Source organism: Lotus japonicus, chromosome 1 (assembly GCF_012489685.1).
Source record: "Lotus japonicus ecotype B-129 chromosome 1, LjGifu_v1.2".
NCBI lineage: Eukaryota > Viridiplantae > Streptophyta > Magnoliopsida > Fabales > Fabaceae > Lotus > Lotus japonicus.
The window spans coordinates 90,489,612-90,561,163 of NC_080041.1; the positions used below are offsets into that span (position 1 = coordinate 90,489,612).

General features: G+C 37.4%; 5 protein-coding genes across 9 annotated transcripts; 3 read left to right on the plus strand and 2 right to left on the minus strand.

Annotated features, from left to right (window-relative positions):
• Positions 1-19,608: 19,608 nt before the first annotated feature.
• On the plus strand, positions 19,609-23,334 carry LOC130727672 (protein FAR1-RELATED SEQUENCE 5-like). 2 transcript variants are annotated; one of them, XM_057578873.1, is made up of 5 exons: positions 19,609-19,777; positions 20,021-20,195; positions 20,324-21,501; positions 21,592-22,744; positions 22,854-23,334. In XM_057578873.1, exons 2-5 carry the CDS (start codon positions 20,040-20,042, stop codon positions 23,043-23,045), a joined length of 2,679 nt encoding a protein of 892 aa, XP_057434856.1. In that variant the 5' UTR covers positions 19,609-19,777; positions 20,021-20,039; the 3' UTR covers positions 23,046-23,334. The 2 variants fall into 2 exon arrangements, with proteins under 2 accessions (XP_057434856.1, XP_057434855.1); XM_057578872.1 differs by having other exon boundaries at positions 19,610-19,777; positions 20,035-20,195.
• A 64-nt stretch (positions 23,335-23,398) lies between these two features.
• On the plus strand, positions 23,399-25,026 carry LOC130727674 (uncharacterized). The gene is made up of 4 exons (XM_057578874.1): positions 23,399-24,002; positions 24,087-24,188; positions 24,271-24,336; positions 24,429-25,026. Exons 1-4 carry the CDS (start codon positions 23,409-23,411, stop codon positions 24,486-24,488), a joined length of 822 nt encoding a protein of 273 aa, XP_057434857.1. The 5' UTR covers positions 23,399-23,408; the 3' UTR covers positions 24,489-25,026.
• Positions 24,794-26,950, minus strand: LOC130711602 (protein MAIN-LIKE 1-like). The gene is made up of 2 exons (XM_057561293.1): positions 25,978-26,950; positions 24,794-25,896 (listed from the first exon to the last, which is right to left on the minus strand). Exons 1-2 carry the CDS (start codon positions 26,948-26,950, stop codon positions 24,794-24,796), a joined length of 2,076 nt encoding a protein of 691 aa, XP_057417276.1.
• Positions 26,951-29,402: 2,452 nt separating this feature from the next.
• LOC130727675 (probable beta-1,4-xylosyltransferase IRX9H) lies at positions 29,403-34,175 on the plus strand. The gene is made up of 4 exons (XM_057578875.1): positions 29,403-30,333; positions 32,986-33,235; positions 33,377-33,564; positions 33,850-34,175. The coding sequence occupies exons 1-3, from the start codon at positions 29,555-29,557 to the stop codon at positions 33,545-33,547; spliced, it is 1,200 nt and encodes a 399-aa protein (XP_057434858.1). The 5' UTR covers positions 29,403-29,554; the 3' UTR covers positions 33,548-33,564; positions 33,850-34,175.
• A 988-nt stretch (positions 34,176-35,163) lies between these two features.
• On the minus strand, positions 35,164-57,131 carry LOC130727676 (uncharacterized). Of its 4 annotated transcripts, XM_057578877.1 has the most exons (27): positions 56,780-57,131; positions 56,289-56,448; positions 55,719-55,811; positions 54,492-54,594; positions 54,142-54,304; positions 47,853-48,027; positions 47,118-47,246; positions 46,403-47,011; positions 45,662-46,288; positions 44,651-44,716; positions 43,115-43,228; positions 42,772-43,017; positions 41,899-41,946; positions 41,669-41,809; positions 41,225-41,383; positions 41,044-41,106; positions 40,171-40,281; positions 39,986-40,069; positions 39,847-39,894; positions 38,912-38,986; positions 38,562-38,657; positions 37,323-37,403; positions 37,174-37,245; positions 36,708-36,752; positions 36,545-36,628; positions 36,356-36,459; positions 35,164-35,943 (listed from the first exon to the last, which is right to left on the minus strand). In XM_057578877.1, the coding sequence occupies exons 1-27, from the start codon at positions 56,986-56,988 to the stop codon at positions 35,829-35,831; spliced, it is 4,020 nt and encodes a 1,339-aa protein (XP_057434860.1). In that variant the 5' UTR covers positions 56,989-57,131; the 3' UTR covers positions 35,164-35,828. The 4 variants fall into 4 exon arrangements, with proteins under 4 accessions (XP_057434860.1, XP_057434861.1, XP_057434862.1 ...); XM_057578878.1 differs by lacking the exons at positions 35,164-35,943; positions 36,356-36,459; positions 36,545-36,628; ... (17 more) ...; positions 47,118-47,246; positions 47,853-48,027 and adding an exon at positions 51,698-52,055 and having other exon boundaries at positions 56,780-57,130; XM_057578880.1 differs by lacking the exons at positions 35,164-35,943; positions 36,356-36,459; positions 36,545-36,628; ... (17 more) ...; positions 47,118-47,246; positions 47,853-48,027 and adding an exon at positions 51,914-52,113 and having other exon boundaries at positions 56,780-57,128.
• Between the last annotated feature and the right edge of the window lie 14,421 nt (positions 57,132-71,552).

Sequence of the window (71,552 nt, forward strand, 5' to 3'; positions counted from 1 at the left end):
GTGCCAATCCTCCTGTAAGCACTGGAATCCTGTATGACACAATCTTCATCCTCAAAAGTTAGCTTATAATTCTGAGATCCGAAACAAATCAGCTTGCGAGAATCGTTCACGAAGCTCCTTCCACACATCTGCAGCCTTTGTAAGATCAAGATTTGGTCATGTGGTACAACTCTATGTTTTGATGATAACAAGTATTTATTTGTGGATGAACAACTATGATACTCTAATGTTTGTCTTGAGTGTTTTGACAAACAGGTTCTGATTCTGACACCAGAAGATATATTCGTCAGAAGTTCTGAAGATCAGAAGATCAGAAGATCAGAAGATCAGAGGATCTGAAGATCAGAGGATCTGAGGATCAGAGGATCTGAAGATCAGAGGATCTGAAGATCAGAGGATCTGAGGATCAGAGGATCAGAAGATCTGAGGATCAGAAGATCTGAAGACCAGAAGCTCTGAGGGACCAGAGGCTCTGAAGGTTCAGAAGCTCTGAAGGTCCAGAAGCAGAAGTTACGAAGGTCAGAGGATCCAAGCATCCCTCTGACTCTGATCACCAAGCTTCACAAGTTCCAACACGAAGCATAACTCTGATCAGAAGTCAATGGTTAAAGGCAAATGTCTCTATCGAGAAGTACAAGAGCAGTGTACTATTCTGAAAAGCCTACCTACCAAGGTTCAGCCACAGCAGGTTCTGGAAGTTCCAGAAATGCCCTCCAACGGTCATATTCTCTCAACAGAAATATCCTTTGCACCTTGGACTATAAAAGGCTGAAGAAAAGAAGAAAGACTAAGAGTGAGAGAAATCAAGAGCTGCAATACAAGAAAAGATTCAAGCCTCTACTTTCTTCATCTATTCTTATTTGGTTTACACTCAGCTTATTTAGAAGCAAACCTTTGTAAACACCAACCTCAAACAGTTGTTTGATTTTCCTTAAGGGACCGGGTAGGTCAGTATCCTTAAGAAGACTAAGAGAGTGAATCTTAGTGGTGATTCCTTTAGGAGATCAAGGTTGATCGGATCCTAGAGAAGACTAAGAGAGTGAATCTTAGTGATAGCTAAGTCAGTGTATTGTTAGTCACTTGTAGGTTTCAAGTGCAGTTGTAACAATTATCTGATTAGTGGATTGCCTTCATTCTAAGAAGGAAGAAATCACCTTAACGGGTGGACTGGATTAGCTTGAGGGATTTATCAAGTGAACCAGGATAAAATACTTGTGTGCTTTTTTCTATCTCTATCTTTTGCACTTAGTTCTCGAAAAGATTTGTTAAAATCTTTAAGGTGGTAGTTTTGTACTGAAAACGTTATTCAAACCCCCCTTTCTACCGTTTTTCATACCTTCAATTGGTATCAGAGCGCAAGTTCTGATTACCACACTTAACAGTGTTCAGTAGATCCGGGCCAGTGTGAAAAACTCATGGATTCCACCACTACTACAAGCAAATATCAATACAGTGCAAGACCACCTATCTTTGATGGTCAGAGATTTGATTTTTGGAAAGATAGAATCAAAAGCTTCTTTCTTGGCTTTGATCCTGATCTTTGGGATTTTGTTGTTTATGGCTACACCCCTCCTGTTGATGAACATGGTGTAAAAATCCCAAGGGAGAAGATGAGTGAAGATCAAAAGAAGGAGTTCAGAGATCATCACCGATCAAGAGCTATTCTACAAAGTGCCATTTCATATGAAGAATATGAGAAAATTACTGATCGTGATTCCGCCAAGGGCATATTTGATTCCTTAAAGATGACACATGAAGGAAACAAAAAGGTGAAAGAGACAAAGGCGTTGTCTCTGATCAAGCAGTATGAATCCTTCCAAATGGAACCTGACGAATCCATTGAGGATATGTTTTCCAGATTTCAGTTGCTCGTAGCTCGAATAAGACCTCTCAACAAAAGCTACACTACAAAAGATCATGTCATAAGGGTCATCAGAAGTCTTCCTGAAAGCTGGATGCCTTTAGTGACTTCAATAGAGCTTACAAGAGATGTTGAGCATATGAGTTTAGAAGAACTCATCAGCATACTGAAATGCCATGAGCTGAAGCGCTCTGAGAAGGCTAAATCTGAGAAGTCAAAAGCTCTCCAAGCTGAAGCAGAAGAATCTGAAGAAGCATCAGAAGATTCTGATGAAGATGAGCTGACTCTGATATCCAGAAAATTCAACTGCATCTGGAAGCACAGGCAGAGCAAATACAAAGGCTCATCAAAGGACAAAAAGTTAAAGAAGCATTTCAAACCAAAGAAAAGTCTGAAGGTGACTTTTGATGAATCAGAGTCAGAGGATGTTGACTCTGATGGTGAAGTTCAAGGACTCACGGCTATTGTCAAAGACAAAGGAGCAGAGTCAAAGGATGCTGTTGACTCTGACTCAGAATCAGAAGGAGATCCAGACTCTGACGATGAAAATGAGGTATTTGATTCTTTCTCAACTTCTGAACTTAAAGATGCTTTGTCTGAAATTATGGATAAATATAACTCTCTCTTGACTAAGCATAAAAGGTTGAAAAAGAATTTCTCTGCTGCCTCTGAAACTTCTTCTGAACATGAGAAAATCATATCTGATTTGAAAAATGATAACCATGCTTTAGTTAATTCTAACTCTGTGCTTAAGAATCAAATTGCTAAGTTAGAAGAAGTTATTGCCTGCGATGCCTCTGATAGTAAGCATGAATCTAAGTATGAAAAATCTTTTCAAAGATTCCTGGCTAAAAGCGTAGATAGAAGCTTGATGGCTTCATTGATCTATGGCGTGAGCAGAAATGGAATGCGTGGCATTGGGTATTCTAAACCAATTAGAAATGAGCCCTCTGTGCCTAAAGCTAAATCTTTGTATGAATGCTTTGTTCCCTCTGGTACCATATTGCCTGACCCTGTACCTGCTGAAGCTGCTAAACCTCCTCTTATAAAGGGATCTTTCTCCATGTCTAAATATCATGCAAAAATTCCTGTATATTATCCTGTTGAAAGACCCAAAGTTGTCAGAACTTCTGGGCTAACTAACAAGAAAGGACCCAGAAAGTGGGTACCTAGGGATAAGATTATATATGTTGCAGATATCTTCAATAGGTCCATCGAAACTCCAACCATGGAACTTGGACAGTGGATGCAAGCAACACATGACGGGAGAAAGACATATGTCCCAAGATCCAAAACTTGAACCTGAAGGTGAAGTTAATCTTGGAGGCATCAGTAGAGTAAGTTTTGGTCAAGTCAAAGCTAGCTGAAAAAGCTTGTAGAGATGAGCATGACCGTTTCAGAAAGAAACAAAGACTCAGAACTTGTCAAACCAGAAGCAACAACATCAGAAGATGCTACTACAACTTCTGACTTGCGTCATCAGAAGAAGAGTAGTTTCATAGCTTGTCATTCTGAAGCATCTGAAGATGGAATTTTTTCCAGAATGGAGATGTCACCAGAACCTCTGGACTTTGACACTTCTGCTCTCATAAGAAGATATACTAATCAGCAGCCAAGTATCCCTTGGTATTCCTTCTGAGGGGGAGTATTTCGTCTTTTGCTCTTATTTTTTTTTTTTTTTTTTTCCACCTTCATTCTTTTTGCTTATGACAAAAAGGGGGAGAACTTATAGTATCTTGACAACTCCTATATTATTTAGCTCAGAATCTAGATATTACTAACGTTGATATTAAGTACTAGATTCAGGGGGAGCTTAGCTCAGAATCAAGCACGAGTCTTGGATTCAGAAGGAGCAAGATAAACTATACACATCAGGATAAGTTTTAACTCTGATACCTTATACTCTGAGTGTATTCAGTTTATTTGTTTAGAGTTGTTCATCAAAATACATGGTTTTGTCATCATCAAAAAGGGGGAGATTGTAAGATCAAGATTTGGTCATGTGGTACAACTCTATGTTTTGATGATAACAAGTATTTATTTGTGGATGAACAACTATGATACTCTAATGTTTGTCTTGAGTGTTTTGACAAACAGGTTCTGATTCTGACACCAGAAGATATATTCGTCAGAAGTTCTGAAGATCAGAAGATCAGAAGATCAGAGGATCTGAAGATCAGAGGATCTGAGGATCAGAGGATCTGAAGATCAGAGGATCTGAAGATCAGAGGATCTGAGGATCAGAGGATCAGAAGATCTGAGGATCAGAAGATCTGAAGACCAGAAGCTCTGAGGGACCAGAGGCTCTGAAGGTTCAGAAGCTCTGAAGGTCCAGAAGCAGAAGTTACGAAGGTCAGAGGATCCAAGCATCCCTCTGACTCTGATCACCAAGCTTCACAAGTTCCAACACGAAGCATAACTCTGATCAGAAGTCAATGGTTAAAGGCAAATGTCTCTATCGAGAAGTACAAGAGCAGTGTACTATTCTGAAAAGCCTACCTACCAAGGTTCAGCCACAGCAGGTTCTGGAAGTTCCAGAAATGCCCTCCAACGGTCATATTCTCTCAACAGAAATATCCTTTGCACCTTGGACTATAAAAGGCTGAAGAAAAGAAGAAAGACTAAGAGTGAGAGAAATCAAGAGCTGCAATACAAGAAAAGATTCAAGCCTCTACTTTCTTCATCTATTCTTATTTGGTTTACACTCAGCTTATTTAGAAGCAAACCTTTGTAAACACCAACCTCAAACAGTTGTTTGATTTTCCTTAAGGGACCGGGTAGGTCAGTATCCTTAAGAAGACTAAGAGAGTGAATCTTAGTGGTGATTCCTTTAGGAGATCAAGGTTGATCGGATCCTAGAGAAGACTAAGAGAGTGAATCTTAGTGATAGCTAAGTCAGTGTATTGTTAGTCACTTGTAGGTTTCAAGTGCAGTTGTAACAATTATCTGATTAGTGGATTGCCTTCATTCTAAGAAGGAAGAAATCACCTTAACGGGTGGACTGGATTAGCTTGAGGGATTTATCAAGTGAACCAGGATAAAATACTTGTGTGCTTTTTTCTATCTCTATCTTTTGCACTTAGTTCTCGAAAAGATTTGTTAAAATCTTTAAGGTGGTAGTTTTGTACTGAAAACGTTATTCAAACCCCCCTTTCTACCGTTTTTCATACCTTCAGCCTTGTCACGCCAGAGAATGGACTGAGCAATCTCCACATTCATCGATTTGATCAACCAGCTCAACACCATCATATTGCAACGCTGCCTGAAAGAAAGAACATGTTTATCTTGCGGTGGTTCTGCAATTGAGCCATCGACAAACCCTAGCTTGTTCTTGGTCATCAGGCTCATCTTCATTGCACGAGCCCAGTTGTGGTAGTTTCCTTCTGAGAGCGGCGGAGAAACAAGAACGGTGGAAGGGCTCTCGTTGGGATGGATGTAGAGAGCATGTGAAGCGGTTTGTGCGTCTTGCACAGAGAAGGGATAGGGTAGCAGATTCGCCATGGGAGCGCGTAGCAGAGCTCTCTCAGAGATGAGCGAGCTCTGATACCATAACAAGATTTCAACTCTTGAATAGGTTGAAGGAAAAAGCGGAAGAAGAAGAAGAAGATACCAGAAACTATGTATTGAATGAATGTAAAGTACAAAGGGGTTAGGCTTTTATACAGAGTGTGATAGTTTTAACCATAAGCCTTAACCAATTAACCAAATAGCCAACTATGCTAACTAACTATGGTTACAATATTGTTAGCCAACTATGCTAACTAACTAGGGTTACAATATACTCCCTCCGTTCCAGAAAGTTTGTAGTTTAAGGTTGTGGCACAAAGACTAAGAAATCAATTATTAATAGCATAATTTGACTAGATTGCCCTTATTTAATTTTACTAGTATGATTTGCAACTATTAAATTATACTTAGATAGAGAATAATGTAATTAATAGAAAAGAGTTGTGGTTGGTTAATATGTATATGAAATGCGATAAGTGAGAGAAAATGTATTAATTAGGGTATAGGTGGAAAAAAATGAGGAAAAATGCATTGGCATCCTAAAACAACAAACTTTTTGGGATATTGAAATCATACACAAAACTACAAACTTTCTGGAACGGAGGAAGTACTCAATAAATGGATGGGCAAAAAGCTGAGAGGAAGAGTTTAATGGCAATATATATCTATATATAGCTATATAGCTTCTCCTGAATGAATGTGAGTACGTGGGTAGCATCAAGCATGCCATCTTGACCCTGCAAAATGAATGATTTATTAAATTAAAGGACCAAGAAATAACAACATACTGATAATGGAGTAGGTCATATGTGCTAGTTTACTATTCAACTCTAGAAAAACATGCCGATCGTACGTGTTGTATATTTTTTTTTTGTGTGTGTGTGGGGGCGGGGGAGGGCCGGCCCAACACTAAATAGGGCATAAAGCAAATTTTAAAGTGAGACCTTATTACCTAAATGAAGACTATAACAAACTTTAATTTTAGAGGCCTTTTTTATTTATTAAAAAAATATTTAGATGCCATTTTTAGTTAGTAAAAAAAATAAATTTCTTGAGGCCTAAAACCCTTGCTTTGGTGGCTTTACTCTTGGGCCGGCCCTGGGGGACTCATTACATGGAAAACTAATTAGTTAGTTTTAAAAAGTTTCACATTAAAATTAAACTTTGTTTTAAGTGGTGGTATAGTATTTGGCAAAGTTGTAAATGCAACCTTCTAAATTAATAGACTGACCTCCATTCACATTATGTAAGTCTCATTTAGTTGCTTTTGTAACTTTAATTTGATCATCATAGACAAAAAAATGCCAAAAAAATATTTTTCTATAATTCAAATATTTGAATAATATTTTTTCCTAATTTTATTTGGCTAATACAAATATTTTAATTGGAGGTAATTATGTTTTAGCTTAAAATTTCCACATATCTATTTTTTTTTATCAAAGCTTTTTTTTTTGTCAAATATCAAAGCTGATTCATTACTGAAAGCAAGAGCAGGGCCCAAATTGGACAGGCCCATAATACAACCAATCCTACAAGGCCTAAGATCTAGCAATGCATACGAGCCTTGCTGGCTGCAGAGCAGTAAAAACTTCCTCATATCTATCAAATCAACACATTTTGTTTGTCAATATAAAATCCACACTAATGACATAGCAAAATGGCAATTAATGTTTTTCTTTTAAGGCGCATAGGTCCATGGACTATGTAGTTTGGGACAATAACCTTATGGGCTATAAAGTGTTCAATAAAGTCCAACATTAGTATCAGGCCATTAACATACTTAAACGGTATCTTGTATTATTGACAAAAAAAACGGTATCTTGTATCTTTCACTTGCAGTTGTCAAAAAATAAAAACAATACTCACCTTTTGCCTGGCCATTAAAATTTGAATGAACAATTGACCTAAATGATATAGCATATCTTTGTTTTCTTTTTTCTTTTTTTGGTGAAGAAAATGGTGAAAATTAATTTAAAGGCCTGAGAGAATCATGAATGTGTTTGTTTATGTGTATCTATTTTGTTAGCTTGCAAAGTGGATGAATTGTGTTGTTGGCATTTACAAGCTGTTTCTCTGGTTTTTTGTCCTTATTGTCTTACAGGTTAATAGAATATTTGGTTTAATTCTGTTGACAAGGTTCAAAATCATGTTTTAAGCGAAAGCTACAATTAATTAGTAGCTTTAAGACAAATGTGGTTTGTGACTTCTCCACAGAAACTAAACATGTTACTAGTCAATCAAACAAGCTATTTAATGTAGCTGTGTGCTGGAGGGAGGGACTCAACAAAGTAATCTTGAGGGGCCGCACATTATTATTCTGAGTTTGGTATCAACAACGACACCCTGGATTCTGATTTCTATTCATCTTTGTTGGAGTGGTATATACATGTACCGACACATGCATATATAATCAACAACTTTATTTAATGAAATTAAGTCAAATGTTTTGTGAAAATAAAAATAATCAAAGCCGATTATGAGTGTTAAACCTACTGGTCAGGTGAGGAAAATGTAGCAAACTAGGAACAGTAACTGTTTTTCCAAAAAAATCGCAGAGCAATCATCAGTAGAAAGTCACAAGGTATTAATTGGGCTAAGTTCGTGTTTGAATTAGTGTTGTCGAAAATTTTATTTTAGATAGAATTGATTAAGTTGAATTAAAAATGAAGTAATTTCATGTTTAAACATTTTTATAAGAAAAATGATTTTTATATTATAAAATTTAGTTATGAAATCTCATACTTATATGTTGATAACTTATTTTGAGAAGTTGAATATTTGAGTTTGTAAGTTCCATTGAGTTAACGTCAAGGAAAGTCCATTTTCTCTTTTACATTGAGCACACCCAATCAAACAATCCAAAGCCCATGAATATTCTTTGACCACAACACCTAAACACACTAATAGGGATGGAAATAAGCCAAGCCAAGTCAAGCTTTGTGTAGTCCAAGCTTGGCCTGCTTTGTGTTTTCATGGCCCAAGCCTAGTTTATGTGGCATGTCAACAAGCCAAATTTTAAGGCTTGCCTTGGCTTATTATAAAGCCTGACTTGACCTACTAGCCTACTTAAAAGACTATTTAACAGACGTCAGACAATTTCATCTAAAGAATGTCGATAGACTGACGGGCTAATAGGCCGGCGAGCTAATAAGTCTTTTTTATATATCATTGCAATTCCTTTTCAAATAAATAAAAAACATGTATATCATTGCATTTCAAAGAAAAAAATCTCGGTTATTTAAAACAAATAAAACAAAAATTAAACATAAACAAATCATTTAATAATAATATGTCTCAAGTCTTAAACATATAAATAAAGAGTTTAATCTCAATCACAAATAAATCCATAACAAGCAGGCCTATCAAGTCAAATAGGCTTTTATGATAGCTTGAGCTTGACCTTTTTAGTTAATTAAGCTTTTTAAAAACGGGTCAAGCCAAGCCACAAGCCCCTATTAGGCGGCCTGGCTTATTTCCACCACTACACACTAAATTGATCATCGCTAAACATCTATATGTATAATAAGTCTCAATTTGTTTTTGTACAAACATGCATGAATATGAATTGGAGACCGATTCAAGCCTTTAACATCACCTTGATATTTTAAATTTTTTTTTTAGGGCACCTTGATATTTTAAATTTGAACTTTTCATTTTCAAATATTATATAACACATGACGATTTTCATTAAATCATGTGCCTTTCACTTACTATGACTATGACATCTATACTAGACTTTCATATTAAATTAAAATCCAATGAAAATATTCAAATATTATCTCTAAGTTTTAGCTATATAAACATGAAGTGAGTGGTGAGTATATTAAAACGAATGCCCCCAATGGTTGGTGTTTCCTCTGAACTCAAGGACAGCGTAGGGGAGGAGGATGTTTCGAAGGAGAAGAAGGACGAATTCTAGCATAGCAAGTTCAAAGCTAAGAGTAGAGGGTAAGTCATTATTTATTCCCCACGGCTAGGGAGAAGGCCCTTAAGAGGAAAGTTATCTCGTATAAAAATATATGTGTGGGATCAATGGAGGAGGATGAGGCTCTAAATGATTGTTTCGATTCTGACTATGGAGACAATGAGTTCTACTTTGGAAAGGAAGACATAGAAAACGGAGAGGCGTCGGAGGAAAAACCAAAAAAGATCTTCTTTGCCTGGTGATCAAGCTCTCTCGTGCAAAGAGGAAGGAGGAGTGCTGAAAATAGGAGAAGTCCATTATTGTTAAGTTGCTCGGGAAAAATATAGGTCTCAACCTCCTTAAGTCGTGTCTCACAAGACTTTGGCAAATTGAGAGGGACGTAGAAGTGATTGGTCTGGAGTATGTTTTTATCCTAATTCATTTTTATAGGTGGGATGGCTTAGAACATGTCTTTGATGGTGAACCCTTGGCCATTCTCGAGCATTATCTTGTCATGCAGGAATGGCAACCTTAGTTAAGAGCATCAAAAGGCGAGTTGAAACTTATGACAGTCTAGGACAGGATATCCGGTTTACCTATTGAGTACTACGGAAGTCATGTTCAACTCAGGATAGGTAAGATCATTTGGGAGTTTTGTGAAGATCGATGACCACACCTTGAAGACCGAACAACGTGATTTCATATAGAGTTGGTTACTGAAAGGGGTAACTTTTTGAAATTCTGGTGCACGCACAGGACAGATGTCGAACCAAATGTCTAGGACATCTGGCACAACGTACAGCAAGATTGTTTTACCAGATGTCTACAACATCTTGCATGACAGAAAGAACAATTATGTAGAAGACAGTTAACAAAACTAAACAACACGAAGGTTTGTTAACCCAGTTCAGTGTCAAAACACCTACGTCCGGAGGATACCAATCCAGGAGTCAATTCACTATCTTAGTAATTGCTCTCAGGTCATACATGAAAGTCTCTCTTATACCTAAGTTACTCCCCCTTAGTATAGAGCATCTGCAATGTCTACCACTATTACAACTAGTGAATCTAGCTTAGCCCTTCCCTCTAAGCTACGAGGAAACTTCCCCTAACTCCTAATGATCACTGCCACAGTGACCGATCTTCTACACAAGAGTAAAGACAGATCTCATGATCAAACACCAATTGAAGATATTACAACTCAACTAAAACAAACCAACTCTAAGTCATATGATTTATCAATGGAGGCAGTAGAGTGGTGTACAAAATCACAGAACAAGGACTGATAAGTGCTAAATTTACTTAATTTTGATATCATTCTTGGGCACTTATTAGGGTTAGAAATGTGAAATAACTATCAAATTTACCCTCAATTGTGATGATATGGTTTACTAGAGGTCCTTGTAGAATTTAAGTGTTAATTATCAAATTTTGATGTAGGAATGAATTGGGAATGAAGATTTGCTTCAAAGAGGCTTGAATCATAAGAAAGCATCAAAGAATAGTGCTTGGCTCAGAAGTTTGCTCAAGCCATCTTACAACAGAAGGTATTGAGTGCTTGGCTCAGAAGTTTGCTCAAGCCATCTAGCAACAGAAGGTTTTGAGTGTTTGGCTCTGAAGTTGGCTCAAACGACCAAATGGTCGCTTGAGCGGTTGAAAGGGGTTCCCAATCCCTTCCTTCACGTTGAAGAAAGAGTTCGCTTGAGCAAACTTTGGACCGCTTGAGCAAACAAAACTGTTATAAAAGGAACAGACAAGCGTATTTTAGAAAAAAAGCTGAAAAATTAGGGAAAAGACTACAGAACTCGTAGAACAAAGGTGAAGAAGATAGTTTTGGACCTCTTTGATCATCCATCGACGTGGGAACGCTCGGCGGACATCACGGATCGTCATCATCTTCTTGTTTATCTTTGTAAGCCTTAAAGCATCCATGGAAATGGATTGCTAAACCCTTTTTGTTGGATTTGGATGTAGCCTTTAACTATGATGTGTTTCTCTTGATTTCTATATGAAAATATCGTTTCTATTACATGATTCAATGATTTTCTCTTGTTCTTAATGCTATGTTTTAGTTGCGCACCTAGAACATAGTCACTGAAACACCTAAGCTTAAAGATAACTTAACTTTGCTATGCATGTGAGGAATCAATGTTTAGGAAAGTAAGTTATAGATATCCACTCATGTGAGAATCAATGAAGTAGGGTAGAATTGGTGTAGATGAATCATAGATAGGAATGAATTTCCATATAGAATCCTAGGACACTAGTAGTTAAACGGTGATGTCCAATTCCAATAGCTTTCTCATCTTGATATCCAATCGTTTTACTCTCGCTTTGTTTAATTTGAATGTGTTTTGGTCACCGAAATAATTATCAACCTTTTAAAAATCTATTGCTTGGGTAATTTTACTAGAGAACGGCATTTGTATTAGCAATTCCCTGCGGATACAACAAAAACCCTATGTTATACTACAATTGAATCTTGAAGGATTCGAAAGTGGTTCAGTAAATATCTTTTAACAAAATGGCGCCGTTGCCGGGGAATTGCGTCAATGCAAAAGCATTGCTTTAGTTTTGTTACTTTGAGCAATTGTGAATATAGTTTTGATTTTAGTTAAATTTTCCTTGTTGTTACTAATCTCTTGTGTTAGCTTGTGTTTTCTTGTTCATTTAATTGACTAGCTAAAGAGAAAATAGCAACAAGAAGCTTCTAAATCACCCACTTCCAAAGATGCAACAACCATCCTTAAGAGATCAGGTAATGTGGTGCGATATTTGTTTTGATACTCACTATGTGGGTTATTGTCATTTCCAGGAAGAACAAGTTCCACCACCACCATACCTACCATATTACTCCCCAGAACATGATAAGATTGCTAGGCTTGAGGATACCTTGGTCCAATTCATGCAGATTTCAATAGTTAACCAAAAGAATATCGAGGCTTCCATCAAGAACCTAGAAAATCAAGTGGGGCAGCTAGCACATCAAATAGATGAATATGGTAAGGTTGTTGTGGAAAGAAAAGAAATTGAGAGAGAAAATGAGGAAGAAGGTGAGGAGGAAGAAGAAGTAAAAGAAAAAAATGAAGAAAATGATCCACCAATTCACAACTCACCTCCAAATTCTCCAAAGGTAAAACATGAAGAGGTTGAGGTAAGCTTTGAAGTTTTTGATGATTTTCAGCATCACCAATGCAATGGTATGATTTATATCGTTGAACATATAGATTCTGTATTTGGTGATAGGTTTGATAAAAATATTTCATTGAATACTTCAAAGAATGTATATAGCTTAAATTGTGAATTAGGGTGGATTGAAAACAGAAAGAAAAAGAATGATATTTGGATGGCTTGGAAAGGTTTTGATAGAACACTTGATGAAAACCAAGTCAAAAAGCCAAAGAAGCGGAAGGGGTTATACTATAACCCTTGTTTGTGGTCACCATGATAGTGTTTGCGTCAAGCTAACGACGTTAAACAAGCGCTTCCTGGGATGCAACCCAAAGTTTATTTAGATTTTTAGCTATTTTAGTAAGTGATACAGTGATTTTGTGAAGTTTCATTTAAATATGTGCTTTCATGTGCTTCACAGTTTTTGATTATCATATTGAGTGTGTTTAAAGGTCTAAGAGTCAATAATTTGAAGTTTTTGCAAATATACAGTTGTAACTTATGTTTTGCTTGAGAGCTTGGATGAAATTTGGACACAGTCAAAAACCCGCATTTAAGAATTGTAACATGTCCAAATAGTGATTTGACAGGCATATGAATGATAGGTTTGTATGATTTGAGCATTTTGAAAAATTTGGGGTATGAGGTTGTGAGCATCAGGTGAAAAATTAGTCCCTTTGAGCCATATTCTACATAAACAGTAGAGATTTTCATTTCAACCCATTGATCAAGCTCAATTGTGCACCTAAATGATTATATTTTAGGCATTAGGACAGTTTTAAAGTGAACTTATTGATTTTGAGATGCAATGAATTGGTAATTTTTTAAAGTGAACAAGTTTTCAAATCCTAAGAAAAGTGAGAATGATTTTTACTCATCTGTGTATTTCAAAGGTTTCCACAAGTTTAAAATGGTCTAACTAGAGGGTAGGAGTGTTTAGAAAGCAGGAAAAGTGAGATATACAAAATCTAAGGTGTTGAGTTGTGGAAAAAGCTGTTAAAAGAGCATGTAAAGTGAGTTTTGCAGAAACTGTGATCTTTTGCATGAATGTTGGATCCATACAAGTTTCTTACAAGTATATAAAGTGGTTTGATCATGAGAAAGATATTCAAGATCATTGAAACTGAATTTGAGGCATGCACTTGTTGAAAATGCACAGTTGCCTATGAATTAAGCTTTTTCTTTGTGAATCTCATGATTTTGGTTAGTAACTAATTGAATTTGAGTGTCTAACAGGTCTGAATTGAAGGGTGCAACATTGAGAGATTCATGGAAAATAGTCAAGGTAAGTATTATGAATTTTAGGTGTGAAGGTTTAGAAAAAAATTGGCAAAATTCTGAGTTCCAGTGAAAATCTGCTTTAAAACTGTAAAGTGTTTGCCTGTGCGAAGCTGTGAGCGAACTCTACCTAAGAAATTGCGTTTTCTACTGGAAAAGGATTGCTTAAGCCAAGGTCTGGGCCAAACCAAAGTTCGCTCGAGCGAACTAATGACAGCTTAAGCGAACATAACGCCTATAAAAAGAAAAAGAAAAAGAGAGAGAAACAATACAGCAGCACCGATTACGTTCTCACTTCATCTCTCAACCCTCGTTCTCACTTTCTCACTTTCTCACCCTCTCTCAACCCTCGTGCTTCATCTCTCACCCACGTCTCACTCTCACCAAGAACAACAAGTAAGTTCTCCTTTTCCTTTGTTTCTCCATCAATTTTAGGGTTTCAATTTGGAATCAATTTTGGGAATCAATTCATGCTGGTTGGGTTGTTAAGAAATTATTCAGAAATTTGGACCCTTCTATCTTTGTTTCATGCTGGTTCCGTTCTAGTTATTGTTGCTTCTTGAACCAAAAGAACCAACACTTTGTTTGTGTATCAACTTGTTCGTACATGGTAAGGCTCTTTGATATTTTTGTGTATGATTTTGGGTTCTTGAAATTTGTTTTGAATGGGTTGATTGATTATCATGTTTCATGAAATTGGATGTGAATATGAGATTAATTGTATGGGATATGATGAAGTTACGTGAATGAAACATGAAGGTAAGAATTTTTGCACACCACATGTTTGAAAAAGGTCTCAATGATGTTGTGAATTATAAAAACATGTGCAGAATGAAATGCTTGAATTCTAGTTGGTTGAGGTTAATTCTAAAAATAAAATCAAAGATTGTTGGAATTAACTTCTTGCTCAAAAAAATAATTTGTGCAAAATGAACATGTGAATGACAAAATGTTTTGAATTGAAGGTGGCTGTTGTGCAGGATCAGTTATATTCTAGATTGAATGCAATACATTCTATGCAGGATCGCAGAGAACAGAAAGCTGGATACAAAGCTACTGAATGGCCTGAGGACAGTCCACTTCCAGAGGAGGGAGTGGGAGATGGTGCAGATAATGTATCTAATGTAGAGCAGGGATGATGACAGAGCTGCAGCACACCATACAATGTTCATTTTATAATTCTGTCATTTTATTTCAGCTTTAGTACTTTATTTTAGTTTGATGTTGGTTTTAGTAGTTGTTTTTAGACTGTTACTTTTTGGTTTGATGTTACTTGGTTTAGTTCTTTTGGTATGTTGATACTTGGTTTTTGAGTATTGTTTTTTCTTTTGTTTGTCCAATGATGAAAATTGCTAGCTGGTTTGAGTATTGTTTTTTCTTTTGTTTGTCCTAAGCATGATTTTGTGTTTTAAATCCATGATCATTGTATTCTGCACTCACTTGATGCCATGATATGATATTAATGCATCATCCACATGAGGTCATAGGCTCAATTTGTTTGAAAAATGCTTGAAATCAAAGATACATATCTAAGCTGGGTGAGGGAGTGTGACTAAACACTAGTGAGATGAGAGGAAGAGAGAATCATCATTGTTTTACAAAGCTGAACTTGCTTGAGTCTCTAATTGTTTGGAATTGCATGGGAATGAAAGAAAATGACCAAGGCATTTTGTTCTTTAGTGTAAATAACTACTTAGCCATATAGCCTACCCTTATTTAGGAAATCACTTTGTTACCCCATTTGAGGCAAAAATTAAAAAAAAAAATTCTTGTTTCTTGTATATGATCCCAAGCTTAAAAGAAAAACAATGTCTCTTCCTTACTTTCTAAGTTGAGAGAGCATGCACGATTAGATTGTATATAAGTGTGCAAGTTGAGGGAAGTGGAGGCTATTAATATCTTGGTTTGAAATTATCAATTTCTCAATCTTGTGTGTATTAAAAAAATGCGTGTATATAAAAAAATGAAGAAAAAAATGAAAAGCAAAAAGAAAGATTGAGAGGTTGAAAGGGAATGAGAGGGGTGAAGTGTGATACAAATGAAAAGAAAATGGTATCAAAAGAGAGAGTTGGTTGAGGAGAGAGTGGAAGGTTATTAGTTGTGATACATGACATTTTGTGCTCTCTTAGCTAGAAAGTGTTTGATTATCCAGGAAAACCAATATTCTTTTGAAACCAAGCCCCATTACAACCCTAGAAAGACCTTTGTGATTCTGGATTAACCATGCAGTTTAATGATTACTGAGACAGGTAGCAAGTTTGATTTATGTGATTCATTGATAGATTTGAGTGAAACACTTGTCCTTGATCTATTGAGTTGTTCAGCTGATGAAAATTTTTGAGCAAATCCTTGATTGAAAAGTAGGAAATTCAAATTGTTCTTGGAATCTCATGTTGAATATGCTATTGTGTCATGATCTTGGTAAATTGTTGGGGCATCACATGATATTTTCTTAGAGAAGTTTGTTTTCATAAATTGGGAAATCATGTAGTGTGTAGAGTTTTGGAACCATGCTTGTTGAATGAACCTTGTCTACATTTTTTTATAATTAATATCATTTGTTTGAGGACAAATAAAGTTTCAAGTTGGGGGGAGTTGATAAGTGCTAAATTTACTTTATTTTGATATCATTCTTGGGCACTTATTAGGGTTAGAAATATGAAATAGCTATCAAATTTACCCTCAATTGTGATGATATGGTTTACTAGAGGTCCTTGTAGAATTTAAGTGTTAATTATCAAATTTTGATGTAGGAATGAATTGGGAATGAAGATTTGCTTCAAAGAGGCTTGAATCATAAGAAAGCATCAAAGAATAGTGCTTGGCTCAGAAGTTTGCTCAAGCCATCTTGCAACAGAAGGTATTGAGTGCTTGGCTCAGAAGTTTGCTCAAGCCATCTAGCAACAGAAGGTTTTGAGTGTTTGACTCTGAAGTTGGCTCAAGCGACCAAATGGGGTTCCCAATCCCTTCCTTCACGTTGAAGAAAGAGTTCGCTTGAGCAAACTTTGGACCGCTTGAGCAAACAAAACTGTTATAAAAGGAACAGACAAGCGTATTTTAGAAAAAAAGCTGAAGAATTAGGGAAAAGACTACAGAACTCGTAGAACAAAGGTGAAGAAGATAGTTTTGGACCTCTTTGATCATCCATCGACGTGGGAACGCTCGGCGGACATCACAGATCGTCATCATCTTCTTGTTTATCTTTGTAAGCCTTAAAGCATCCATGGAAATGGATTGCTAAACCTTTTTTGTTGGATTTGGATGTAGCCTTTAACTATGATGTGTTTCTCTTGATTTCTATATGAAAATATCGTTTCTATTACATGATTCAATGATTTTCTCTTGTTCTTAATGCTATGTTTTAGTTGCGCACCTAGAACATATCGCTTGATTCGGTGTAAGAGCGGAAGCTACGACGTCTAGAGTCCTACATAGAGTTAATCATCTAGTAATCCTAATGTCTAGGAATGGAATTAGGCGTTGTCACTGAAACACCTAAGCTTAAAGATGACTTAACTTTGCTATGCATGTGAAGAATCAATGTTTAGGAAAGTAAGTTATAGATATCCACTCACGTGAGGAATCAATGAAGTAGGGTAGAATTGGTGCAGATGAATCATAGATAGGAATGAATTTCCATATAGAATCCTAGGACACTAGTAGTTAAACGGTGATGTCCAATTCCAACAGCTTTCTCATCTTGATATCCACTCGTTTTACTCTCGCTTTGTTTAATTTGCATGTGTTTTGGTCACCGAAATAATTATCAACCTTTTGAAAATCTATTGCTTGGGTAATTTTACTAGAGAACGACATTTGTATTAGCAATTCCCTGCGGATACGACAAAAACCCTATGCTATACTACAATTGAATCTTGAAGGATTCAAAAGTGGTTCAATAAAAATCTTTTAACAAGGACTCACAAACACAAACCCTAAAACATCATCCTTGGGTGCCCAACGCACACTTAGCAACTAGGGTTAAGCCTCCTTAAATAGTCGTTCTTCTGCAGGCCTTGATCTTCAATGGGCTTGCACGAAATAGAGTCCACAAAACATATCTGGAACAAATCTTTTTAAACCAGTAACAAATCTTATCAAATAAGATTTGAACAACTTTCACAATTTAAACCTAATCAAATCCTCTTCAGCAGATTTGATTCCACTATAATATATTCCAGATAGCACACAGAAGCTTCTTCAACAACCCTGGCTTGAATACCACGTAATCAAAGCATAGCTTCACAGAACACTCAGCCAACTCATATCAGATCCGCAGGGACACATGTCATAGTCAAGATGTTACAACATCGTGTCCGACATGTTGGCACAGACAAGTATACCTTAGCTAAAATGCAGACAACCATGAAAAAAGGAACAACACTTTTCCCAGTTATGTACGGAGATTTACTTACGTAAGTCATTGATCTCCAAGTTTTCTTTGAATAATCACGAGTATAAGTAGAATGCGAGGACATTAATCTGATCTGCTTTGATTGTGTCCACTTTGGTCATAAGGTGGATCAATGTCCTCTTCTCCATAAGGAAAGAGTCTCATAGGAAGTGCAAGCTGAGGGAAATCCAGAGGAGGTTTGTGGGGAAGAGGAGAAGACTTCATTTGGTTCGTGGACGATGGCTAAGCAGAATCAACGTAAGGCAGGGTGCCCATTAGAAAGAAAAGCAACAAATCTCGTGTCTGTGGTAGGTATATCCTAAGCTAGGGTTGCAACCAACGACTTAAATAGAATGTTTTGGGAGTTAATGTAGTTGTCGTTTTTTATGTGATCCCATTTCAAGTTTTTCGACAGTCATTTAATTCTAATGATGGGAGCAATAATGTTTATGAGATCACGAGAAAAAAAACTTAGGAAAAGTTGTAAATGTCGTAAATGTCATCCCTTTACAGATAATTATTTTGTAGTGTATGTTTCTTAGTTTTGTTGGTTCAGACGTAGCTCCTTCATGCTACCCCAAAAAAACTATATAAATATAAAAATTTAATCATTTAACTAAATTTGAAAATTATTCAAAACTATCTTAAATTCTAATTATATAATAAAAAAATTATTAGGATCATTAGTATTACTTATTCTCGCTCTACACTCATTATAATGAGCACTCATTTGCACATCAGGAACGATCTAATAATTGTGCTAGACCTTATTAATATATAATTGCATACTTGTATTTTAATGTATTTGTCTAGACTTTACAAACTTATAAATGTAATGATGTAATGATGAAGTAATATTTTGTATTTAGCGGCCTTTAATATCAGTTAAGTAACCTAAACAAAGTCTAGTTTAAAGTGATCCTTGTATATTTGGATAGACGATGCACAGTGAAATTGAAGTCAGGATGGACAACCACAAAAGCAAATAGAAATTACTTCTATCCACCGTAATTTTGACTTACCTGATTTTTCACCGTACATCTGAACATAATATAATGTTCCATGTTTTTTTTTTTAAAGAGGCAGAGTAGCTTCCGACCGTGTCCGAATCCGAACCCGTCCCACAAAAGAGACCCATATTAATACATTTGTCTGTGTTCTCTCCCATCTATTTCCGGAGCCCTGGATTTGGCACCCCAGGGCTTAGAAATGGCACCCCAGATTTTTTAAAAAATGCCAGAACTACCCTTTCGGACACCGGGTATCCGTAACACTTCGGAATCCAAAGTTTCGAATAATACCTTGTTGAATCTGACACTTAAACGACAGACATAATTCGGAAACGTACAATCCGAAGTACTTCGGATTCGTACAATCCGAAGTACTTCGGATTCGTTGAATCCGAAAACCTGTCGCACACTGCCACCTTTTGAGCACCATTACTCCTCCACCACCAACTCCATCACCATTACTCATCCACCACCAACCCCATCACCACCCCCCATTACAATCAGATTCAAAAAACTCCACCACCACCACTCTTCCTCTTCTTCCTCCACGTTTGTTTTCCTCCCCCTCACCACCATCTCCTTCCAAGTTCCACTTGCTCCACCCTCAACCACCATCTCCTTCCAAGTTCCACCTTGCTACCAAGTTCCTTCTGGTAAGTTTCATTTCTCTCCCCCTTCATATCCTGCTTTACTTATCATTGTAGTTACATTTCATTGTTGTTTGTTGGAAGTTCGTTTTGCACCACCATTGTTTGCTTGTATTCTGATGCTGTCGAGCTTGATACGGATTGTCTGTATCCGAACGAATTCGGATTGTCTTTATCCGAGCGAGTTCGGATTGTCTGTATCCGAACGAGTTCGGAATCCCAATGTCCGAAGTAGTTAACCAGTTGCAGTTTGTTACATGCAGGCTGAATGACTGAACCGTACCTATATGAAGAAGATTTACTGGTTGATGCCGCATGCGATGCCGCATGCGGTTCTGGGAATGTTGAGCCTCCTAGCAATATCATTCCGTGGGTGCCCCCTCGTATAAGCGTGGACGCCACACATTTATTTACAACTGACCAGGTATTCATTGAATAATTTTTGTTGGAACATACTACTATGTATTTGGAAAATGATGTGATGATCATTGAATAATTAGTGATGGTTGGTAGGATGTTTTATTTCTAAAGCAATATGTTATCATTGAACAGATATTTGATACTCGTGATGAGCTTGAACAATGGGCTAAGAATGTTGGAAAGGCGAATGGTTATGTGCTGGTGATTGCAAGGTCTGACTATGCTATAAGTGGAGGAAAGGTATTTGTTACTATTAAGTGTGCGAAGCATGGTATTTACAGGCCATACAAGGACCCGAATACATTCAAGTACAAAAAGACCGCATCACAAAAGACTGATTGTAAGTTTAATCTCAAAGGACGACCTACGAAGGGTGATAGAATGTGGTGGCTGAAAGTGATGGATGGTAAACACAACCATGAACCAGCTAAATCACTAGTTGGACACCCCTACGTTGGTCGACTAACAGAGGAAGAGAAGGGGCTTGTGGGCACCATGACTAGTACTTGGACTCCACCGAGACAAATACTAGCGGCATTGAAGGAAAACAATCCAAGTAACTTGACTACAATCACTCAAGTTTACAGTTGCAACAAAAGGTTTAAAAAAGAGGAGAGGGGACCATTGACAGAAATGCAACATTTGATGAAGAAGTTGGTAGAAGCCAAGTATGTTCACTTTGAAAGGCAACAAGCTGATTCAAGTGAGATTAGGGATCTCTTTTGGGCTCATCCTGATGCGGTCAGACTCTTCAACACATTCCCTCATGTGGTCATCATGGATTGCACGTACAAGACAAACAGATATCAGATCCCCTTGCTTGAAATGGTTGGTCTCACTTCTACGGGGTTGACTTTCTCCATAGCATTTTGCTACATAGTTAGGGAGCACACAATTGACTATGTTTGGGCCTTGGAGTGCATGAAGTCTCTTATTGCCGATGATGCCAGATTACCTCAAGTGATTGTGACTGACAGAGATTTGGCTTTACTGAGTGCTGTTAAGCAATGTCTTCCCAATTGTACCAATTTATTATGCCGGTTCCACATAAACAAGAATGTGGAGGCAAAGTGCAAAGTGTTGATTGGCACGGATGATTTTGCCCTTTCAGTGATGGAGAACTGGAAATGCCTGATTTATGCTGAAACAGTGGAACAATTTGATGAGGAATGGAAGGAAATGTGTGTCATGTGTAAGGACTTCCCAGATTTCATATCCTACATTTCTACTACATGGTTAAAGCACAAGGAGAAATTTGTGAGTGCGTGGACCAATTCTGTGTTGCATTTTGGAACTACAACGAGTAACAGGTACAATGCACACTTTATTGGTTGTGATCTTTCATTTCATAGTCTTGCTTTATTAGCAGAAATTGATAGAGTATGATCTTTTGTATGCAGGGCTGAAAGTGCACACTCAACCTTGAAGAGGATGCTGAAAGACGGCAGAGGTGACTTGTGCGCCTCGTGGGATGCAGTGGATAGGTTGACCACTGTACGACACAATGAAATCAAGGCATCATTTGAGCGCAGTATCAACCTTGTAGAACATCGTTTCAAGTCGCCCATGTATACAAATATCAGGGGATTTGTGTCCAGAAAGGCCATGCAACTCATGGAAGATGAACAGAACAGAGTGATGCGTGATGGTTGTGGATGCGCATTCCAAGTTACCCATGGGCTTCCTTGTGCGTGTGCACTTCATAGTTATGATAGAATTCCGTATGAGGCAATCCATACTTTCTGGAAGATACTTGGTTGGGACCATGTACCCATTGGGAGTCAAGCCTCAAACCAAAGAGACCTCAAGTCAGAGATTGATGGCTTGACCGCTTATTTCAACACTTTGGATGTTGCGGGCCAAAGTATGCTAAGGAGGAAGGTAAAAGAGCTATATTGTCCTTCTAGTAGTTCACTGTGTCCTCCTCAAGTGAAGATAAAGCCCAAGCGCTCGTCCAAGGCTATGGAGAGTAAACCACCTAGTCAACAAAAACCATCCTTACAACGTGATCCTTGTTATTGGGAACATGTTAACAATAGCCTCAAGCCAACACCTAACAAAGTCTCTTGTCCTCGAAGCAAGAAGTCTAAGAAGAGCAAGCAGTCCTCCACCAGCATATACTTGGATGATTTGCCATCTTTCTTCCATCAATATATAGAAAAAGTCATAGATGTTATTGCAGATGGTAATTGTGGTTATAGATCAGTTGCTGCATTGTTCAGACCCGACATAGGTCAAGACGGTTGGGCTTTGATTAGGGAAGAGTTGCTTGTAGAACTCTCAAAGAATACCGCTTACTATAGCAACATATTTGGTTATGAGAGGGTTCAGTCTCTACAAAATCGTCTCATCCTTCCGATTGGTACAATTGCAACGGAAGACAAGTGGATGTCTCTACCGGAGATGGGGTACCTCATTGCTACGAGGTTGCAAGTTGTCTTCATCTCCATTTCACTAAAAGGTTGTTACACTTATCTGCCATTGAGAGGAGGCGCCCCACCGGAAGTACATCCCGTTATAGCAGTTGGTCACGTCACCAACCACTTTGTTCAGGTATAACTTTTATGAAGTACCTTACACTCGCTTGTCACGTTAAATTAGTATACTTTGTACTCAGCCACTTTGTTCTTATCTAACTTTATTGCTATACTCTCAAATGTAGCTAAAGCTTAAGCCGGGACATCCTATGCCAACAATAGCTCCCCAATGGCCGTTTTTGGCCAAAGAACCCACCGACCAATGGATCTTCCCGTATGCGGCGCGTTTGGCTACATTTACGGCAGAATTGAATGCTTGGATTGATCCTACGGGTGGTCCTCAAGAGAATGTCTTTATAGACCTTGGAGAAGATTGAGACTAGGATTGATGTTTGTAGCAATGACATATGTACAACTAATTAGAAGTTCAAAGTATTATGATGTAGTATTAAACTATTTCTCATGTGCATTTTATCTGTTTCTGCCCTGCAATGTAGCTGGTTATGAGAACTTGTGATTCTGCCTGCATTGTTTCTGGTACTGTCATTTTAACTGGTTAAGCAAATTTCGGAACTTTGGTTTCCGAAGTACTTCGGAACTACGGAGTCCGAAATCTTTCGGACGACTCCTTTCCATTTCCGTGTCATATACTTAAATTTGGCACCCCCAAGTTTAAACAATCTTCGACATTTAGGTTTCCGAGACAGTTCGGATTTATAGGATCCGAACAACTTCGGAATATGGGGATCCGAACGTTAATTTTTTTTCTCATTTTAATTTTAAGTCTCTCCATCACTATCCACAACCAACCACAACCAACCTCATTACTCTCATCCAACCACAGCCAACCTAATTACTATCAACCACCAACAACAACCAACCCCATTACTCCTTCATCTATAAATTTGCTTGATTTAAGCTTTCTTGTATTCATCCTCTCCTTTCATTCTTTCAACGAAACCTTCAAAATCAAAATGGAACAAGATTTGCCCACCTTCATCCGCCCTTGCAAACTCCGAGGCAACTCTTCTGCAAGTTCTCGTCCTCTCATTCCCGGCCCTGCTGGTGTTGTCCAGGCCGCCATGATTCAACGCAGCTCCACCACCGACGGACACCTCATTCCAACCCAACAATTTGTTAGGCGCGTCGTCGAAGACGGTCACGACACTGATCCCGATTTTCACTCCAATGCTTGGCTTTCAGCCCTGCAATTAGGCGGATCTGCAACTCCTCTGGGTTCAATCACTCACCATCTAGAAAGGGTCGATCTCATCGTCGCAGTTATCAAATCATGCACGCCAAACGGATTCGGCGATGTGTCAGTTACCCTGAAGGTATTTCCATCTTCCGCGTTCTTTTTCATCAATGTCATGGTATTTAAATGTCCTCTGTCAATGCCATATGGGTTTGAGTTGCAGGATCCTACGGGCACTGTCGGTGCTAGTGTCCATCACAAGGTTTTCACTGAAAGCGAATTCGCGAAGGACATAAATGTTGGATCTGTTATGCTTATCCAGAAGGTTTATTATTTCTAACCGACTTGACTATTGTTTCTACTTCTTTAGACAATTTGAACATTATTTCTTCCTTTTTTGCTTTTAGGTAGCTGTGTTTTCTCCTAGAAAATCTAATTGTTACCTGAACATAACATTGCCCAACATAGTTAAGGTATGGAAATCTTTTTTACACATATATAATTAAAATAAAAGTGACTGTGGATTTTTACACATCTCAATTTTCGTTTATGTGAATTTTCACAGGTATTCTCCAGTGACTGTGGACCTCCATCTGAAACATTCACCGACATTACAGAAGATTGATTAATGTTATTTGGCTAATTTTGAATTATTTGCAACTTTAAAAAATCCTTGACCTGGATTATGTAGGCTATGTTGCGTCCCTTGAATTATGTACGTTATTTTGCTTCAATTGGATTATGTGCGTTATTTCACTTCCCATTGGATTTTGTTTGTTATTTTACCTGATTTAAAAAGAGATAAAAATGTAATCAAATCAAGTAAAGCGTGATAATGTGAAATCCAAACTAATAATGCGATAAAAGTACAGACCGATAATAAAGCGTGTATAAACTAATAATGCGATAAAAGTACACATAATAATAATGTCACTGCCCCCTGCCCCTACGACCCACCCTACCCCTACGACCTCTGCCTCCGCCTCTGCCACCTCCTCTATCTCCGCCTCCTCCTCTGCCTCGACCTCTGCCTCCTCGTACACCAACGAAAGTGACGCCCTGGGTCCTGCTCAAGTCTCTGATGACAGTGAGGCACTTCTCTAATAAAGTGCGGGAGCGTGTATCTCTAGGGGGACCGTCGTCGACCTCAAGTCCCTGCTCTAGCAAATCAACGGCCCGATGCAAAGAAGCCTGAAAATAAATCAATATACATGTTAGTAAACCGCATACACAAAACCACAAATGCATAAAGAAAATTAAGTTCACACTTACCACAACACTGAGATCGGCCCTACTCTCATCCGGGATGATGAACCGGTGAGATACACCGGTGTACCAGTCCAGGTAATCATCTACTGCCGCTCCATCCACTATACTAGGGACCCCCCCTGGAATCAAGTGTGGCTCATAATCCTGGTATGCTGCATCAACGACCTCCGCAGCAGAACTCATGCCCATCACAACAGATGGGTGTCGCGGGATAGGCTGCACGTACCCAAACTGCCGCATCACACGCTCAGGAAGATGAGGTCGCACGGCCGTCCGGATGGGAGTCCGGATGTAGCCTGAGTATAAAGCTCGGACGTCCAGCTCTCTGTGACTCCTGTGCTCCTCATACGGTGTCCATATGACGTCCTCTGCCGTCATCTCATCGAAGAGAACTCGCCTCTCCATCAGTCCAGCATGCCCAGCCCGGGACTCCATCCACCTGCACGCTCTGGGCTGGTCCTCCGTGTACTCGGGGACCTCAATCCGCTGAATAATGGTGGGTGGGAAGTGCTCAAACACCCAAGCTACCAGGAGGGAAGAACAACCGCTCATCTGCTTGGTCTTCCTCCGTGAGGCATGACCAAGTGCATCATACAGTGTAGCTAGTGCAATGGCGCCCCACGCATACTCTGACACCCGATCAAGGTGCTGCAGCATGCCGATCCAATGGACAGAAGTGTAGTGTCCTCCACTCTTGTTCGCAAACAAGGTCGAGCCGAGGAGGTGAAGTAGCCACATCCGTGCTGCATGGTCATGCCGATGCTCTAAAGTACAACAAAGAAACCATTAATCATTTAATTCACATATAATAGTTGCAAATAAATTAAGTATACAGTACAACTAACCAGCAAGAGCCCTAGTGTAAAGAGTCTGCAAGAACCCGAATCGCAAGCCAATGGTCTTCACCGCCTTAAACTCCATGATGTAGTCCGTGGCTACCCCTCCTAAGAGCAGAACACAGGTCTCCGCTGCCTGTTCTCTGCTGGCCTGTCCGGGAGTATAAAACCTATCACCCATCGGCAAATGAAGTATAGATGACACGTCATCCAGGGTGATGGTCATCTCCCCGAATGGCATGTGGAAGCTGCTGGTATCCTCATGCCATCTCTCGACGAGGGCAGATAGAAGGGGTGTGTCTATCTCCAGATAGGTGCAACTGAAGAGCGGATAGAGTCCGGTCCCCTCCACACGCTGACGAACAGCGCTCATATCGTCTCCCTCGCCCTCACATGTCAGCTTTGCCAGCTTCATCCCAGCGCTGGCAAACTTCAACACACCTCTATCGGGGTAACGCGGGTCGGTGCCTATAATATGATGCCACAGACACGGCGCAACGTGATGTGGGTAACGGACCAACAGTGACAGATCATCAGGCCCCCCTGGAAACGGTGCCTCTGTCTGGACTGGCACCTCATCCCGTCGTGCTCCAGCATCACCCTCAAGCTCCACACCAACCTCAGGCTCCACATCAACCTGAAGCTCCACATCAACCTCATGCTCCACATCAACCTCATGCTCACTCTCTGCCGAACTCTGAGGAGTCATCCGACGAGAAGGCGGAGAAGGCTCGGGAGTCGTCTGACGAGAAGGCTCATGAATCATCTCACAAGGGTCTCGACGCTCCTCATTTGATGTCCCACCAACATCCTGGTCCTCACCAAATCTGCCTCTGACTCTACGAAAAGAAGCATGCAGCCGTCTGTGGCGATCCTCAACATCATCAGGGGCTGTGTAGCGATCCTCAACATCCTCCGTGGCATCATGGGAGCTCCCAGCAACATGTGATTTCCTGCGCCCTTGGCTCTTCCTCTTAGCCATCTATGAAAAAATAATACTCATCAGATAATTGTAAAAGTACCAATTGATGAGCTTTATAACTGAATATTCATGCAATCAGCAAGAGATATGTACCAAGACAGATTATCAAGTATGTTGAGGATGTTTAGATCAACTTTTCTTTAAACATGATCAATAGTAAAAGAAACAATCAGAAGTGGAACAATGCAAGCATACTATATAAATCAGATAGTGGGGTGAATCATTTCCAATGGTTAACTTCTTCATACAGTGTATGGTAGGATAGACATCCTCATGATTTGTGAGAGAACCTTTGCCTTCTTATTCAGCTAATTTCTCATGGATATTTTTCACATCTTATCTGTATATTCCTTCACTACACTAAATAAGATAAATTCAGGCAAACAGCATAACTATTAGCCCCCTCACAATGCAAAGATATCTTCATAAATTTATTAGCATCTAGCTTTATGCTTCACCGAAATCAGCAATTAGCCCAGAGCAAGCCAAACACAACTATTTTTTCCTCAACTTGCTTTCTATGAAAACTGTATGTGAAGTACATTGTACCACAAACAAAGGATGCATAATTTACACAGCTTCACTAACTTTTACAACACAGCAGGGGACACTAGGCTGCTTAAGAAACTAATGTAATTAGTGGACACACAGAAGGAAATATAATCAATTTGTGAGAATGGACTTATTGGAGCTTAACTAGATAACTTGTGGGTTTCCATTGTTATCAATAGCATGGCATATCTATCTTAGAATCTAACTTCTTTCATTTGTTTTAATTTTTAAACAATACCCTTAGAGCCCAATTTCATTTCAATGTAACTTGGTACATTGTGACATTACAACATTGTCACTAAACTGCTAGAGCTTCATTACACTGCTCTACCTTTTATTTAAATCCTAAATTAAATAGGGTGAAAAATTCATTAAAATGAAAGTTTTAAGTTCCTTAACCCCAAACAAGGAAAACAAGTATAGAATCGGACATTATCCTTTGTTTTAACACTATAGAAAGGAGGGGGAAAATATTTTGAACAATTAGTGTATAATACAGTAATATACTGGACCTGGAACGCGTGTTGAGACCTAAATATCTACCTATACCAACAGACATCCTCCCACAATATTTCTTACTGGTTTCTTAGTCTATTGGCTATCAATTTCTTGATTAAATATCTTTTGAACACCCTCTCTATTTTTCACTCAGACTTCACTCCTTGCATATCCCAACAGTATGCCACTCCATTATCATTTGAAATATCTAAGTTTCATGATCTCATTCTTTTGTATTAAATTTTACAGAGACAATTTCAAACAAAGGTAAAAACTGGAATGAAAAACTGGAGTTTCAGCCCTGTAATTAGGCTTTCAACAAACTTTCTTTCTAAAATATCTCAACAAAGATATAGCAGAGGGGAATTTATAGCAACAAGTTACAAAAAAATCCAGCAATATAGCAACAATCATCAATATAGCAGCAACCTATGTAACCTGAAAAGAGTAATGGTTATTTATATAGCAGCAACCTATATAGCAGCAACCTATATAGCAGCAAAAGTTAGCAACAACCTAGTAATGGTTATTTATATAGCAGCAACCTATATAGCAGCAACCTATAGCAACAACTTCCTATATTTATTGTTCCACAGCTACCATTTCATGCAAATCAAAAGTTATGCTAGAAAAGAGTAATGGTTCTGTCTCAATTATTCATGAGATTGAGAGTAAGTGTACCTGAAACAAGTTCTCCCTTTGTGCTCAATCAAATCTTTTTGCTCAAGTTCTTAAGTTCAGAGGGGAATTTCACAGTTGCCTATCAAAAAAAACTAATGGATCAATGTTAAGAAAAATAAATGCAAACATGGTAGATAACAGGTGAGAAAATGCAGCTTCCAGAACTCAAAACTCCAAAACTCAGGGTAGATAACAAACAGTGAAAGGGATGTGAATTTCAATTCGTTCTGGGGTGTGAAAACATGGTGCCCGTACATGAATTTCAATCGTTTTTCATATCAAACATGAATTAGTATAGGATTCTCCACAATAAACCCTAATACCCTAATAGCAAACCGCACCCAACGAATCGAATCCGTAACCCTAAAAACAAGATGATGATGAATGAAGGGAGAGCTCTGATGATGATGAAGATGAACGAAGATTACCTCTATTGCGGAATCCCAGTTCCAGGAGCAATTCCAGTTGACGAAGAAGATGATGAAGGCAGAGCTCTGATAGAGGGCTTCGGAAATGGAAGTTCAAGAATGGTTTCGGAATGAAATGGGAAATGAGCCCGTGTTTTGATTTAATAATAACATCCTTCGGAACTTTATTATCCGGAGCATATCGGAATTGAGCAATCCGAAGTACATCGGAAATGGTTAGTCCGAACTAAAACACGGAGGGGCATAATAGTATTTCCCCACTTTTAAGTGGGGTGCCAAATCCAGGGCTCCTATTTCCGTCAAATGCCAGAACTCACAACCTTAAACTCTCAACTCTCATCACAACACTAGATCTCTCATTCCATTGCTTCTCGATCTTTCTTCAATGCTCTTCCTCTTTTCACTCATTTAATTTACCGTGCGGTTGCGGTTAATTAACCAATCAATGGCGTCATTCCGGCGAACCCTTTCGCCGGCGTATCACGACCGCCAGCACCTCAACGGCGCCGCCCTATCAGCCTCCTCGTCACCTTCTCACAAGGCTCCATCATCCAACACCAAGTACTCAGCTCTTGCGGCGGCGTTCCGGCGGGTGGTCGGTGATATCCTCATGCGGCGGAACAGTCGGAAGGGGCAGTGGCGAAGGGCTGTATACAGGTGCGTGCTCTGTTTCTTCGTAGGGTTTTTGTTAGGGATGTTCCCTTTCGGTCATGTGGTGGTGGAAGAAGAAGACGAAAACAACGTTCCGGTGTCGTTTGAGATCAAGCCGCCGAACTCCGGCGAGATGAAGCGGTTTGTGATTGATCCGGTTGTGAGTTTGAGCGCTGAGAAGCAGAGCCAGAGTTTGGTGGCGGTTGAGCGGTTCGATTTCGTGCCGAGGAAGCTGCTGATTGTGGTCACGCCGACTTACAACCGTGGGTTTCAGTCTTACTTTTTGAATCGGTTGGGTCAGGTGCTGCGGTTGGTGCCGCCGCCGGTTCTGTGGGTGGTGGTGGAAATGAAGGCGGCTTCGTTGGAGACTGCGGAGGTGCTGAGGAAAACGGGTGTGATGTATAGGCATTTGGTGTGCCCTGAGAATTCCACTGATGTGAAGGACAGAGGGGTTCATCAGAGGAACACAGCGTTGGAGCACATTGAACGCCATAGGCTTGATGGGATTGTTTACTTTGCAGATGATGATAATGTGTATTCTCTGGACTTGTTTGAGTCACTGAGAGACATAAGGTACTTGTTCTTCCTCCTATCAATCACTGCTGTTATTTGGTTTTTCTTTAGAATTTGTAATTTGAGTGTTTGCATTGATGTTTGCATCTGATTCATATTGTCTCGTGTGTATTTTTTGAGGTGTGGTTGTTGTGAGGGTTTTAAATTGTGGTTGCCGCGTAATTGCGGACAAATGCAGGTGATGCGACCGTTTTCAGGGACTCGAAAACCCATTATGTTGCGTCCGCATTTGCGGTTGCAGACCACAATTTGAAACCGTGGCTGTTGAGGACTAAGTTCTTGCCTTTTGTGTGTTGGCATTTTATATTCGTAATTTACCAATGTCTAAATGCGGTTGGCACACTTCCTTTTTTGGTGGCATTAGCTTTTAGGCTTAATTTCAGATGTAACGTCTAAAACTATGTGGCTGTGAGTGCGCGCTTTGGCCTCTGACTTATTTCTGTCCATGTTCTTGTGCGAATTTCATGACAACAAGTTTGTCACTAATTTGTAGAGTAATCCCCTGTCTTTGTTCATGAAAATATTTGTGTTCTTGGGAAGAATTAACATGATAGACAATTCTTGGTTCATTAGGGTCCAAGGTGTGTGTGTGTGGGGGGGGGGGGTTATGCGTTCTCAACAAGGCTAATGTGTTTGTGTAAGTTTGCTTTAAAGTTAGAAAGAAAGTAAACAGGTGTCTATAAAATGAAACAACAGAGCCTCATTCATGTTTATTCCTTGTAATGTGTTTTTCCGTTATTTTATTTTGGGAAACTGATAACGTGGTGTAACGTAATTTGAGTCCAAATGAGTCCTTTGTCGTCAAATTTCGTAGTGACAGACTCTTGATTGGTATCGGTTTGATTTTAATAATTACATGGCAAGATTTGTATCTTTTGTTACTTCAGCTTGTTGATGGCTTAGAGTTAGAGTGTTTGGGTTACCGTTACGGCGTTACCTCTTCTGTTGTCTTACATCTTTCACATTAGAAGTGGATAACACGATTTCCTAAGATTAAAATGGATGAAAATGTGGAAGCATCATTTTGTATCCATTGAGAAAAACACACATCCTAGTTATGAGAATGTTTTTACCTACACAGCCTTATTCCAATTACTTAAAAAAATATATTGTTAACCAGTGTTGTTAAATAGCGGATATTGCAGCATTAGCGCTTTGAGGGCTCACCGCTAACCGCTATTTGCTACTATTTTCCGCTCTGAGGGCTTGACATAGAGGACTTTTGGCTTTCCGCTATTTTCTGCGATCCGCGATTAACCGCACTGTCGTTAACTTAGTTTGACTGTGTATTTTCCCCTTTATATAAATATATATATTTTTTCTCCATTTCCTTTTTAATTTGTTAAAAATAGAATATGAAGTAAACCACTCTATCATTTTTGTTATTGTTATTAATAACGTATCAATTGAAATATGGAAACCAAAACCAAAAAATATATTTTCCCTTACGTGGGTAAATTAAAGTTTAGGAGGGAGGGAGGTTGCTTCATTCTAAGGTCAGGGCATGCCTCACAAGCTTCAACAAGGGTTCTTAGCAGTTCTAAAAGATAACCTACCAATGAAGGATCATCTATTGGAATTAAACCCAAGACATTTCAGTAAAATACTATCTACCAGTTGAGCCAACCATTGTTTGCAATTACATTTTCTCTTTGATTGTTATATTTTCACTGCATAATAGAATCGATTTTTTCTTGGGAAATACCTCTTTCATGATTAGATGAATATGGGTATTTGAACTTGTTATTCTTCAGTTTTCTGTGAGTTGTGTATATCTGTTTTCTGCATGTGCAAGTATAATATGATGTTTCCATGTGAACTGCCCTGTCTTGCAAACGATCATGTACATCATTAAACTCTTACATGTTTGGTTCTGCCTAGGGATGGCAATGGGTCTTACCCGCAAAAATTACCCACAATGGGTAGGGTAAAAACCCGCAAAATGGGTATGGGGATGGGCATGGGTAAATACCCGCAAAAATAGTGGGTACGGGTGTGGGTATGGGTACTATAGTACCCAACCCGCCCCATACCCGCACACACATATTACACTCATAATTAGTAGTATATTAGTAAACTTGAAGTATAACTTTCTAACTTCTTTTAAAAAATAAAAAAACGTCTTTATATTTTTAAATATATATTGTAAATTTATTCTCACTTATTTTTAAAACAAGTTAGTAACCTATAACTTTATGAGTTTTATAACAAATCTAAAATTATAAATTTAAAGCTTAACTTCCTCATTTATTTTTTTTCGGAAAAATATACTTATTAGAATGATTTTACTTGCTAAATATTTGGATGGTTGTTCATATTTTTAATAAATGTTTTTTATTTTATAATACCTGTTATATTTTGATTTTCTATTAAAAAATTATGAAAGTTAAATTTTGCTTAACTAAATTGCGGGTAACGGACACGGGTACGGGCAAATAGGTACCCAGAGGGTACGGGGACGGGTACTTAGGTTGATACCCACGCGGGTATGGGGACGGGTACGGGTACTTTTTGAAAACACGGGTATGGGGATGGGTACCATATTACCCTACCCAGACCCTACCCATTGCCATCCCTAGTTCTGCCTTTATAAATTGTGCCCTTACTTTTACCTTTATTTCCCTCTGTTCTAATGTTGAACACGTTTTATAGTCGCTTTGGAACTTGGCCCGTCGCCATGCTTGCACCGAGCAAGAACAAGGCTGTTTTGGAGGGTCCCGTATGTAATGCAAGTCAAGTGATTGGATGGCATACAAATGAGAAAAGTAAGAGGCTTCGCAGATTTCATGTGGACATGTCTGGATTTGCATTTAACAGCACAATCTTGTGGGATCCAAAGCGATGGCAACGCCCTACTTCAAACCCTATAAGACAATTAGACACCGTGAAGGAGGGTTTTCAAGTATGCATCCTATGATTTACTCTTCAATTTCCCCTCCCTTTTAATATGTTCAGTTATCCTTGCTGTTGTGTATTATTTTGCTCCTTAATATCATCTATAATTCCTATAATCAGTAAACTAATATTATCTTTGGTTTGACAGGAGACTAGCTTTATAGAACAATTGGTGGAAGATGAGAGTCAAATGGAAGCTTCACCTCATGGTTGTTTGAAAATAATGAATTGGCATCTCCATTTGGGTGCTCGTGATATAGATTATCCAAAGGGCTGGATGCTTCAGAAAAACCTAGATGCTGTCATACCCATCAAGTAATCCTGAGTGTGTGATAGGTATGGTCTGATTTGTAATGTAGCATATAGAATCTTATTTGTAATTCTTTAGCAAATGCAGAAAGCCGCTCACCTCCAAATTCTCATATTTATAGAAAATAGAATGTTGTTGTTAACTAGAGAAATTTGCACCTTTGTAAAATCATCTCTCATCCTCAACCTCCCTCCAAAACTTGCTTTGGGCCTTGCAACAACTTGAAACTCATGTAGTTTAAGAAAGCTTTGATGGATTTGTACCTTAAATCTCGTGGCAGGCTAAATTAACTTAGCTTTTGTTCATGACAGTTTGCCCATATTTGGTATTGGCTCATCAGTGAATAGATGGGTGCATCAGTTTGCCACCACCATTGGAACCAGTACATTATATTGCCGGGCAATACCCGAACAGGTTACTACTGATGGTTTCCTGAATTCTCTTGCACAAATTTGTTTGCAGGGGCAAATTTTTGGTGTTGTAAATTATGCTTGCGTTATTTCTCTGATTTATAGATAGAAAAGTAGATAAAAGGCATGTCTTGTTCGGTTACCAATGCAGAGGCTAATTTGATTGCTACCAATACTGTTTCTGATTTAGGCCTTGAATGAAAATCTGCGGAAGTTAATATACCAAATATACTCCAATCTTATTGTTCTTCACTTCGTTCAGTCTATACTTCTCTTTGGTTACTTGCATATTTTTTATGAGCGCGGAACAACAAAAACTCTTTTTAACACTCTTCAACACACTGTTTTTTTTTTAAAGAAGTATGTTTTTTGAAAAGTGAATTGTCGTACAGTGTAATACTCGCAAAGTAGTTGGATGCACAAGTATGAAGTACAGTTACTTGTTGCTTTTGAAGCTAATGTTGATAATCATTTGATTTACTTGTTGAAAAGAGCAAATCGTTTGGTAAAAAACAGTGTTCATTAGTGTTAGTTAATTCACCCGAACTACTTATCATATTAATATAACTTTAAGCCAGCAGTTAAGATATAACCTATGAACCATTTCATCTTTCATGAGGGCAAACATGATGCTGCATAAGCAATAATTTCATGCCTGTTTGTTTCAGCGTGTATTTGGATTATCTGCAACGTGAGGCGTTGATGAAAATGTAATTAGATAATCTACAATGTGAAACGTTAAGGATAACGTGTATCTCACACAAAAGTTCATACTATACTTCTAATGTCTAATCCCATCAATGTATCATTTTGGTTCTTTTACAATCAAGTACATTTATATGTTCTACTTGTAGTATAAACGTTAAGTTTAATCATTTATAAAATATCAATACGGCCTCCAAGTGGAGGTCAAAAGTCAAAAACTACATTATTTTCTTTTGGACCAATGATTCACTCACCTCACTTTTCCTTTTATCTCATTTTCACTCTTTTTTTCTTTTTATCCCTCTCTGCATTTCCTATCATATCACTCACTTCTCTCTCTTTTCTTCCTATTTTTCAAGGTGGAGGTCGTAAAGGTGAGTGAACAAATTCTTTAATAACACAACTAAAACACTCATTTAAAGTCTGAACTAACCCGTAACTTTCCTCATTTTATACAAGCTTATCATAAACGTCATTACGTTTTGCATCTAGCATTCAATACCCCAATCAAAAGTCAAAAAAACTTCATTATTTCAATAATACAATTAAAACACTCTATTTGAAGTCTGAACTAACCCGTAAGTTTCCTCATTTTATACAAAGCTTTCATGTTTAATAATGTTCGAATATTTGGAATGTTACCGCAGATTATATGATTACACAAACCTTTCATGAATGATTAATTCATCCATTTCTTGTCCATCATTCCCCAAGACCCTAAAAAAGATGTGACAATGGGGGTTAAGGGCACAGAATGGAGCTTTCAGAGAGTGAATTGCATTTCAGCATTATGAGAAATTATGGAGAATGATGACCAAGCAACCATGCCTATATGAATGAAGATAGCGATGTCTCTAGCCACAGGAATAAAAACATCAAAATTGGATGAATGATATTACAATGGGAAAAAAAATCACAGGAAAAAAAACTATGATACATTCGTAGAGGCAAGCTGGGAGGATTTCTAGGAGAACTGTTGATGAAAACTTGATATAATTGTGGATGCGTGCCCTGGACTCGACAGGGTCACATAGACTCCGAAAAGCTGCATTCTGGTTCAAACGATTAGTTTTATGTGTATCTTCTCCTTGGATCCCTGAAAACCCTGGAAATTTGACCAATCTCAAAGATATTTTCAATTGCCGTGACTAAATTCCTGTTAGTCCCTTGAATGATCATGTCAGAGTTGCCCCGCTAACTGAAGAACTTGCCTCAGAAGGGTGTAATGAAGTTGACAAATGTTGCTGCACATGAGTTTCATTTGCGAGACCAAGAACTGCTAAGGTGGATCTGCACATGGGTTATGAAATTTCAGTTATTTGTAAATATAATTTAGACGCATCTTCTATAATACAGAACGCAGAGAATAACCTAAGACTTGAAAGTATAATACATTCATGAAATCTACATCATTTTTTTTTCCAGTTCGACTTTTAAATTAATCAACATAAATTTGGTTCTGTCATCTGTGGCATTAAAAGCAACAGCACCTCCGAGATTAATTTTAGAACAAAAGTGAGCTTTCTCTTGAGTGGTGAATTTAAACAGCATATATACTTCAAAAAAAGAAGAATTAAAACAGCACATAGCTCAAAATGAAAGGGAATATTCTTTCATATTAAACTAAAACATGTACATCAAAATAAATATTCATTGTAAAAGAAGTTCCTCTTTTAAAACAATTATATCTAGAAAAGCTTACCTAGTAAGTGAAGATTTTACAGTTGGTTGACTGGCGTAAGAAGCCAGAGGGGCTCTGAGATTGGCATGCTTGTTGAGTGCGCTTTCTAGTTGTTGAGGTGGCAACTGCAAGGAGAATACAGAAAAAGGTGATGATCCATGAAAACAAAATAAGATACAGTATCATGTTAAGTTTAGAATGCCGCCGTACCTGCAATAATACATGAAAAGAACGTGGCTGTGTCTGATATACACATTTTAAGAAACCAACCCAAAGTTTTGGCATACGCCACACCTGCACTCAGTATAAAATAAAACATTAGCGGTTTAAATTCCTTGTCAGAATAAATTGAATTCCCATGGAGTAAGCATACCTGTTTGGTCACAAGTTTTGAGAGTATCTCCATAACAAAATCAACCTACAAACAGAACATCGATATTAGAAGAGTATAGTTGATGTTTTCTCCATGTTATCCCTGATATGGCACAAAAACTTTGAAAATAAAAATGTGAATTTGAGAAGCATCGCTAATGAAACATCATCAAAAGCACCTAAGATACCTTATATTTTGTTATTACTACCCTACTTTCTACTTTGGATTTTTTTATTATCCACAATTTTCCATACATGAATGAGCCTGAAAATAAAGCATAAAGAAAAGAAATCTTGGTCGAACAAATTTTCATAAATAAAAAGGCAGAAATTGGAAAAATAGCTTAATCAGCCGAATCAAATCATCAAAAAGAAATCAGCTTCAACATAATATCTCAGCACTTCAAAAATGACTAACAAAAGCAGCTATGCATAAACACCCAAAAATTGGGGGGAATTTTTTTTACCAGTGCAGGAAAAGCATCGATTGACTGAATAACTGTTCTCATGAAAAGCAGAGGCAATGGAGTTTGATCAACCTGAAAAATTTAACAGTAAGTCAAAAAAGAATTGAAGTACATCCAGTACTATTGGCCAACATAGAGGATCTCCTTACCATCTGGTTCAGTGCCTTGGCCAGAACCTGCTGTGTGAACACTGTACGTTGCTCAAAACAAGCTGAGCAAGCATCTGTTATCTGATAGCACAAAGTAATAATTCAGTAGTCACAACTTACGTTTTCTCAACAGTTGATATTATGACTTATGCAGAATATGAGCATACAGCCAATCAGACTTTGGTTAGCTATATGGTAATGGACCTTTTAGAAATATGATAGGATCATAGTTGCTGCAAAGTTCGATCCCTAAGGATAACTAAACCAAAGTTGAGATTTAGATGGCTGACAATGGCAGACAATCATTATCAGGCTAAAAAATTTAATGGACAAAGACAATAATAATAATTGCATTATGTCTAGCAATGCTAAAGCTTTTCATGCATAAGATGAATAATGGTTGCAATGTTTCTAAACAACTACCTTGCCATGTACAAGGCTAAAAGAGACAGGGTACTATGGACAGAAAAAAACAAAGAACTCGATGGGTTTTGACAGAAGAAAAGTATATAAAACAGCCCTAGTGGAAAATAATTTCCAAAAATCATGGTGGAAAGAGGCAATATCAGAATTTCTATGTTACTTCAGTTCTAACTAAGTTCAAACTGACACAGCATAACAGACTGTAACAATTAACTGCAACAGCTATATAACAGCATATGCAAAAATGACTCAACTCTCAATAGTACAAAGATTGCTCTAACCGTACAGCTAACTGGAGTAGAAACAAATTAACAGAAAAGAGGCGCACACATGTGCAGTATACTCTGACAGCATCCATTACCCCATGAAATGAAACATCATAGAAGGTGAAATTTGCAATTATAAAATCACCTTAAATTGAGCCAGAAAGACAATACCAAACAGTCTGATTAACGACATGTTTTCTTAAAGATAAGTCAATTAGAATTACAAAAGTGGTACCCCAACCCAAAACCTCAAACACAACCTGAGATAATTACACTAAAACTATCAACCAGGTTAAGCAACAATCAGCTTAATTCTTTTATAGCAAGGGTCAAGTTACACTCAGAATGATCTGACTATCATATCCTTTTTTGCACTCATCACAAAACTCAAATAAGCTCGTGGCATCCATCAAAAGTGCATAATACATCATATTTTCAACAAATCATAAAAAATGTCATTAAGATAAAAAATGAGGCTGTCCCCAGGTGTAAGGGAGGAAAAGACGGGATTCAGTACAAGTTTAGCTATATAAAATGGTAGAAGACATGCCTTTTTTAGTGCAAGGCCATCTTTCTCGGGAACAATTCCATGGATCGCAACCAACACCTCTACAGGAGTTAAAGCTGGACCTGTATGAGCTGAACCCTGCCAAGAATAGTTTTGATACTTAGTATATTTAGAAGGGGAAAGACAGAATATATGACCTAAAAGTTTGCAGTTAAAACTTAAAATTACAATTATCAGGCTTACTTAAAATATACATTCCATGTGTACCCAAAAGGAAACTGGTGCTACCCAGAAGAGTGGAGTGTGCAGTGATGTCTAAGACTCAAAGTATCCCCTAATAATAAACGTAAGAGACATAATATACGAAATTTAGCTTGAGAATTCAAATGTACCTGTAGTATGTGAGCAAGCGCCCTTTGAAACTTCTCCAATGGGAGGTCAACAAGCCGAGGGAATATGGGTAACACCTGCTACCATAAAATATTTGAAGTTCAAAGATACTAAAACAATATTCACCACTTAATAGCAAGAACATGAGAACCAATCACTTTAACATTGCATCATGGATCATTACTGGACCATGGACAGATAATTTCAATTAACTAAACAAGTGAAATGAAGCTTATTAATGAGAATTTTATATCTGACAAATATTATGAATAAGGATATTGAATATATCCTCATCTGGTAAGATATAAATGTGCTGCGTCTATTTGATTTCAATAAGGATTCTGGTTTGCAGACTAAACATGCTTAATGTAAATTTTAGAATAAAATTTCCCAACTGCATCTAGATTCGACTATGGATGGATACTTTAAATAAACTAAACAAGGAGAGAAAGGAAGCTTATCAATGAGAATTTTACACCTGACAAGTATTACGGATATGGATACTGAATATCTTCCTATCTGGTGAATTATAAATGATCTGGATAGGATCCTGAATCCTGCTATGCGTTCTTAGTTTCCTAGCCACACATACTTTATCATGGGTGTAGATGGAGTTTAGTGAATTTCAGCACTCTTGATTTTTTTATTTTTTTACTTAGAACGTTTCAGAACTCAAAAAAGAGCAGAAGATAGCCTATATGGAGAAATAACTAAAACAAGATGCAAAGTATAACACCTTAAATATTGATAAAAAAAACCGGAGGGCATGCTGCTTGCACTATTAGACAATGGCTTTAAGTAAAGAAAAAGAAAAAAACTAGAATCTTTTATGTGCCAAAATGAGATGCTCACATACAACCACACATCAATTTTTATTTTAGCAAATAAAATTAACAAGAATATAAATAGAAGAAAAATAGAAAGCTATCAATATCACCTCCTTTTTGGAAAGCGATGACAATAATGGAACAAGAATTGTAACATCCTGCAATGGAGAACCAGGCTAAATAAGAAAATGAAAAAAAAAAACTAAGCATTTCTTGAAAATTTGCACTGCCTTTAGCTGTTAGACTTACTTTAAATTTAGTTTCATATAAATGTTTAACAGTAGATATCAGATCAGAAGATGGTGTTGTGTCTTGAGTCAATATTTGCAGCACCTTCATGAAAACAACATAAGAGTTTATGTCATAATTTGTAAACGGCTAATCTACCTTCAAAATAGAATAAGCTATGTTCAGCAATGAGAATATGAAACTACCAGTGTCAGAAGATTTTCACTTCCTTCTGGTGGATCAGATATGATGGGGAGCAATTCAGAATAAGATTGCCCTAATGCCCTCACAAGAATAGGAATGTGGCGATGGAAAGCCTGCAAAAGCAGACATAGAAAAGTCAGAAACCATTACCGCTATAGCTGAAAAGCAAACTCACAATGCAAGGCAAACTCTTTTTCATCACAAGGCCATGATTATAGTGACAAAAATATGTGAAAAAAATCACGTTCTCACAATTAAATAAACAGTTACATTTATATACTGTCCCACATAATTACATGAGCAAACCTAAACCGAGAGGTTGAATATGCTGACAAATGTATGAGATGGAAAGAGGATATTTCAGGCACACATTCTCAACCTCATAACCACCCTTTTTTCAAAGTCTATTATTGTGCTCTGAAGACCAGACATACTCCCTCTGTCATGTGTTTTAGGTTTAAAAAGACTTCTAGTTCCAACAGTTTGGAAGTTTTATATAGTCCAAAGAAACAGATGAGTTACTCTAATTTGTTGTGTCCTACAATAATAATATTGGTAAACTAACATAGTCCACAGCATAGGACCTTTTTAAAGCTCTAGAACCTTGCCTATAGACAGACAATGAACACAATCAGGCACATACTCTCAACGTCACTCCACAATTTTTTTTGACAAAACCTGTAACTCTGCCCCCAAAGACCAGGGGAAACTCCACCAGTCATGTGTTTTAAACTTTCAGATTAAAAGTGACTCTTAGCTCCTATTGTGTGTGAAAATGAGATGTAAACCCAAGAAACAGATCAGTTAAACTAGTTAGCTTTATCTTATCTTACACCAACTATACTGATAAACTAACATAATAAACAAAATAAGACCTGCTTTACAGTTCTTGGGGCCTTCCCATAGACATCAAACACAATCTGTAGAAGAATCGGTTTCTGCAAGGATGTGCAAAATTACATCAGCTTTGCCAAAACAGACAAAATGTAATCATCATTGTAGCCATTGCCTCATTTCAAAGATCTAAGCTTTACATGAAATATACATGAAACTGACCTTTGTACACAAAGCAAAAAACAGAGAAATGAAGCGTTGAGCTTCAGAAAATGATATAGATGGACTTTGAATCATTGGTTTAGCAACTCTAGCAGAGTCATTTTCAGAAATTGTGGGCTCTGAAACCTGTGAAGTGCTACTTACTTCATGACTTTCAACCTGAAAAATCAAATAACCATTGTCAATAATCAGTTTATCAAGGACTAAAACGACCAAGCCTCAGATTGTCAAACACAATAAACATGCACAGAAAATAAGATAAACAATCAGACAAAACAAGATTTACATCTAATTTCAAGCCAACATGCAATTTCATTCAGAATTAATACATTTACAGGTTAGATACATCAATTTCATTCATATCTTGATGCAGTTTCATTCAGAATTAATACATACTTTTACAGGTTAGATACATCAATTTCATTCAGAAAAATAGTACAACACCTGTGCCTCGGCTCTTGGTTCAGCAGGTCTCGATTGCACTGCATCTAAAACTTCACGGTCTACAGCAGAAAGAAGCATTTTTGTTGCAAATTTCTCAACATCTTCTGATATGTAACTAAGCTGAAAGAGCTTGTTTGTCACCTGTCCAAGACAAGCAAAAGCATCTGGTTACATTCTTAATTAATAGCCTGTCAGAATTCATATAAACCAAAAGTTTCCATAGTTAATACCAGCCGAATAGCTTTTGCCCGAATCTCATCCTGTGGGTGGACAGCACACTGTCACAGTAAATCAATAAATTAGACATAGGAAAGATATCACAAAAGCCTATTCCATAACAGGAAAAGGAAAGACAAGATGAAGAAAAGAAGCCAACATAAAACTGTTTAAAAATGGCTATTTCACAAAACAGTGATGCGTTTGGTAATATAGTTCCCTATGACGAACGAGTACATGGCATAGTTGCTCAACATCAAACCCCTAACCTATTACACCCAAATCTTCACAGTTGCCAAGAGTTGGTACATTCTATACGCTTTAAATTGCACTTGCGGTCACAGTTGTGACTATGTCACAATCCTTTATATTGTGGGAAATTGCAGGCAAATACAGCTGCAATTGTGGTTGCAATACAGTTATGGAAGCCCTGAAATCTTAATGTTCAGGTCACAATTGCAGTTGTGGACTGTTATGCAACCAAACTCCAAACTAGTGGTTTTACAATAGACATTGCGAGCAATTTTTAAGCTTGATAGCTACAATGATAATTTACTACAGCAAGATTGATGGCACAATTTGAAATGTAGGCTTAAATGGTTACATGAAAATAAATCTTAATTTAATTAATGCAAAAAATATAATAATCACTCGGTTGAAAATCTATTTAAGGCACAAAGGTAGCAGATGGTTTTCATCCGTAATTATTCAGTCCTAGCAGACTATCCTTGTTTTCATGTACAGTTATCACTATTCATTATTAAAAGCCCTTGAGTCGAAGTGTCAGTGCTGGAGATGCATGACTATGAATAAATAGCCATAAAGATAACATAAAGTGTCCAAATGACCAATACTGTGCTACAAGAGAGTCATGAATGACAGCTTACCTTCAATGCTATTTCTAAGCAGGCTTGGCGATTTTGTGGACGCCCCAAAATTAAACCCCAGATAGCACCAAGACCTTGAGTTACACGTTCAATGTCACGGCTAATTCTTCCATCATGATCAATTACATCAGAATAGCAGAGATCATTCAAAATCTTCAAGGTGGATTCAGGCAAAAATGGGGCTTCACCAAGAAGTCTACTAAAAGACTTGTCTGAAGCTGGAAAATATTCCAACAGAGCTTTGGCCTAGAGGTAAGTAGTAAATCATAGTTTTATAAGAAAGTAATTAAACAAAAATGGAAACTATTATTAAATAAGATCAAACAATCAATTATAAGCATACCACCCCCAAGAGAAAGTTCTCATATAAAACAGCAGAAGATGAAGATTTCCCATCTGAATCCAATATAATGAGGGAGTGCAGATGGTATAGAACATGGAGTACAAGTTCATGTCCCTGCAAGTCCGCTTGTAAGTAACATGTTAGAATTATTTAAAAGGAAAAAAAATCAACAGAAATAAAAAAAAAATCAGTCATTTGTAAAAAGAATCATGACCTCCAACCATACTATTAAATATTGACTTTAGCGTCTAGATATCCAAGCAATATTTTTATAACCTATATAGCACTGATAAAACAAATCTCTACTTTACCAACATGTCACCAGTCAACTTCTTTAAAAAAAAATTCTTAGGCATAAATGTTTATTATGATGCCTCATCACATACAAATCTTGAGAGTTGACAAAAACGAGGTCAGTCATTCATGCTACTATTACTACTCCCTTGATCGTCCGGATTGCCCTACATCTGCTTCTATTCTCACGGCTTCACACTTATGGCTCATTTACATGAAGTGTTAAACAAAATACAAGCTCCAAATACTACAATATTGTAGACTTTAGCATAGCAGCATAAACTTGAAATGAGACACGTGCCAAAAATTGTTCCATAGCTAATCTATGATCTTCTACAAATGTCTGGATTCACCAAATTCAACATTGAAAAAGTTTGCTTTCTAAGGCCTAACCCAAATTCTAATATGGTATTAGAGCCTATCTCGGATATGTTACTGGGCCACATAGATGTCTGCAAACTTCACGCTCCAGATTTCCAGCCCTAGGCATGAGGGGTGTGTTGAGAAGTCCCACATTTACCAAACATATGGCCAAAATAGTCCATATAAAGGGTAGAACAACACTCACCCCAAAGCTAATTTTTAGGGTAGAGTTAGGCCTAACCCAAATTCTAATAGCACATGCGCTGGAAATTCCCACAATGATTTTAATATATAATTACTACCAAAAAATTGCATTTATTACCGCTTGTTATCATCTACCCCCTCCGTTACAAAATATAAGTTGTTTTGCAAACCTAAAACATTTTTTCTCTCTTTCGTCCTTATATACCCTCATTTAATATTGTATCTCTTAATTACCACCTTCAATTTCCACCTATCACAACTCTCACTATGCACTTAACCAATAATAACATTTCTCTCTCCTTAATATAGCACAACTTTGAATAGGGGTAAACAATGTGCATAACCTTAAACAACCTATATTTTGGAACGGAGGGAGTAAATGAATATCTGAATCATAAAATACCATCATATGCATTTTAAGCTTCATTCAACGAATGTTTCTATCCAGTCCATTTTTGGATCCATAACACATAATGTGGAAGTCTGACTTTGATGCATGAATGGTAAATACCAAAGTACCCCCTATCATGACAGTAAACGGTATAATGACATATCACTCATAAGGGGGAAACAGATGCAATTTTGAAGAATATCACTTTTACCTCATGACAGGGAAATATGTGTAAATAAATTCATTTAAAAATTAGAACACATTTTAGAATACAAACAGTTCACCTTTTGCCATTGGTCCTCCAGGATGTGTTTTTGCAGCATCACAATAATCTCATTATCATCATCAATCTGGAAGAGGAGGTCATATATAGTATTAGATATTGTAACTCAGAATTTATGAAGACAAGAAATAATTAAAGCAAATACATGCTAAAAAGCTCCTGATTTATAAACACTTTGTTCATAGAGCTTGCTTTGCAGGCAATTCTTTTGTCATGTGAATAGCATATTTCTCCCATTTCTTTCTTCAGCTTTTGCATAAACATTTTAAGACACACTCTATCTAATAACTTTTGAGGTAATTTACATTTTACACTACCCCTTCTAAAAGATTATTAAATTAAAAATTATGCTACTTATTCGTGAGATTCATCTGTCTTACAATTTTGTCAATTTGAATGTCAAAAAGATCTCTAGGGACATATATTATTTTCATGACTCCCGTCATCATTGTCATCTGATTTTGAACATCTGCTATTAACTTCGAGACTTAGAAGATGAAATGAAGATTTTGGGTGAATTTTCAAAATCATCTAGCGATGTTTAAAACTTCATTTCGTCCTTTAAAATCCTATAATGCATAGCAGGGCATTCAAAATTAGCTTCCAGGGAAACTAAAGTTGTAAGGCAAGGAAAAATGCCGTTGGGAGGCTTGTTTGAAGTTATTCACTGCTAACTGCTAAGAGTACTGTTTATATTAGAATGGGCTAAAGTACAGCACATTTCTTAGCTCGAAGGAGGAGTCATTTTTTAAATAGAAGCAGAGGCGTGTGTAATTTGAGCCTTGAGGGAGAGGAGTGTAATTTACAATTGAGAGAACAGCCAGCTTAGAACACAGACAAATGTTCTTTGTCCCATGAATCTTACAATCTATATTTATTAGTTGGGCCTCAGAATTTCTTATGATTAAGGGGTTGCATTATGTAACAATATAAAACAAAAAATGGAAATAACAAGTTAATATCTTGAATAAAATTAAATCACGAAACATGATAAAAAAAAACAATTTTCTACCTGAGCTACTAATCGAGCAAGCAGTGGCATGCAAAACTGCTGACAATCTGTTCCGTGTAAATGCTTGTATGACTCAATTATATGCATAATAGCCATGTGTTTCACCTTACTTTCCTGTTCTTTGGATTGTTGAACATATGGTGGAAGCTGCGGTAACTCCAGACAGGTATCTTCTGATGTAGATGCAACTTGAACATCAGGAGAAAACTCATCAAACTCTAACATAGATGGTGAATCTGGACCATTTGTTCCAGTATCATCTGACAGCTTTTCTGTACTGATATCCTCATCTCTTAAATCAGAGAGGGGGATTGAAGGATCCAAAAAAGCATTTTCTTCCATATTCTGGTGAACTTCTCCAGGCCTTTCAACAACCTCTGTTTTGGGAGTTATCCCATCAGGTGCTGAAACTGGGGGGCCTTCAGAGACCATATCATCATTTTTTATTTTCATTGTTAGATCTGACGGAGTATTGTCATTAGTGCTTGCTACAGGATGTGAAACAGGAGTATTAGAAGACACAGGATCATCAACCTCCAATTTTGTGGCCCCAGTATCATCTGTAGTTGAGGCAGCTACTCCTCCAGGAGATATCGCTCCACGCCGTGGATCCAGGCGACGGGGATCCTGAAAATTTGAACCAGAAGGTTCAAGAAAACCCAATTTGTATTTTAAATGACAGATACATTAACATTTAACGGAAGATGCAAATTCTAGAAAAGAAAATCAAGCAGGTTTTACCCGACGTGGATCACGTTTAGAATCAGCAGGCTGATTACTGAAGTTAGAGGTGTCAAATGATGATGAAGTAGCAGTAGTGGCCGTAGTTGAAGGGAATGATGCTTGGTCAGTAACAGCTAAGGATTGCACAGAACTTATTGGAGCAGATGCTGCTATAACCTGTGATTGACTGACTTGGGAACCTACTTGTTGAGTTACTGGGGGATTCCCAAGCCTTGCTAGTGGTGGGGGTGTCTTAGGCAAGTGCTTCATATTAGTTATGACAATATCAGCCAACAGATCAGGGTGAATATTTGAAATGAGGATTTCAAGAGATTCAGCACCCCTTTCTCCTTCAGCAAGCAAAGCACCAATCACAGCAATCATTTGCTCCACAGCATTTAGATCACTATCCAGTACTGGAACATTAGGTGATACTCCGTTAACAGAGTTAAGATCCTTCCCAGATTCATTTATTTGAGCTGATAAAGTCAAGTAAGGGTCAGGACCAGAACGTATACGCTTAGAGATGGCCTCATGACCATTGGCCAATTGTTCATTATCTTGGGGAACAGGTCTTTTTCTAGATAATTCCCCAGAAACAGGTGACTGAGTTGATGGCACTTCATCCTGCAAGTTTCAAATTAAATTGAAAGTGATATAAATTAAGGGGAAAATATAACTAGTGCTCAATTTCAGAAGCTAACTTAGCAGAAAATAGTATGTCACGACTTACCTTGCTAGCTCGAGCATCACGGGTAGAACGATCACCATTTTTGATCATTTTGTCAACTTGCCTAATGACCTGATCAGCAGCATCCCCTGCATTCATACCTCGCAGGCTCCTTATCAGTCTTTCTCTAGACTGCAAAATATTAGGAAATAACCCTTTTAGATAATCTGTCTAATCTGGGTTAGGCACATAAATTCTATCCTTATCCTTTAAACCTGCGGGCAAAGGATCTTAACAAGAAAGCTATTTCCTTTGCATTATTCTCATCCTACTCATACTTGCTAGCATGCACTTTGTTATTCAACATAAAATGCTTAATTGTAAGGGGAAAACACACTGCTTAGAAGGAGGCAAGGCAGAAATTGTGTATAGAGAAATTTATAGTCAATTCCTATATAACATGTTATAGAATTCCATCTGCAAGCAACCATGATAACACTATCAATCAACAGGCGTAGCTTCTCTAGAGTCTAATAAGCTCATGTTTGATAAATTTATGAATTTTGTTAAAGAGTAGGGCCACAAACTGTTTAAGATGGAAATCTAATTTGAGAGTCTGATATAAATGCCAGAAACATGGCAGCTTTGAATAATACAATTCCATAGCGATCCATTTGGCTAACTTTTCACATATAAACCTCTATCACTTAAAATTAATTGTCCTACTATTTGGAGAGAAACGTGTCACACTGACACAGATTGACTATGATACCAGAATGTAAAATGCAAGCACATTACCTCTAGTATTGGAGAATAAGTGCATCTTAGAAACCCCAAAAAAGTTGTTCTTAAGGAGTACTGAATACTGGCAACATGACATCCTTTCACTGTTTGAAAATTTGGATTAAAATCAAGCATTGCTGAAAGGATAGTATCATAGTGTTGTGGTCTTTTCCTTGCAATGGCTGCTAAACTGTCCAGAAATAATAATACTTTACAGGGTTAGATGTGAAATGACATTAAATGATGATGCGAAGGCAAAAGAGGAGAAACAGCACCCAAACAGCAACTACATGTAACACTACAGAGGAACATAACATTATGGAAACTTAAGAAAAATTTAATCGAAACACTTGAAGAAAATGCAAATCAGTATCTTTTACTATTAACACTTCAGCACATTCAACCAAAATTCTGCAATTGAATTTAAGCAATCCTAACTGCTTTTTCTTTTAAATTCATATTTAACCGCCTAGGAAGTTGTGGATATTTAAAAGAGTGCTGGACAACTATTTTCAGAAGATTTAAATACCAACCTGAAACAAAATGCACAGATAATATGATTAAAAAGATCATACTAAAATTATGGTTATCGTTGTTTTATTGAAATAAGATATTGTCCATGATGAAACGGATCATGGAATTTCGGTTTTTTATTGATATAGGTGGAAAAGGTAGTCCGGGAATCTGACTTGAGCTATGGGTGAATGCATTAGGGAGAAAGTTGAGGCAGCACAACCTGTGAAAAAATGGTAAAATCTCACCATAGATGGTTTGTACATGTGCGTAGACAACCTAAGAAAACCTCCCAGAAAGGAAAGTAGACCATGGGGAGAATAGTCCAACCGTTAAAGACAGGAGACCAAGAATAACTATATTTCAAAACCTAAGAAGAAATAGATTTTAAGGCTGTCAAATGACATGGTTTTATGGCATCACTTGGAGCATGTATTTTAACTGACCCCCCTAGTGTAAAAAAGCTATGCTGTTGTTGCTTAAAGAACTTCCCACACAAACATTTTTCAAGGAATTTTTTAACCTCAATGTTGGACTGTCTTCTTATCCATATATTCCATTTTCAACTTTAACCAAATCAGTTTGAAACTAATGCTTTATTCAACTCCATCACTTCGTAGTCTAACACTCTAAACTGTAGTCCTTCTATTCATTTCTGTGAATTCAATATAAACGAGCTAAAGGTACAGAGCTATTGATCGTGTCACACAGTAAAAGTTGAAAAGTATGTTGCAGTGCTAAAGTGAACCAACGTCTTCAATAAATTTAAAAGCCACTGATAAGAACCTTGGGAGAACCACACCACAAAAGCTAGCTGTTGTAGTTGGAGAGCCCAAGGCCTTATAAACCCCACATTAGAATCCCATACTTCCAATGTGAGACTCAAGTCCCATACCTTGCAATGGGGTCCTAACATCCACCCCCCAAACCTTAGTTTTATTACAGGCCAGAGTTAAATGCTCAACTTCTCTCCTAGATAAAATAATATGAATAACACGAAATCAAAAACAGTTAATATTAAAGACATTTAGAAGCAGTGGTGGATTGCTAAACTTTCAGAATTGAAGACATTTAGAAACGGCTGTTGATGGCCAGAATTTAAGGTTACATAACCACAACCAATATCAGAGACATGCAGGAATGTACAGGATAGCAGAAATATCATTGCTGTAAATTGGACACAATCACATATATTGATTGATGAACACATTCATCTTATATTTCTTCAATCATTTTTTTTTGGGGGAAGCTAGTCAGCAACTACCAAAATGAAACTATTCAATTCTGCAGTGACAATGTGACATTGAATAAACTGTCATGAAAAGATGGCCAAAATAAACAAATCTTTGCACCCAAAAAGAACCAGTGGTTAAGATTTTAATTTTAAAAAATAAATCAATTGACTGTATTTATAAATTATTCTATCATTTAACAAAACTTAGCATGCCCTTGCCAATGCTTGACTGCAAACTAACACATTGTAAACGGGAAGGCAATGATGAAGACAATAGATAACAGCATAATCTGGTAAGTCCAACTTATAGAACTCAAACCAATAGATACGTGCGAAACACATTATCTTTTACTAGTTCATTGCATATTGAGAGACAGATAAGCAGAAAAAAGAAAAAGAAGGACGAGCACGAAGTGAACCAAGGTAAGTATTAGATAAAGCAGTTTCTGAGTAACACATCCATTGAAACGAAAAAATCGTAAAAGTGAAATTGTGATAAAACAGAGAATAGCACTTTTCTCCAAGGCATAGCATTTTTCATATAACCAAGATTTCAAAGACAGAACAAAAAGAGGCTTTGTAGATATCAGGTGGAAACTATAAGATAGAGCCCTTAGTTTCTATCTCCAATAAGAATATAAGCATCAAAATATGGTGCATTTATGCTTCTTTTGTTGTAAATTCCTATGATTTCATTTTAACATGTAACAGCCTAACATCTGCATCTCTTGATTAACATCAAAGTATCCAGAACTGCAACAAGATCATCCATAACTTTGAGATAACCAGGTCCAAAATGCTAAAATAATGATGTAAGACTCTGCATCATACAATTATTAAACCTCTCCCTAGAGTGTAAACAGTAAGTACAGACCCAGCCTAAAACTTGTAAAACTGTGGTGTTCTTCAAGAAACAACATAACATGTTATCTCTATCATACATAATTGATAATACAACTCCACAGCCTTCATTCAACTTTGAACATTACAATTGAAAAAAGAAAACAACCAAACTCCATGAACATCATGAGTCAGAAACATCACACCAACACAAGATATTCTGCGTGCACAGAATAAAAAACAAGTATAAATGTAGCAGAATCATCTGATCCTACAAGGACTCGCGATTTTGAATACTTGCCTGAATACGACAGTTTCAGACAATATCAAATAAATAACCATAACTATATCTAATAGCAATGACAAATGCTTCCAAATTCCAAAAGCAAGGCCTCATGAATTCATAATTGAATTCCTTATGTTTTCAGCCAGTTTGTATATAAAAATGTATAAGCAGCTGAGAAAAGATAAGTCGCTCTCTACTGTCATTCACATCTTATTCCAAGATGAATTCAAGCTACTGAGAAACACTATGCATTGTCACTGGGAAGGTAACATACTGAAAAAAGAACCACCTTTGCCAACTTAAGAGCTGGTCAGGGCCCAATGAATATATCTTTTCTTCCTTAACAATTGTTTTGAAGCTGCTAAGGAATTTAATTTTTCAAAATAATAAATGTTCACAGTAATGCAATTTTTAACATGAGAACTTGATAAAAAGTTGTTAACTTGTTATTCAATCCATGTCCTCAAAAAATGAAGTTGTTATCAATCCACCATTTATCAAATTTCTTGCTTGCTGATACTTTTCAAGGGGAGAAGAACTGTTAGATAGCACGGATGAAACTTCAAAACATGCGCCCAGGGTATGAGATTGTTTTCATGAGAGGAATTCTAGCAACACACTATTTTGGACAAACTCTTAAACACATTCTCTGCGATTGATCAATATTTTAAGAAATTCAAGACTCTTACCTCATAAATTGGTTGCTTTATTAAAATGTGTTGACTTTTTAAATAATGGACCAATCACAAAGAGTGTGTTAAAGAGTTTGTCAAAAGAGTATGTTGTTAGCATTTCTCAATCCTTTCAAAATGAGTGTGTTAATGCAGGTTTAAAATGCATACCAGTTGCACAAATGAAGGATGAACAGCAGACAGAACAGAAGCTTACTGGTAAACTATGCAATAATCCCAGCATCATTACTATCAAACTAACAAATGGAGTAAAAAATCAAGGGAAAAAAGCCAAAACAAATATAAAACACAAGCCTACAAAAATGTAATTTGAATTATTGAATTATTGTGCAATTGTCATCAGCTGTTAAAAAATAATAAATACAATTACTGTGTATGACTGTATGCGCTTACAGCACAAAATTTTAAATAGTAAATGGTCTCTTTACAGTTTACAACAATAAACTGCGTCACTTGATGACCATGTTTCCTCAGTTCACGAGATGACCATTTTAATGCATCACTTTCAATTTCTATCCCCCGGCCAACAGGCACTCCATAGTAAAAATTACGAACCCTCTTACATAGTCATATCATTGTAACTTCCAATATATGAACCACCAAAGAAGAAGCATCCAAGGCCATTAACTCCTCGTAAAGAACTCGTCAGCACGCTGCAATCATATTACGAAAAAAAGCAGTTGAACTTGTTCTATCCATGAGCCCCTGCTTCTGTGGTCACTCCATAATTTTGAACTTAGTAAAACCAGGGGCAAAATGCAATTACATGTTAAAATATCAAAGCCCTTCATTGATCTTAAGACATTTAATACCGAAATGAAATATTAATATTAATAATACTGAAATGAAATCATACACTAGAGTCTTTAAAGGTACGCGTCAGTATGTCTGGACATATTATATGATATTTCAAATATTTTAAACCACATATATTAAATAGTATATATAAATAAATAATTTTAACAATCATTGCACGCTTGCAACAATGCTTCTATACTTCAAAGTTGAAGGGCAGCTAAACTCATAAGCTGTGAATTCACTCATGAGCAGAGTAATAAACACATATAGACATGAAACAAAAACATAAGGGTAGAAGAGGAAATGTTAACCAGGAGGCATAGACTTGGGCACATATATATATTTGTGCAATCAGATTTGAGAACGTATTTTCTTTTTTCCCTTACACCCCTGTAGTTAGTAACTTTGATGCGATCTTACTCTTTCTTTTCTAGCCTTCATGAATTCTTCTTTTATCCAAGAACAAAAGCTCAAACATTCAAGATCCTCATCCAATTTTAATCCCACTTTTATAGTTATGCTTTTTAACTCGCTTATGGTCCATAATTTTTATTTTTAGTATTTTACTTCCCCATCCCACCCTCAGTAGATCAGAAAAAAAATACACAAGACCTTGTGCCAGACTGAAAAATCATTAGTCAAAAAAACAAAAACTCAGCCACCCCCCTCTTACCACTTAGCCCTCTGCCAGACTGCCAACATTTACAATCCAGAATCTGTGGCGCAGATAAAGTTATTTAGACTTGTATTTTTGACACCTTCTGAATTCACAGGCCACGTAACAAATTCATATTCATTGAATTGCATCATAATACATATTCCAAAGTTATCCTACTCAGGTACAAGAACAATCTTCAATTACCAATAAAATAAGCAATATTTATTTCACAATCAAATTCCAAGAACAATATCTTGCATGTTTCAACTTTCAAGAAACAAAAGCAATCAGAAGGAACCTAAACAAGAAACCCAGGAGCCCTCAAATGCTTGCACCAACATTGAGGGAAGCAAGTGATTCTTACTAAGCAATATGAAAAGGAAAAAAAACAGGAAAAAGGAAGCATGAGCCTCGTGAATACTAATATCTCCCATGGCTGATGATAGATTTCATGTTGCCACACATAAATAAATCAATTTATAGTCTAAGGAGGGGAAAATGTCAAACAATACCATACGCAAGGACACTTGATAAGCTGTTAAGAAAATTAACATGAAACAGAATGAATGCACAATTCAACACAGTACATATAAACATCCTGCATGCGTCTATGAGATCACCAGGTGGTATATTAAGATCAATTATCTTTAGAAGTATGATTTCAAATACAGATACATGCTTACTCGCATGCATATCACTTTTTTCAAAACCGATTTAAGGGGGAAAGGAAGACCTTGAAGATTCATTATGAGTACAGGAAATCTCCAATGAGAGAGCCAAAGAACTCAGGATGTATAGCATATTAGAGAGAAGATAAGATTATTTAAAGTATGTCGTATGCTTATGTGCAATTGTTCCACTGGCGAGCTAAAAACAACACCCAAGATCCAGAATACAAACACAACTAAACACTAAACAGAGGCATATTTTAAAGATAGACACGAAAGGCATCAGGAAAAATATTTATACTATTTTAAGGGTAAACGAAAAAATTGGTCAACCAACATTTAACGAGTTCCTTAACAGTAAGCCTAAGAGATGTACAGAAACAACAGATAAATAAATAATAAAATAAAACTGTTTGTCTGCCTACTTTTTATCTAAATAAAGGTCTGTCAATACCAGTTACCATGCAATAAAGGAAAATGAGCTTTTATGGAACCACATAAATTTAAGTAGTAGCGTATCGGAAAATTTGGGCAGGATGTACAACCATCAGAAAATGAAGAATGCACAATCATATGCAAACACAGGTCTTTGACTTCTAACACAATAAAACTCACCAATTTACAACAGTAATTGTCAAACAACCCGGGAGACTGCCAGCAGACTGCAATAAATTTAATAGAGTGCCAAGAGTCCTATTTGCCTCAGACATGAGCACTACTGGATCAAGAACAGGGTGACCACCGACCAACCATGATATATTAACAGCTTTCCTGACACCTATATTAGATCAGTGTTAAACATTGAAATAATGAGCAGATAATAACTACTCAAGCAAATCAATTCCAATCTAGACTGGAACATGAGATAAAACTGTGTCCTAAGAAAGCAATGTCCTCTATCAAAACTATTAAATTCATAAAAATAAATATAGTTACTTAAACTCATCAAATTTGAGAAGCAATACCTTCTGTGGCTGGTTTATCAGGATTGCTGTTGTCAGATGTAAATAGTAATATAAACGTTTCCAAGAATTTCAGTGCCAGCAACTTTATTCCAACAGCACCAGGCTACAATGTCAAGCAAATTAATTCACTGATCAGAAAAAATATAAAAAGTCTATGCCTCCCCCCACCACATCACATGTTATCGCCCCATCACATGTTAAGAGTTAAAAAGAAGGAATTCATATTCCAAACTCGAGAAAAAATGCAAACTTCTTTGCCGACGATTGACAAAAGCATAGGACATAATTAGCAATGGACATTATAAGTTATGTGCAGCCTGAAATCTCAGCAGTCAACTTTTGGAAACATAAAATTATTTTAAATTCACAAAGTAATAAACATAAAAATAAATATTCCAGAGGCAAAAAGTGACAAGTGACAATGACTGTCAAGTGCCAACAAAGACATGTGAACAAATATTATTAGCATGAAGATATATACAAATGCCCCTTTGCTTGGTCTAGAGTGCAAGTAATTATTGGCCTATTTCAAACATCGTAATCTGCCTCATATAGGTAGACATCATTACTTATATCATATGCATCAAGGTCCCTGCCCCCATGAGAGAAACCTTCAAAAAAGTCCTCTACAGCTGACAAAATTATCATAACTTGATAGGTAAGTGCACAGGCCCATGTCCCAGGAAAAGCACCACAGAAAAGTAACTATCCGTAACCAAAATATATCATAAGCCATATAGACATGACGACCACATACACAGCAACCTTGCACTCAATGAAAGAAAACCTGAGAATAGTTATGTACTTATGTAACTTATGTCTCTCAATGGCTGCCTATAATCATATACAAAAGTCAAACTGACAAATGTTTAAAACCCAAAAGCTTCTTCGACTAAATTGACTAAACTTTAGATAAGGCTAATAAAGTCCTTATTAACGAAGTCTATATAAAGAGTAGAGTAATCCTCCTCACCCCTGAGCTGGCTTTTGGGATAGAGTTAGGTCTACCCTAAATTATTAAGAATTTTGATTGAATTTCAAATATTATACAATTGCATAGTTCAAATAGTTGAGCCGGTTAATTAGTATATTCCACATTAATAAACGACCTTCCAAACATAATAATTTCTGAAGATAGAAAAGTGCAACAAGACATCATATACATTTTGTAGAGGTCCCCAAGCAATTATGAAAATTACAATGGATTTAAAAGCAGGAGCTAATTACCTCCAGAGCAATCCCAAAAACAGCATCCTTGAACCTATGCATCCACATCCAAATCTCTTCTAACCACCTCTCAACTTTACCACATTGTTGAAACTGTTCAATTTTCCAAATTACCATCACTTGTCAGTATCACACTATGATCCAAAGTCAGAAATATAGAGGGGGTGAAATGAGCTCATCTTAATGAATCCCTTCTTTTAAATCAAATGGGCAAAGAACAAGAAAGAAGGTGAAAGTTCCTAAAAAACTAAGACGCCAAACAATTCACAGATTAATCAGCAGTCATTACTGATCACATAAACAAATTGGAATAATCAAAGATGGACAATAATTCAACATAGCCAAATCTTGGTTTTATATCAAGAACCGGTAAGACTATAGAAACCATAGAAATCCTTAACCTCAATCATTTGCAATAGTTATTATATAAATCAAGTCAGTTCCATGTAACTTAAGCCTGAGCCCAAACCCCAAATAAAGTTAAACCATAGAAATCCTTAACCTCAATCATTTGCAATAGTTATTATTCAAGACATTTGCAGTTATGGAGGAGGGTCACGAGAGAAGTACCTGCACAACTAACTCCTCAAAACCACTACAGAATATATTCGAGCCACTAACAATAGACTGCTTTACTACCTCCACATCACTATCTCGTAAAAATGTTAGCAGTACCGATATCAGTTTCGGAGAATCCTCAGCTGCTTTAAAACCAATCTCCTCGATTATCCTGAAAAATATCGAACGAAAGAAGGAATCGCATCAACAAAAATACACACAACCAAGCCAGCAGTTGCCACGTATGGAGAGCATAATTCAAATGACGAATAACACATAGATGGGGAAAAAACAAGCTACTAAATTCAACAGGTAAAAATTGCACCCAACCACAAAAACACGAAATGTCGCCGCACAGCATTGCCCTAACAAGCTAATTCGAAGTGGAAAACGTGAAATAAACCATAGCCAATTCAATATAGAGCATAGAAAATTTTAAGAGCCTATGAATCAATTGAAGACACAGTAATTGGAAGAAGAAGAAGAGGGTTAGGGGAACTGACTGGATGAGCAATTTGCGGACGAGAGATTCGGGAGAAGACTGAAGCTCGAGCAGGTAAGGGTAGAGGTCGGCGGCGAGAGAGGGGTCGAGGGAGAGAAGAAGGTCTTTGGCTTGTTTCAAGGAGGAGGTTTTGACGGAGAGGTCACCATGGTTGTTGGCAGCGGCGAGGAGAGAGAGGACTTGGTCCTTGGTTGGCGGAGGAGCGGCCATGAGTTTTAGGGTTTTGAAGAACGGAGAGAATGGAATGAAGCAACGAGTCGGTGGCGCAGGGTGATTCGTAATCACAGTCACGCCCAGGATTGGGACGATGCAGAATTGCGCATTGAGATTGGAATTTCGAAGTGGGAAATTTATCTACTATCCATCTAGTATGTGAAATTCAGGATTATTATTATATTATTATTAGACTTAATTGCAACTTTAATCTCTGAAGTTTATTAAAATCACAATTTTAGTCCTCTCTCCAGTGGCAGTGCTACGTCCCCAGAGACTTGCCACATAAGCCTCTTCAGTTAATAATTCGACAGAAAGACTAACGTTGCAAACGGGAGAAAATGTGAGGACCGGTCTTGTAATTAAATTAGGTCGGGAACTAAAATTGTGATTTTTATAAATATCAATGACTAAAGTTGTAATTAAACCTTATTATTACTACTATCAACTTAAATTTTCATACTCATTCCATTCTTAGATTTTTTTTAGGTATTTAAATAATTAATTGAAAATTAATTCAATTTTTTAAGAAAGAAGTATAAATATCGAGAAAAAATATTTATGATTTAAAATTAATTTCAATGCACGGTTTTACACTAATGTACAATCGTTAAACACGTATGGTATTGAAGTTTTAATTAAAATTTGCATGTAAAATTTCAACTTAGTTTCATTAAACATGTGTTAGTGTCTTCTACGGTCGGTGATGCCACATGGCAAGCAAGTTGGTCAGAGCTCAAACTCCAATGATGACTACAAACAAGTTATTTCCTCAAATGAATGGACATTTTCCAAACTTTTACTTGCAAAGGATTAAAATCAAATTTCATTTATTTTATGAGGAATAGAAACAGAGTTAGCTCATTCTTTTAATTCACTACTAAGTACTTTCCAAAGAATCTATTGTTTGAGAATAATTTTGATACATTGTCACACTAACATTCAAGCCACTGAGAATAACATATACATGTTCCTCTTTGTTCAAGAAAAAAAAAACATATACATGTTTCTTATGAGTCCTCTCACGAAAATAAGACACTCCAAGTTTTTAAGTCACAACCTTCTATGTGAATAAGAAAGACATCCAAGATCACTATGCCACAATCCTATATGCGGGACTATACATTTTAAATAATGTAATCTTCTATTTTGCTCCCTCACTTATTCCCTCATCTCTCATGTTCTCACTACTCTTCCACCGGAACCCCCAATTGGTCCTCAACACCTCCATAACACCAATTCATCCACCACCTGCATCTCTACCAACCCCCTTGAAGAAAACCACAAACGTTAGTGGTTACATAAACAACCATAGTTGCACCTTCAGGAACCACCATTGTAGCCTCTTTCGGCGGTCAATAGCCTTGTTTCATGCTCGAAGAACTCTGTCAATAAAGTAGTTGTGAAACCCAATATCTCAAACGAGCCACCACGATGAAACTTCAAACATGTATAATTGATGACTTTAATGCATAATTCACATGAAATATGAAGGTTTTAGAAGAAGACACTTCTTCATTAACATAAACGTTTGAGCTTTGAGAAAGTGAAAAGACGAAAAATAAGGTGAAGAGATTCAAAGTCGTCATTGACTCTATATGCAAACCATAACCCAAGCTTTGTTCCCATCACCTCTTGGGTGAGAAAGCTTTGATTAACTCCCTCAGTCTCCATATATGGACCCAAAGTGGTAGATCGAGAAGCTTGTTTGTCTTTGCGGCTCTTGACAGCATGAGAACCAACCTCTCACATCTTTGTCGTGACGTTCCATATGACGAAGTTCCATAGATATTTTGTGTTCTCTACGGATTCGCCAGAGCTCGCTGTTAAAGTCAAATACCCTAGTGTCGACCTAAGGGCGTTTGCTACAAGTTTAAGAATGGCATTACCAGAAATGATGTTCCTACAAACTCCATTACCAAGAATGTCATTCTCGAGGTTAAAATGAAAAACATGTTTGATTTATATATTACTCTTTGGAGTGTTTCTAAAAAATATTTAATTAAAAAATATAAAAATGTAGTGCGAGGAAATGTTTGTGAGAAATAATTACAATTCTCATGAAAATGTGAGATTCCTCCTTTTTGACATGAGAATTTTTTTAAAATCATATGTAACTTACATGTCTCGGATTCCATCGTGCGTAGCAATGGAATTTTTAAAACTTATGTAAGATTCCATCATTCCTAATCATGAATAACATTGCTATTATTATTATTATTATTATTATTATTATTATTATTATTATTATTATTATTATAATAATAATAATAATAATAATAATAGATTCACACACAAATGTATATATATAATGTATGTAAAGTATTTGAGTGGGAATTAAATGGTTGTGCACTGTGATTGTAAAATTGGTTTACCCAAACATCCAATTTATTTTCTCAAAATCAGAAAGGATATTTTTCTTTTAAATTAAAATTGAATGTAATGTTTCATCCAATGTGGCATGTGCATATCCATTAAACTCTTATTTTAACACATATTTTTTGAATACATATTTTTTGAGATATTCTCATATGAAAACTGAAATTATGGCACAGGCGGACAGATGTTCTACCAGATGTCTAATACATCTTGTACAACATGATACAAAATAGTTAATTGAATATGCAATATAAAGAACATAAACTGAGACAAGACACACGAGATTGTTATCCAGTTCGGTGCAAAATCACCTACGTTTGGAGGGTTTTCACCCAAGAGAAAGATAATCCACTATTCAGAGAAATTGTACACAAAAGGTCTTAATTGAACTGCCCCAGTTCACAACCTTTTCTACCTATCTCTACAAGTGTTTATTACTTAGTCCTCCCCCTAAGTATGAGAGCCCCTCTCACTTTCTCTCAATCACTGCCACAATGATTCAATAGCTCACAACAAGAACAAAGACAGATCTCATGATCAAACAACAAAAATCAACTCTCAGCAAAAGAATCAATACATGAATAAGCTAAGAGAACAACAAGCGTGAACACAAACAAGAGTTAACCCTAGTTTTACTCAACAGAAGCTCTCTACCTAACACTAGGTTTTGGTCTTCATATATAACAGTCATCCAGGCCTTGTCTTCGATGGGCTTGGACGAGCAAAGGTCCACACAACACTCAGGGAGTTACTAGGAAACAAATCTGCAGAAAAGTCTTCAATAATAAGTTTCCTATTTCAGAAATAAAACTCCCACACAATCCTCAAATCAAATCATTGAAACCGATTAGATCATATAGAATATAATCCTTGAACGGCGCACAGAAGCTTCCAAAAATACCCTAGCTTGATCACCAAGTAATCAAAACGAAGCTTCACAAAAAACCTAGCCAACTCATTGCAGGTTTCGCAGGGACAGATGTCACAGGCAAGATGTTGTGACATCGGGTCCGACATGTTGGCCAAAACTTAACTTAGCTAAAATGCAGACAACATAACAAAGGAACAACAATCTCCCCCTTTGTCAAATTTTAGCTAATACAATCCACTATCATAAAGAACTTTTCAGCAGCTTGGAGCTTGAAACCCTTGAATCAACATAGAAGAGCATCCACACAAACAAGGTAGCTTACACATCAACATAGCTAGTAGCATCAGCTATGCACATTTCCATCTCATAACCATTCTCAGTGCAGCAGAATACCATATTAGAGTTTAGCACAGCAGCACACAATCAACTATCACAAACAACAAGATGTTGTTTGAATAGAACACACAACTGCACAGTAGCAAGAAGCTACCAAACCACAATAGCAGAAAGCCATAAAGAACCAGCTACCAAATACCAGAGATAACCAAATGCTAATTACTCCCCCTTATTAGCATAATTTGGCAAAGGTAGTCATAACAAAATAGCATCCAAGTGCTTACCAGAGCTATCCACAGAAGTCATCAGCACCATATTCAAGAATTATACAGACCAGGAGCACCAAATACATCCAAAGGGAAAATAACAAATCAAAGAAACGTGCTCTGAGTTGCAGAACTCTCAAAACTAGTGACATCCTCTTCATCTTCATCTTCATTGTCTTCCTCTTATTCTTCCTCTACAGTCTCCTCAGTCTCAGCATCTTCTTCTTCATCAGCAGCAGCCTCAGCTTCCTCTTCTTCACTTTCTTCCTCAGCAGCAGCAGTTGCAACATCTGACATAGTCTTGATGAGTTGATCAACATTGAGTTTTCTGACCTTGCAAGTCTGAATAGTGTCCCCAAGAGACTTGGAGACAGCCTTCAACTCAGCCAAGATGTCTTCCTTGCTAGAACCAACTGCCTTAGTGCCACTGGCACTGCCAGTTCCCTTTGCTGCAGAGAGCACAATGTCTGGAACATGTGTCCCAGCAAACAACCGGTAATCAAACTTGAGAGGCAGGGGCTTCTTACCTTGAGACTCATCAGCCCTCACAATAGTAGGTTGTTGATGTGCAATGATCTCTGAGAGAAGACAAGGGAACAGAATAAGCATCTTCACAGCATATGATCCAGCATGCTTGAGAGTCTGCTAAAAAACCAGCTTTCCAAAATCAAACTCACCCCCAGTGCCAACCAAATAAAGCATTCTGGCCAGAGGTGGAGTCACACCAGACAAGTGATTAGTGGCCATCCAATTGGCAGTACCAATCTTGTAGAGAACAGCATACTTGGCAGTAAACCTCCCAGATGGAAGCAATCCCTTCTTAGGCTACTTCCTGACCAACTTCCCAGTAAGGGTTGTAGCAACCCAATTCAATTCAGGATCCCCCTGAGCCACAACAACAGGGCTTCTGCCCAAAAACTCATTGATCACTTCAGGAGAGAAGTTGATGCACTTCCCCCTCACAAACACCTTCCTGTACTCAGCACTGGAAGCATCATCACAATCAGCAGGGATGTTCACAATGAACTCCCTAACAAGCTTGTCAAAACATCTGCCAAGATCCTTGACAGTCTTCATCAAACCAGCAGCAGAGATAACCTCCATGATTTCCTGGAGTTCCAAGGCATCTTCATGTAGTTCCCTTTCAATAGCAAGCCTCCTTTGAACCACATATTTCCATCTCTGAGCAGAGTATGGAAAATGAAAGGACACATTGTCCACAGGAGCATCAGGTACATTTTGAGGAATTTTCTTACCTTTCATCCGTTTTCTGGCAGAGGTTGAGATGTCTGGGACATCTGGCTCGACATCGGCCTCGGAGTCAGGATCAGACACATGTCTTCTTTTCTTTCCAGTAGAAGGTTCTGACTTCTTGTATTTCTTTGTCTCATTCCCAGATTTTGGAATATGAGAACTTCTGGAAGTCTTTGGAGTCTTAGCAGCAGATCCTTTGTTCTTCTGCTTCGTTATGTCTGCAACCTTCTTCTTGACACCACTAACAGGAACATGGACCTTTTTTATGAGCAAATTCTCCATCAGAGTCTTCATCAGCAGATGCAATCACCTTCTTTTCCTCACCCTTTTTGGTGGATGAAGTAGGGGTTTTCTGAACAGGAACCTCCTCAGAGGAAGAAACTTCATGTGCAGAGGTTTCATTCTCATCGTGCTCCTTTTGACTAGAAGCATGAGACTTGACAATACAACCAGATGGAGAGGATTGATGTGTCAGTTCAACATCTGGTGCAACATTTGCAGCAGTAGCTACATTTGCAAGCTTCTCAAGAGCCTCATTATCTTCTTGATTCACAGCTTCTGGAAGATTGGGATTTTGATCATCCTCATCATCAGAAATATATTGTATCCCCAAATTCTTACTGGATCCTCTCTTAGGAGCCACATGCTTGATACGAAGGCTTCTTCTTCGTGGTTTGGCTTACCCAATTGGAGCATGGGTAGCACTTGCAGCTTTATGGGGAACCCCAGAGGGATTTGCAGAAGATGCAGTGGCACCCACAATCTTCACATTGTGTTATGGGGTGAAGATCTTTAATCCTCCCTTCTTCTTCTTGCCAGAATCATGAGTCATGGTGAAGTGAACTGTAGAGAAAACTGAAAAATAAATGTTGAAGGTTAGAGATAGAAAGCAGTCACACTTTTGGAGAACACACGGAAATGGATTGATGAATCTCAGTACGCGATCATGGGCAGTTATGTAATGAACAATATAGTCGTTGCCCGTGACAAGTGTCATTAACTGCTACAAGTCAGTTAGGACACAAATCCCTAACTTTCCTCTTAATTTCTCAAATTTTGCCGCATCCAGTGCTTTTGTAAAAATGTATGCTAACTGCAAGTCAGTTTCCACATGCTCAAGAGTGATAATATTTTCTTCCACCAATTCTCTAATGAAATGATGACGAATATCAATATGTTTTGTTCTGCTATGCTGGATTGGATTTTTGGAAATGTTGATAGCACTTAGGTTGTCACAGAACAATGTCATGACATCTTGTTTGACATCATATTCCTTCAACATTTGTTTCATCCACATCAATTGAGTGCAACCACTCCCAGCAGCAATGTACTCTGCCTCAGCTGTAGACAAGGAAACACAGTTTTGCTTTTTGCTGAACCAAGAGACGAGATTATTTCCCAAGAAGAAACAACCCCCTGAGGTGCTTTTTCTGTCATCTGGATTTCCTGCCCAATCTGCATCACAATAGCCTATCAACTTAGGATCAGTGTTGTGAGTATAAAAGATATCATAGTCAATAGTTCCACCGATGTATTTGATGATCCTCTTGACTTGTAGAAGATGACTTTCCTTAGGTGCAGCTTGATACCTAGCACAAACTCCCACTGAGAAGGCAATGTCAGGTCTGCTAGCAGTGAGATACAGCAAACTTCCAATCATGCTTCTGTATAAGCTTTGATCAACATCTACTCCATTCTCATCCTTAGTCAATTTGACATGAGTTGCTGCAGGAGTTCTCTTGTGTGTTGCATTTTCCAGACCAAATTTTTTAACCAATTCCTTAGCATACTTACTGATAGCTACTTTCCAAGTGTACAAAGTTGCTCGTAGTAATAAATTATCGATTCCTCGAGGATTGTGATTCAATACTAATTATATTAACTTCTAGTATTTAGATTATGAAAATAAAAACCAATTTTAAGGATTTTAAAGATTGTAGCAATCACTCATAAAAAGTAAAAGCGAAAATCAAATAGTTTAAGAAATCAGATGAGAAAAATAGTACTTGGGTCCTGTTTCACCTATTCGGCTTATGCCTTTATTCTAACAATGTTCATATGAATTTAATAAACTCCTCTACTGCGATTTAGCCTATGTTCTAAGATGTTGATAACTCACACGCCCTAGACTTTCAATTCAATTACTAAGTCTGTTGTACGAGCACCTAGACCAGAGAATTGAAGATTAAGTCCTATTTATACTGGCCAACGCAATTAGGCTCTACTCTTGAATCAAGCAGTAGGGAACGCCTAATCTAATTGTTTCCTTGTTTCTCTAATTCCTAATCAACTTCCGTTCTCATAAGAATCAGTAAATTACTCGCATGCATTCAAGTATAATCAAGATAAATTGAAACAACTACGTAGATTAATAAATAAAATTCATATGAAGCAAATGTTCGAATCAAAACATAATCCTAAAAAGGATCAACACCCAAGTACTAAAAGAGATTTAGCCAAACATGACAATGAAAATTACAGAAGAAAAACTTATCAAATTAATGAAGAATTGAAGCTTCTTGTTTCTCCCTTATTTTGTTCACGGCTGCTGCTCCACTCTCAATATATCTGGTTCTCCCCTATTTAAACAACCAAAACCTAATATATAAATATTGTTTTCTTCCGTCCCGTCACGTTCTCTTTCTCCTTTTCACGTGATATCTTTCAACCCACCAAACGGCCACGTGTCGCATCACCATTGGTCCAAGTTTTAAGTGAGCATTCAAGTGCTTTGCGGACCATGGCACTACCGTAGACCCACAGCGGGATTAAGCCATGTGGCAGGGAAGAAAAGAACAGTCGTCCATCTCCTACGTATGCATAGTAAATCCCGTGGACCAGCAGCACCGGATCAGCTCCGTTTTCCTGATTTTCTCTTTTCTTTTTATTCCGAAAATCCTAAATAAAATAAAATAAAAATATCAAAATAAATCAAATAAAATACTAGAAAGATAACAACCCAAAAATAAACAACCTAAATCATAACTAAATCTATAATTTAAAAAGTACTAATTAATGATAGATAAAAACTACTAAAATCTAATAAATCAAAATAAAAGCTCATAAAATCCTAAATTAATTAAAATCCGAAAATTACTTAAAAATACCATAAAAACTAATTAAAACTCAGAAAATAAATTAAAAATAAAATAAAAGACCCACAAAAATACCCTTATATCCCCAGGTCAACACTTACTCTGAGAAATGAACATAGAGTCCTCCATCTGTTTCACTTGCAAGCCCAGAAAGTAGTTTAGTTCACCTACCATGCTCATCTCAAACTCAGATTTCATTTGTTTGACAAAATGTTCTACCATCTGGTCTGACATTCCGCCAAAGACAATGTCATCAACATATATCTGCGCAATCATCAATTTCCTTTGACACTCTTTACAAATAAAGTCTTATCAATTCCACCTTTGTTGTAACCATTGCTAGTTAGGAATTCAGTAAGCCTTTCATACCAAGCTCTTGGTGCCTGTTTTAATCCATATAGTGCTTTTCTCAACTTGTAAACATGTTCTGGATAAGTTGAGTCAGTGAACCCTTTTGGCTGTTCAACATAGACTTCATCATTCAATAACCATTCAAGAAAGCACTTTTAACATCCACTTGAAACAATCGGAACTTCAGAAGACATGCCACTCCAAGCAGAAGTCTGGTGGATTCTAATCTAGCCACTGGGGAAACTCCTTCAATCTGAGTATACCCTTGAGCTACTAGCCTGGCCTTATTTCTGGTGACATTGCCACTTTCATCTGGCTTGTTCCTGAAAATCCACTTGGTACCTATAACATTTACACCACCTGGTCTAGGCACTAGATTCCACACATCATTTCTTTTAAACTGAGCCAATTCTTCCTGCATAGCATTTATCCAGTACTCATCTGTGAGGGCTTCCTTGACATTCTTGGGTTCAATTTTTGAGATGAAACAACCATTTGCAATGATTTCTCTGGACCTTGTAATTACTCCTGTGTTAGGATCTCCTATGATGTTTTCCTTAGGATGAATCTTCTGAATTCTGATAGAGGGTCCTTTGTTCTGTGGTGATGTGCTTTCATTTTCATCTTCAGTTTCACTGTCTGATGTTATGTCAGTGACATGTGGTCTGACAACGGACTGAGGTGGAAGATCTTCTTCAATATTCTGTGTAACTTCAGTTTCTTCCAATTTATCATCAACCACTACATTTATGGATTCCATCATTGTCCTGATGCGAGAGTTGTAGACTCTATATGCCCTACTGTTTGTAGAGTATCCAAGAAAAATACCTTCATCACTCTTTGGATCCATCTTTCTTCTTTGCTCTCGATCAGCTAGTATGTAACATTTACTTCCAAAAACATGAAAGTATTTTACAGTAGGTTTTCTCCCTTTCCACAACTCATACAAAGTGGAAGTAGTTTCAGACCTAATTGTCACCCGATTGTGAATGTAACAAGTTGTATTCATTGCTTCAGCCCAGAAGTGATAAGGAAGTTTCTTGGCATGCAACATTACTCTGGCAGATTCTTGCAATTTTCTATTCTTCCTTTCCACCAGTCCATTTTGTTGAGGAGTAATAGGTGCTGAGAACTCATGACCTATTCCTTCACTGGTACAATAGTCTGAGAATCTGCTATTTTCAAACTCCTTGCCATGATCACTTCTGATTTTGACAATTCCATAACCCTTCTCTCTCTGGAGTTGTTGACATAGTCCTTTGAACACATCAAAAGTGTCTGATTGTTCTGCAATAAAATTCACCCAGGTGTATCTTGAGAAGTCATCAACACAGGCAAAATCATACCTTTTTCCTCCAATACTTTCTACTTGCATTGGTCCCATGAGATCCATGTGAATAAGTTTCAGTGTTCTGGTTGTTGCCACATGTTGCATCTTCTTGTGAGAGGCTTTTGTTTGTTTTCCGACTTGGCATTCCCCACAGATTTTTCCTTCTTCTATCTTCAAGATTGGTAGACCTCTGATAGCCTCCTTTGAGATTATCTTCCTCATGCTCGTTAGATTTAGATGTCCAAGCTTTTGGTGCCATAGCTTGACTTCCTCTTCCTTGGTTATCAAACACCTTGAGGACATAGATTTCTACTGAGAGATCCACATGTAGCAATTATCCTTTGACCTTGCACCTCTCATGACAACTTCACCATTTCCATCTGTTACTTGACATCCAGTTTTGCAGAATGTAACATCTAGATTCAAGTCACATAGCTGACTTATGCTTATCAGATTTGCTGCCAGACCTTCTACTAGCAAGACATCATCCAGCTCTGGAGATCCACTACTAACAAGCTTTCAGGATCCTTTGATTTTTCCTTGAGCACCATCACCAAAAGTAACATAACTGGTGGAGTGTGGTTTTACATCACCAAGATAATTCTTTACTCCAGTCATATGTCTAGAACACCCACTATCAAAATACCAATCCTCTTTTGAGGAAGCTCTCATAGAGGTATATGCAACTAGTGCAGATGTGTTGATCTTAGGCTTCCATTTCTTCTTATTTAACTCATTAGAGTTGAATTTAACTGAACTTATTTTTGGAAACCCATGTAGCATGTAGCAATAAGGTTTTATGTGGCCATACTTCCCGCAATGGTGACATTTCCATCCAGTTTTGTTTCTTTTCTGTGCTTGAGAATAAGCATATGGAATCTTAGAGTACACATGTTTGACACCATGTTGTGACATCTGGTTTGACATGTGAAATTCAGTTATCCTTTCAGCAGGAACAAACTGATGAGTGACCTTCTTGTCATCATCTGGTGTAGAGTCACTCACATATCCCAGTCCTTTCACATCCCTGGAGGTTTTTGTTGTTTCTAGCATGAGATCAAACATATCAGTTCCATTATTCAACATGCGTACAAATTTAACCATACCTTCCAGTTTGGACTTCAAGACAGATGCTTCCTCCTGAAGATTTTCATTTAGAATTAGAAGTTCTTGTTTTTCCTTTTCAAGCTTTGTGACAGTTTTGTCCAGATTCCTGCCATAGTCGCAAGCCTCATGAAGGTGCGAAAAAACACTAGAAAGGGGGGGGGGTTGAATAGAGTTTTTGAATAAAGGATATACTTTTGAACTTTTTCCAAACTCAAAGATAAGAACTAGGTGCTGAAAGATATGAAGTAAAGCACGCAAGTATTTTATCCTGGTTCACTTGAGATAAAAGCTCAAGTTAATCCAGTCCACCCGTGAAGGTGATTTCTTCCTTCTTCTGATGAAGGCAATTCACTAAAATCAATGGGTGTTACAACTGCACTTTGCAACCTGCTAAGTGACTAACAATACACTGATTTTCTCACTAGTATTCTCTCAAGAAGCTGATCTACTGATCCTCTAAAGACTAGCTAAACACTGAATCAACCTTGATTCAGTTCTCTCAAGATCCGACCAACCTTGGTCTCTTAAGGAACTTTACAATGTGTTTGTAAAAGATTTCGGGTTTACAAGAAATGCTTCTGAAAAGCTAATGGTAAACTCAGATGTTTTTGAACAGTGAAGAAATATTGCTAAGAGAATGGTTAGAATGAATTCGATAATATTAGCAAAGTTTCTTAGCTTCTTTCTTCTTTACTCAGCCCTTATATATTCCAAGACATATGATGTAGCCGTTGCTAGGGTTTTGTCCATTGGAGTGACAATCTTGTAATATCAGACTGCTAGGCTGAACGAGGTAGGTGGCGGACAGACTGAGGCTGTACGATTTGTACTATGACAGCGACATGTCCTTTCACCAGCTGACTTATGATCTGGATTGCTTCAGATGAACGTTGGTGAAGCTTCTGATCAAAGTCAGACGGAAGCTTGGATCCTCTGACCTTGCAACTTCTGCTTCTGAACAAATTCCTCATAACTTCTGAACGTCAGAGCTAGAATAGCTTTGGTCTTCAGAGCCAGCTTCTTGCAGGTCTTCAGAACTTGAGTCTTCTACTTCTGGACCGTTCCTTCTGGAACATCTGGTCTTCAGAACTTCTGACTCTGGTTCTTCAGTACCTCTTGAGAGCTTCTATCTTCAGAACTTCTGAAGGATTTGCCACTGTTCTGAACGAACATGGTGCGCTTTAGAACTCTCTTCTGGTTACTCTTGGGTCTTTGTCTTCTGATTGAATTGGCTTGGGTCAGAATCAGAACCTGTTTGTCACAACTATAAAAGACAAACGTTAGAGTACCACAATTGTTCATCATCACGAACCTTAATTGTAATCATCAAAATATAGAGATGCAACCACTGATCAAACCTTGATCTTACACCTCATGCCATTTTTTCAACAAGAGCTTGTATGCAGCAACAAGTTCTTCATCTGAGATCTCTTCATCACTGGAGTCACTATCAGTGTTGTATTTTACTGTCAATCCCATTACTGGATGTTCCTCTTCTTCCTCAGAATCATCATCTGACCACGTTGTCACCATTCCTTTTGCTTGCCTTTTCAGGTATGTTGCACATTCTGTTATGATATGACCAAAACCTTCGCATTCATGACATTGTACCCCTTTTACTTTGCTTGCTCTGTCATCTTCTCTGTTTTTGGGAGCCATTCCTGTGTCCTTGCTGGTGGCAGACCTGTTGTCAGTAACACTTGGTCTAGAACCTCTGTCAAATCTTCTCATGACTTTGTTGAATTTTCTCCCAAGCAAGGCTAGTGCTTCTTCCAGATTTTCATTTGTGTCTCCACCATTCTGACTTCCTTTTCCCATATTTGACACAAATGCTATGCTCTTGTTCTTTTTCTCGGACCTATCATTGATGGACATTTCAAAGGTTTGTAATGAACCAATTAGTTCATCCACTTTGATGCTACTAATGTCTTGTGCCTCATCGATAACAGTGACCATCATGTCAAATTTCTTAGGTAAAGACCTAAGGATTTTTCTGACCAATTTCTCATCTGTCATGGGTTCTCCTAGTGCAAAAGATGCATTTGCCATATCACGCACACGCATATGAGACTCAGAGATTGTTTCTTCCTCCTTCATCTTGAGATTTTCAAATTGAGTAGTTAGCAGTTGAAGTCTTGATAAGCGAACTCTGGTTGTACCTTCATGAGCAACCTTGAGAATTTCCCAAGCATCCTTAGTAGTAGTACACTTATGAATCAGTCTGAACATGTTCTTGTCAACACCATTGAAAATAGCATTAAGAGCCTTAGAGTTTGCAGCAGCTTCTTCATCTTCAGTCTTGCTCCAATCTACTTCAGGTTTGAGTTCAATAGTTGTGGTTCCTTCCTTGGTTTGCACTGGATGAGTCCACCCTTTGAGCACCGACTTGTACACCTTTCCATCATCAATAGATCTGAGAAAGGCAACCATGAGAGCCTTCCAGTAGTCATAATTTGTCCCATCAAGCATAGGTGGCCTGTGAATTGAACCCACATCCTTGTCATTGTCCATGATACCAGAATAGTAAATCCCTGGAGCTCACCCAATCAGAACAGGGTGCCTGCTCTGATGCCAATTGAAATTGTGGCACACGCGGACATATGTTCTACCAGATGTCTAATACATCTTGTACAACATGATACAAAACAGTTAATTGAATATGCAATATAAAGAACATAAACTGAGACAAGACACACGAGATTGTTAATCCAATTCGGTGCAAAATCACCTACGTCTGGAGGGCTTTCACCCAAGAGAAAGATAATCCACTATTCAGAGAAATTGTACACAAAAGGTCTTAATTGAACTGCCCCAGTTCACAACCTTTTCTACCTATCTCTACAAGTGTTTATTACTTAGTCCTCCCCCTAAGTATGAGAGCCCCTCTCACTTTCTCTCAATCACTGCCACAATGATTCAATAGCTCACAACAAGAACAAAGACAGATCTCATGATCAAACAACAAAAATCAACTCTCAGCAAAAGAATCAATACATTAATAAGCTGAGAGAACAACAAGCGTGAACACAGACAAGAGTAAACCCTAGTTTTACTCAACAGAAGCTCTCTACCTAACACTAGGTTTCGGTCTTCATATATAGCAGTCATCCAGGTTTTGTCTTCGATGGGCTTGGACGAGCAAAGGTCCACACAACACTCAGGGAGTTACTAGGAAACAAATCTGCAGAAAAGTCTTCAATAATAAGTTTCCTATTTCAGAAATAAAACTCCCACACAATCCTCAAATCAAATCATTGAAACCGATTTGATCACATAGAATATAATCCTTGAACGACGCACATAAGCTTCCAGAAATACCCTAGCTTGATCACCAAGTAATCAAAACGAAGCTTCATAGAAAACCTAGCCAACTCATTGCAGGTTTCGCAGGGACAGATTTCACAAGCAAGATGTTGTGACATCGGGTCCGACATGTTGGCCAAAACTTAACTTAGCTAAAATGCAGACAACATAACAAAGGAACAACAAAAACTTTCTCATATTCTTTCTCATCGGGAGTTTTTGTGTCTATCTATTTTCATATATACTAAATATGTGTGACTTTTAAATAT

Excerpts from the sequence above, each read along its gene's own strand:
- LOC130727676 (XM_057578877.1), bottom strand. The coding sequence starts at position 56,988 with ATGGCCGCTCCTCCGCCAACCAAGGACCAAGTCCTCTCTCTCCTCGCC. Across the intron at positions 40,070-40,170 it reads GTGAAAATCTTCTGACACTG|GTGCTGCAAATATTGACTCA; the intron begins GTAGTTTCATAT and ends GTTTTCATGAAG. Across the intron at positions 37,246-37,322 it reads CCAAGGCACTGAACCAGATG|GTTGATCAAACTCCATTGCC; the intron begins GTAAGGAGATCC and ends TAAATTTTTCAG.
- LOC130727675 (XM_057578875.1), top strand. The coding sequence starts at position 29,555 with ATGGCGTCATTCCGGCGAACCCTTTCGCCGGCGTATCACGACCGCCAG. Across the intron at positions 30,334-32,985 it reads GAGTCACTGAGAGACATAAG|TCGCTTTGGAACTTGGCCCG; the intron begins GTACTTGTTCTT and ends CACGTTTTATAG. Across the intron at positions 33,236-33,376 it reads CCGTGAAGGAGGGTTTTCAA|GAGACTAGCTTTATAGAACA; the intron begins GTATGCATCCTA and ends TTGGTTTGACAG.
- LOC130727674 (XM_057578874.1), top strand. The coding sequence starts at position 23,409 with ATGGGGATCCGAACGTTAATTTTTTTTCTCATTTTAATTTTAAGTCTC. Across the intron at positions 24,189-24,270 it reads CTGTTATGCTTATCCAGAAG|GTAGCTGTGTTTTCTCCTAG; the intron begins GTTTATTATTTC and ends TTTTGCTTTTAG. Across the intron at positions 24,337-24,428 it reads CATTGCCCAACATAGTTAAG|GTATTCTCCAGTGACTGTGG; the intron begins GTATGGAAATCT and ends GAATTTTCACAG.
- LOC130727672 (XM_057578873.1), top strand. The coding sequence starts at position 20,040 with ATGACTGAACCGTACCTATATGAAGAAGATTTACTGGTTGATGCCGCA. Across the intron at positions 21,502-21,591 it reads GGAACTACAACGAGTAACAG|GGCTGAAAGTGCACACTCAA; the intron begins GTACAATGCACA and ends TTTTGTATGCAG. Across the intron at positions 22,745-22,853 it reads TCACCAACCACTTTGTTCAG|CTAAAGCTTAAGCCGGGACA; the intron begins GTATAACTTTTA and ends TCTCAAATGTAG.
- LOC130711602 (XM_057561293.1), bottom strand. The coding sequence starts at position 26,950 with ATGGCTAAGAGGAAGAGCCAAGGGCGCAGGAAATCACATGTTGCTGGG. Across the intron at positions 25,897-25,977 it reads TTACACTAGGGCTCTTGCTG|AGCATCGGCATGACCATGCA; the intron begins GTTAGTTGTACT and ends GTTGTACTTTAG.